This window comes from Elgaria multicarinata, chromosome 20 (assembly GCF_023053635.1).
Source record: "Elgaria multicarinata webbii isolate HBS135686 ecotype San Diego chromosome 20, rElgMul1.1.pri, whole genome shotgun sequence".
In the NCBI taxonomy this organism is placed as follows: Eukaryota; Metazoa; Chordata; class Lepidosauria; order Squamata; family Anguidae; genus Elgaria; species Elgaria multicarinata.
In genome coordinates, this window is record NC_086190.1 from 19229198 (window position 1) to 19297610 (window position 68413).

At 51.2% G+C, this 68413-nt stretch overlaps 5 protein-coding genes across 5 annotated transcripts in view; 2 read left to right on the forward strand and 3 right to left on the reverse strand.

The window, feature by feature from the left end:
- Positions 1–13697: 13697 nt before the first annotated feature.
- On the reverse strand, positions 13698–20536 carry LOC134411308 (proproteinase E-like). Its single transcript, XM_063145022.1, has 8 exons — positions 20497–20536; positions 19767–19852; positions 18032–18129; positions 16350–16484; positions 16058–16194; positions 15220–15362; positions 14926–15078; positions 13698–13774 (listed from the first exon to the last, which is right to left on the reverse strand). Exons 1-8 carry the CDS (start codon positions 20534–20536, stop codon positions 13754–13756), a joined length of 813 nt encoding a protein of 270 aa, XP_063001092.1. The 3' UTR covers positions 13698–13753.
- A 2600-nt stretch (positions 20537–23136) lies between these two features.
- On the forward strand, positions 23137–28942 carry LOC134411540 (proproteinase E-like). The gene is made up of 8 exons (XM_063145393.1): positions 23137–23176; positions 24114–24199; positions 25342–25439; positions 26254–26388; positions 26952–27088; positions 27167–27309; positions 28179–28331; positions 28874–28942. Exons 1-8 carry the CDS (start codon positions 23137–23139, stop codon positions 28889–28891), a joined length of 810 nt encoding a protein of 269 aa, XP_063001463.1. The 3' UTR covers positions 28892–28942.
- A 6642-nt stretch (positions 28943–35584) lies between these two features.
- On the forward strand, positions 35585–42113 carry LOC134411539 (proproteinase E-like). Its single transcript, XM_063145392.1, has 8 exons — positions 35585–35624; positions 36559–36644; positions 37611–37708; positions 38596–38730; positions 39417–39553; positions 40169–40311; positions 41325–41477; positions 42045–42113. Exons 1-8 carry the CDS (start codon positions 35585–35587, stop codon positions 42060–42062), a joined length of 810 nt encoding a protein of 269 aa, XP_063001462.1. The 3' UTR covers positions 42063–42113.
- A 324-nt stretch (positions 42114–42437) lies between these two features.
- LOC134411389 (protein RCC2-like) lies at positions 42438–53135 on the reverse strand. Its single transcript, XM_063145155.1, has 14 exons — positions 52909–53135; positions 51161–51290; positions 50285–50571; positions 49531–49624; positions 49102–49245; positions 48053–48184; positions 47504–47592; positions 46742–46856; positions 46451–46617; positions 45647–45827; positions 44611–44716; positions 43384–43456; positions 42890–42967; positions 42438–42573 (listed from the first exon to the last, which is right to left on the reverse strand). The coding sequence occupies exons 1-14, from the start codon at positions 53014–53016 to the stop codon at positions 42469–42471; spliced, it is 1809 nt and encodes a 602-aa protein (XP_063001225.1). The 5' UTR covers positions 53017–53135; the 3' UTR covers positions 42438–42468.
- A 10923-nt stretch (positions 53136–64058) lies between these two features.
- LOC134411605 (collagen alpha-1(I) chain-like) overlaps positions 64059–68413 on the reverse strand; it is a 13017-nt gene continuing 8662 nt past the window's right edge. The window contains exons 3-7 of the mRNA XM_063145470.1: positions 68096–68217; positions 66628–66761; positions 65894–66210; positions 65046–65377; positions 64059–64136 (exon numbers count right to left, since the gene is read on the reverse strand). Coding sequence (XP_063001540.1) covers positions 64059–64136; positions 65046–65377; positions 65894–66210; positions 66628–66761; positions 68096–68217 — 983 coding nt within the window. The remainder of the gene's footprint in view (positions 64137–65045; positions 65378–65893; positions 66211–66627; positions 66762–68095; positions 68218–68413) is intronic.

Here is a 68413-nt window from a genome sequence, read left to right on the forward strand (position 1 = left end):
CCCCTTTTTCTCCTTGAATTCTTGCTGAGAACAGTGGAGTTTAGCACCTGTGAGTTTGCAGGGAGATTTTATCTGCCACAGACGCCCTGACCGCCTAAATTCCTGCTGTTCTTGAATTTGGGAAGGTTTTCCTCATTGCAGTGTTGTTCTTTGGTAGTTATGCTAGTTTTCTTCGAAGTTATTATGGTCATGATGCTGTCGTGGATCTTGTGAGTCAGTGGCTAAAGTGTTGGACTGGGAGTTGGGAGACCCGGGGAGTTTGGGCCACTCACAGACTCTCAGCCAACCCACCTCACAGGGTTGTTGTTTTGAGGATAAAATGCGAGAGGAGGATTATGTACGCCGCCTTGGGTTCCTTAAGGCGGGGGAAAGGCAGGATATAAATGCAGTACTAAATAAATATCCATCCTGGTTCTCGCCCTCTTCGGGCACTCAGGTGGGTGTCCCGATCCGTGGGGCTTCTGCAAGCGCCCGTGGGAGGCCACGACAGACTTCCCACAATCTACAGCGGGTTTCTCCCGCGCTCTGCTAAGAAACATCCATGAGCTGGATGGAGCAACCCTCAGCCGCGGGGTCAGAGGGCTTCGTTCTCTGCAGACTTTGAGTGCAGGGCTGTAATTCTGGTAAGCCTGCAGAAGAGGAGGGAACGTTTCTCTAGAGGAAGCCGGGAATGGGGGAACAAAGGTCTGGTCCCGAGCTGGGGGGGGAACCAACAACGTTAGATAGATTAGATTGCAGCTGCTGATCCAAGCCGGGGTCTTTGGAAGACCCTTGTCTTTACTCGAGGGATTTTAAAGCGGCCTTACTGAACCTGGCGCCCTCCGGATGTGTTGGACTACAAATTCCATAATCCCCAGCCAGCGTAGCCTTTGGCTATCCCAAACACTCACACACACCCTTCCTCTCTATATGGCTGTCATTTTACTATTAAAGTCCTGCAACTCCCAGGACTCTGCTGGCTAGGGCTTGCTGGGAAATGTAGGACTTTTTCCTGTCCAAAGATGCGTGGGATTGCACCTTAAATTAGACACTACTACTGAGAGCTTCTTTTACCTTTCATTCCTGTTAACCTTTCTCAAATGCTTCTGCTGCTGCTTCCTCCTCCTCTTCCTCCTTCGTTGGTATTGATTGTATTTCTATACCGCTTTTCTGAAGCTGACCAAGGTAGTTTCCAAACAAGTCAGAAGATAAAACAATAAATAAAATTTAAAAAGCCAAATGCTGAAAGCGACCTTAAAAAAAACGTTCTTACAATTTGTAAGAGCCGAGTTCAAAAGATGGATGATGATGATGATGATAATTATTCCACCTGCTTTTGAATGGTCTCCCACGGATTTGGATGGATTTCTGCAAATGTAGACAGACGGTCTCGAAACTTACCTTTCTATTTGACGACACCAGATTCTGATATTTTCAAGCTTTGGTTTTTAAAAAAAGAGAAGCAGTTGCAAACAGGGAGACGTTTCTGGAACGCCTGAGCAAGGATGACAGAAACAGGAGGACAGGACAGGACAGGACACCTTTTAAAGTTCAGCAAAGTTTCAAACGTTGCCTGCGATAAAGAGGTCAGTTTGGAGACGGCTGACCCTCAGGACCAGTCTGGGGTGGACCATGCGGGATTCAGGTCGCCTTGGAGGGAGAGGAAGGAAGGCAGAGGGTCCCTCTTTGAAATAAAGGTTGACGTCGCCAAACGCCATCGCAGGAGGGTCTGGGCTGTGGTGGGATTTCCTTTCTTTGCCAGCGACCGGACAGGATGGTCCTTTCTTTGGAGGGCGAAAGACACACACCTTTTGCAGAGCCAGGCCAGCAGGGTCCTGTTCAGAACGCGTTGGTGGCTGATAAGAAAACCAACCGGCCCGTTGTCCAAAACCTGACAACCATCCCAGCAACACAGTGAAGTTGAGCGTTTTTCCAGCCTGCTTTCCTTCAGACGCTCACAGCGGCTCAAACCAAACACAAGGAATGTAAAAACCACGTTTCTTAAAGCAGGCGGTGATGAATTGAGCTGGCCCTGGTGTCCGGCCAAATGAAATCAGGATTTTCAATGTGTGGCCGACATCTTTTGTGGAAACCCAGCTGAGTGAGGAGGGCTTGCTCGCCTCAGTAGGTAGGGCAATGCAATGGGCACCGATCCTGTGGAGGACCCATGGCTCAGTGGCCATCCCAGGGGAAAGGGGGCTGGGTGATTTGGGGCACCCTGGAGGGTTACTGCCTCCGTCTGACCGATCCTGCCCTCAGGCCACAGCGACCTGCTCGCGTGACGTGGCCCTTGGAGGCCTTGGACTACCCTGCATGACCTCCCCTTGTTTGACGTGGTGGCCCTGGGAGTGGACCGTCTATAGGACTTAATGTTTAACTTGTTTTATTCCCAGCGATGTATGGACTGTGCAAAATGTCACCATGGCGCTCCGGACGCCTGCACAACAAGGCAGGCCGTAAACAGGAGGATCTAGACCAGAGGGAACGGGCCCCACGGCCAGGTGTCCTCTTTTGCAGCGGACCCTCCTCTGTTTGAAGTGCCCTCGATTTGGAAGGCTGGCCACCGTCCCCTGCAGGGGGGGGGGGCTCTAAAGCCACAGCTGTCATGAAAAGCTCTCCCCGAAAGACGACTGCTGATTGCAAAAGAGCTGGGATCCCCTCGCCGTGTGATTCCTCCCAAGTTGCCGGAGAAGTTTAATGTGCCTTTTTGGCATTGTGACGTTTTAATCCCAGGCCTCACGTGCGGAACTGGGCACATTGACTCCACACACACACACACACACACACACCTCAAATTTTATCCTTACAACAACCTTGTGAGGTAGGTCCCTCTGTGAAAGGCCAATTGACTAAGTGGGGACCTGTGTCTCCCCAGTCCTACTCCAACCCCCTAGATGCTTCGGACTACAATTTCCATCACCCTCAACAAATGGTCAGGGATTATGGGAGTTGTAGTCCAGAACATCTGGAGGGCAAGTGGTTCTCTACACTGCACCACGTGGCCACGCTTTCGATAGCATGTGTATTATTATTATTATTAATAATAATAGTAATAATAATAATAATAATAATAATAATCTACTAGCATTTGACTAATAAGCAGCTTGCAGAATCTCAACAGTGCCCAAAATGTCAACCTGTGTACTACTTGAACTCTGGAAACCCAGTGAACTCGTTGCCCGCGGAGAGTTTTCCTGGAACGATTCTCTAAAAGGAAGGGGAGACATTTGGCACGTTCGCTGGGAATCTTGGCTGACAGCGCGAGCGAGGAGAGACGCAGCTTCTGGAATGGATGAGATGGGATTTATGGCGGCCCCCGGCCTTCTCCTTTCTGTTCTGTTTTCTCGACAGGGTGGCCGTCCTTCCCTGCTGGGTAACCCCGTTAGCGGGAAACTCATTGTCTTAAAGGGCCGAAGGGGCTCTCTGTCTTTTTGCTTTAACACAGGCCCTCCTCTAGCCTCGTGGTCTTGTGAGCCACCACCACCCCACCACCCCTCGTTGTAAAAGGTTGAAATGCCTCCCTTAAAGGCTGAAATATCAGCAGTGTCGGCTAAAATAGGCTGGCAGTTTTGGCCACGCCTCTTTCCCCTTGGCCACGCCCACCCCTGAGAATTCTGCCCTTGGATTGAAAAAGGTTTGACACCCTAGATCAGCCTTCCTCAACCTGGGGCGCTCCAGATGTGTTGGACTACAACTCCCAGAATGCCCCAGCCAGCTGGCTGGGGCATTCTGGGAGATGCAGTCCAACACATCTGGAGCGCCCCAGGTTGAGGAATTCTGCCATAGATAGATAGATAGATAGATAGATAGATAGATAGATAGATAGATAATTTTGATCTCATGTTTCTAAGGCTACAACCCTAAACAAGTGCGAAAAGACGCAAACCCCGTAGGGTTGTAAAAAATAAGCCAACGGCAAGGGCGGAACCAAGAAATCTTCTACAATAATATTATTGGTAAAAGGTTTATTAAAGTGCCCTTTAATAAACCTTTTGCTAATAATATTATTGTAGAAGATTCCTTAGTTCCGCCCTTGCCGTTGGCTTATTTTTTACAACCCTAAACAAACTGACCCGTGAGTACACACCCCGTTGAATTTTTCTCCCTCTCTCAAAACACTCGAACCCCAAAGGGGTTGTTTTCCCATGAAGCTGACGGGTGGGAGATCCAAGACAAATGAAAGGAAGGACTTCTTCACACAGCGCAGAGTTCAACTATGGAACTCACTACCACAAGATGTAGGGATGGCCACCAATATGGATGGCTTTAAAAGGGGGTTGGATAAATTCTTGGAGGAGAAGGCTATCCATGGCTACCAGCCCTGATGGCTGTGTGTTGCCTCCAGTATCTGAGGCTGTGTGTACCAGTTGCTGGGGAACATGGGTGGGAGGGTGCTGTTGCACCATGTCCTGCTTCGTTGGTCCTTGGTGGGTGTGAACAGAGTGCTGGACTAGATGGACCCTCGGTCTAATCCGGCATCAGGGCTCTCCTGATGTTCTTATGAATCCACTGGGACTTCGTTCTAGGTAAACATGCATAGGATTGTTTACTTAAACTCCCTGAACCGGTGATGTTTAGACCCAGTTTATGGCTGTGTCATAGGTTGTGTGCATTTGTCCCTCCCTAATTAATTTATCAATCTCTCGGCCTCCTTTTAAGGGCAGCTTTGATAAACCGTGCCGATAAATGAGCTGTATCCCCTCGCTGCCGGAACAAGCATGCTGCGTTATGCCGCGGATCCAGCCCCTGCAGCCTTCAATTCCTTGGCTTCTATTTGTTTTCCTTGAAGGAATTTGACGTCCCGCCTTTCTAGAAACATTTCTAGGCAGCTCAGAAAACAACAACAGTAACAGCATATCCTAGCAACACGTCAACTCACCTATCGGATGCTCCCTTCCCTGCCAAAAAGAACACCCAATAGAACTTTGCAACTGAGAATTGATGGCTGAGTTTTGCTTTATTTTTCCTTCTCCCTCCACATGTCTTTTCCTTTTGTGAAGTGTCTTTTAGCTTGTCAGCCTGAGGACAGGGACAGTCTCATTATTAATCTTTGTAAGTCCCGCTGGAATTCTTTTTTTGACTGAAGTGTGGTGTGAAAAAAATACTACCAATAAATAATAAACAAATAAACAACCATTTTTAAAAAAAAGCCATAAAAAAACATTTTGCAGCACAGATTTTAAAAACGGAAAGGCCTGGGGAAAGAAGGAGATCTTTGCCTGGCACCAGAAGGACTTCAGAGTCGGGGCTAGGCGAGCGTCTTTGGGGTGAGCGTTCCGTAAGTGGCAGGCCACCATAACCAAGAGTCTCAGAAAGGGTGGGGGGTGTTAACGTGGCAGGATCAGGGCCAGAGGGAGCGTGACAGACAACGTTGCTGCCATGGCTCAAAAGTGGCATGGGGTTGCATCAGTTATCACGTGAACGTGCATCCCATTCGTTTCAATGGGTTTACTCTAAGCAGGACTACTGTTTGCTACAACACACCGTCTGCCCTGAAGCACCTCTGCTCTCTGGCCCACTGTCCTTCGACCTGCTCGTGTTCGCTGCTTCCACCCCATTCTCTTGGGCGGCCTGAGAGCCGGGCAGCTTTGCGCAGGTCAAGGTATCCGCCTAAGCTCTGCAATTCAGGTGAGAAACCCGCCCGCCTGCCATGGCAAAACGGGTGCCAACAAGTCCCATGAGTGGAGCACAGGGGAACAATAAAGCCAATCAGAACATTCCCAGCAATAAAGTTATACAGCTATACAGCCTGGCTTTGTTTACTTGAAGGTAAATGGGACTGCATGCCTCTGATTTTCTGCTTTTATTTTCTCTTTCCCGTGTTCCGCCAGCATGGATTTCCTCCTTGGTGCCACCTTTGGGCACACAGAACCATGGCCCCTTGGCTTCCTGCACAAAACCAGCCCGGTCGCAACATACCCAGGGACTTGGCGTTGAGCTCCAGGTCCGTAGGCAAAATGATCCACCAGTCCACACACGGAAGCGTCACCAGGGAGTTTGTGCTAGCCCAAGCAACGCATTCTCTCCCTTCCTCACTGGCCAACGGGGGCATCTCTGTTTGGTCCGAGCCAAGGCACTAGTCCCTTGGGTGACCACGTTACACATGTGGCAAAGTAGGCCCGCAAACGCTTACGGCACAATAAATGCGTTAGTCCTTCCAGTGCTACAACACTGGATAGATAGATAGATAGATAGATAGATAGATAGATAGATAGATAGATAGATAGGGGCTGGAGCTCAATGTTAGATGCAGGATCACTGATAGGCTATGCCTTACTGATTGGCTATGCTCTTAGGGGAGAGGCTGTAGCTTGGTGGGATTAAATAGGTCCCAGGTTTGATCCCTGATCAAAGGTAGAGCTAGGAAAGAACCCTCCCTGAAACCCTGGAAAACCATCGCTGCCAGTCAGTGTTGACAATACTGGCCTAGATGGACTGGCTCAGTAGGAAGCAGCTCCCTGTGTTCTGAGGGCAGGTGGGGGGCAGTTTATTGTTGGATGCAAAACAGCCTGGAGCGTCTCCGGAGAGCGCTGTGCCCAGAGCTCCCCCTTCCCCTCCTTCCCAGCCTTGACGGTCTTCGCCTTTCCCCCTTGTATTTCACAGCTTGCCAGAAACTCCCGGGCCCAAGGCTACTGGTCCTGGGACCCAAGGCTCACTCTCCCCACCCCGCAACTGCGGCTGACCTTTGGCAGAGAGGCGCACGTCACGGCACCGTGTCCCTGAGCTTTGGCGCGGAGGCCGCCGGGAGTTTGGACGTTGGGCAGCTTAAGAAAAGAGACGTTTGTTCCCCTGCCGGCTGACGAGAGGCGAGCGTTTAATGAGGGGTGACCAGAGGGAGGCACTGGAGCAGTGGGCAGGCCTGGCGTGCAAACTGGGCCGCCGGTTGGCAGAGGGAGCGGTGATTTTCCACCACGTGCGTGGCCAGGCGGCTCCCAGGAAGGCCTCCGCTCCTCTCTCCACATTTCTCCAGTGGTTCTCCACGCTTCTCTGGAAGATCACATTATGTGGTGCTGCGGAGTTGCGCTGCAATGAATCCCTACCCCCAAAGTCAAAGCCTCAGTCCCAAGTTCAAATCCTGGCATCTCCAGGCTGGGCTGGAACGTGGACGGGAGGGTGCTGTTGCGCCCGTGTCCTGCTGTTGCACCCGGTGGGCCCCTGTGTGAACAGAGTGCTGGACTAGAGGGACCCTCGCTCCGATCCATCAGGGCTCTTCTTACGTTTTTAAAAACTCCTGCCTGAAACGCTGGAGAGCCGCTGCTGCCAGTCAGCGCTGACGATATTGAGCTAGAGGGGACCCAGAGTTTGACGCATATAAAGGCAGCTTCCTATGTGTTCCACGAAAGGCTGGGGCGAAAGTCAGGACGGAAATAGATTTAGGGCCCTGGGAAATTAGATTTGGAGCAGATCAGGGAGGGTGCAAAGGGCAGGTGGGTGCAGGGGCCATGCTGCGTGTGAACAGGGGCGGCAGAGGCACACCCCAAGCCAGCTGCGGTGCAACAGGAAGACTTTGCAAACCAGAATGTCACCACACACGTTCCCTATTTAGCAATGGACAGTCTTTCCTTCCTTTCTGAGACCTGCCTGTTCTTTAAAAGATGATGCTTTGGGGGGGATTTAAGGAGGCCTTTCAATCACACAGCCCAGCATTAAGCCTAGAGCAGCCTTTCTCAGCCTAGCGCCCTCAGATATCATAGAATCATAGAATCATAGAATAGCAGAGTTGGAAGGGGCCTACAAGGCCATCTAGTCCAACCCCCTGCTCAATGCAGGAATCCACCCTAAAGCATCCCTGACAGAGGGTTGTCCAGCTGCCTCTTGAAGGCCTCGAGTGTGGGAGAGCCCACAACCTCCCTAGGTAACTGATTCCACCTTCACACTGCTCTAACAGTCAGGAAGTTTTTCCTGATGTCCAGCCGGAATCTGGCTCCCTGTCACTTGAGCCCGTTCTTCCGTGTCCTGCACTCTGGGAGGATCGAGAAGAGATCCTGGCCCTCCTCTGTGTGACTGCATCTTCCCTTCTGTATGAATAACCTTGGGTCATGCTTCCGTATATACGTTGCCCTTTTATCCACCGGGATGAAGGCCAGCTTAAAGATATTTAAAGATGCAAATAAGCAGATTGCAGTAATCAAGGTGAGAGGACAGGCTGGGGCCGAGACCTCGGGGTGGAACTCAGGGTGATTCTCAGCCCTGGTTTTCTCCGTGAAAGGCTGCACAACCTGCATGCCATATTGCCTTTGCTTGGGGCTCTAGAGATGCCCTTTGCATCCTTCTGAAAGGGTGGCCAACTCCATCTCCCATCAGCCCCACCCAGCAAAGCCAATTTGATGGGAGTTGAAGTCCCAAAACGTGTGGACAGCTGCAGGTTGCCCACTCCAACCTTGCAAAAGATGGGGCACCACCAAACAGTAGGTGGTTGCAGGGGAGGAGCCAGGAGAAGGAGGCGTGGCCAGCTGGCTAACCTCAAAGGCCCAAATTTGGACACCATGTGTGTGGGGGGGGCAAATTTAGCTCTCACACCTGAGTTTCAACACCCGTGCTTCAAAGCATTACCTTTGTTTTGATAGCAGTGGCTGTCTGCGACTCGGTGCCTTCCGGATGTGTTGGACTACAACTCCCATGGTTGGCTGGGGGTGATAGGAGGTGTAGTCCAACACATCTGGAGGCCGGTCTGCCGCATTCTCCAGCCAAGGCTTTGCTGCGACCCTGCTGCAAAGGCTGTGCTCTGCTCCTCCAGCCCCTGACAGTTTCGGCAGCCGGTCAAAGTCCCAAAGGACGGGCCGGCCGACAGAATCCCCTTCTTGCGAAGAGATCCCTGCCGCGGGGAGCGGGTTCAGAGTTCAGCAGGTTTGCTGGAGGGTCAGGGAGGCTAGCTTGCCTTGGCCTGGCCAGAGGGACCGAAGCGGAGCTCGCTCCGTGCGCCGGCTAAATAAAAACCCAGCGGCTTGTCTGGTGTAGTGACATCCTGGTTCAGAACATTCTCGGTCTGGTTGCATCACGCTAGCGGTGCTAAACGCCGGCCCTTTGCCAAGGGCTGAGATAATCATAGAAGGGGCCGGGGGATAAACAGGGAATAAACAGCGCTCCCTCCAAGCACATGAGCACATGGCCGCAAACGCACAGCGCTCTCCACCGCTCCGTTTCGTGCCCTGTCCAGAATCCCACATGGTCAGTTGCACCCTGTAACCTTTAGACAGGCCAAGATATTCTCTGGGGCTCGGCAGCGAGCTATGAATAGTGCTGTGGGCAGGGATGACTCAACACACAGGCCGACATAGCGTTGCACAGCGCACACAGGATTAGCTCTCGCCTCCCCCTGCTGCAGAGACAAACTCCTTAAATGTAAGTCCTACGGCTGGGTCTACAAGTGCAGCAGGATGAGCTGGTAGTGCTTAATACTACCACTGCTTAATACTCCCTCAGATTAAACAAAATACAAAGACAACCCTTGCAAGGAAAAAGCTAGCTCTTCAGGGAGAAAGCGTCCAGCCCAGGCTGCTAGCTTTCTACCATCAGGGAATCATTTTTTAAAACATGCAGGGAAACATTTCAGAATATGATCCTGAATGCTGAAGTGGCACAGTTTATTCTTCTACATCAGGATGCTGCCAGCCTCATTCTGCATCGTGTGATGGCGAAGCCTGAATTGCTACCGAAAGGGTCCCAGTACAGAGAAATGAGTGGCAAGGTTTTCCAAGGGAAAATCTGCACTGGAGATGCTCACACCGTCGGCAACTTAGATCTCATTTGTTGAGAAAGAGGTTTATGACTTATTTAGGTATTATTACATTTACTATATCCCACTTTCTTTCCTCTTGCAAGGATTCTCTTCCCCTCCTTATTGTTTTACCATGATTTAATTAGAATGTAAGCCTATGCGGCAGGGTCTTGCTATTTACTGTTTTACTGTTTTACTGTTTTACTCTGTACAGCACCATGTACATTGATGGTGCTATATAAATAAATAAATAATAATAATAATAATAATAATAATAATAATAATAATGGAACCTGACAACCCTGTGAGGTAGGTTAGGCTGTGAGCCCCCCCCCCCCCCAAGGAGCTTTTACAGCTGACTAGGAATTAGAACCCAGGTCTCTCCATTCCCAATCCAACGCTCTAACCACTATACCGCACTAGGTCTCCAGAGTCTGTTAATGCTGAGCTGCTCTTGATTCTTCTGTGCTCCGAAATGTTTCTCTTTTTCCTGGCTGAGAAATGCTGGGAGTTTTTCAGTGGCAGCTGGGGAATCCTGAGAGTTTTTCCCTTCTGGCTGGGGAATGCTGGGAGTTTTTCCCTGCTGGCTGGGGAATGCTGGGAGTTTTTCCCTGCTGGTTGGGGAATGCTGGGAGTTTTTCCCTTCTGGCTGGGGAATGCTGGGAGTTTTTCCCTGCTGGCTGGGGAATGCTGGGAGTTTTTCCCTTCTGGCTGGGGAATCCTGAAAGTTTTTCCCTTCTGGCTGGGGAATGCTGGGAGTTTTTCCCTGCTGGCTGGGGGATGCTGGGAGTTTTTCCCTTCTGGCTGGGGAAAGTTGTAGGACTTTTTCCCCCTCCTGTCTAAACATGCATACAATTGCACCTTTAATCACTCCCACACCGAACGGATCTAATGAAAGCGTTGGGAGACATTTTTATTTTGATTCTTCTTGTGGTTTTAGATACTGTTTTTCTCCTGCTACCCAAAAGAGGGGAAACCCAGGCATCAATCTAATAAAATCAAGGCATGCATCTATAAAATAAGCAAGCGACTTCTCTGAAACATAGGAGCAAAGTAGGCCCACGCCTTTCCTTGGTTCTTTCTGAGAAGTAAACAGAATGTCCAGAGGAAACGCTTAGTGGGAGCAATTAAAAGATGTGAAAGTCGAAGGAGTTTTTTTTTATAGATGCCATATAGTACGATATAGCAAGACGTTGGCTTCTAGAAGCCACAGGGGTTTAATAACAGATGAAGAGCTCTGTGGCTCTTGATAACACGACATGCTCCGTTTGTGGGCAAAGGAAAGGAATTCTGTGAGTTTTGGCAATTGTTCCCTGCTTTCAAAAGGCTTTGGGGTTGGGACGAGAAATGCTAGTATGTGACAGCTCTGTTTTCTGCCTGCTTTTCATCCCCTGAACACTTTTATTTCTCTGTGTTTGATTAAGGAATCGTGTTTGGAGGGCGATCAAAGGGCTAAAAAGGGAACTGTGGGATGCTGGAACTGATTGGGCAGGTCAGAAGGTGCACTATGTCCTCTAACACCCCAGAGAGCTCTGGGCACGGGGCTCCCTGCTAACTTTACACAACATACCCAGGCTGTGAGGCTGATATCTGATGGCAAAAGTTCAGCTCGGACGCCCCCGGTGCCCTGCCTGCACAGCGAGAAGCCATGAATGGGTACGGGAGATCCAGGAAAGAACCAAGTGAGAAAATCACCCATCAGCTCTTAAAGGTTTGTTCCGGGATGGGGCACCGGGCCTTCAACCTTCCCATCCTGTCCCATATAGGAGGAGCAAAGACTCAACAGAAAGATCAAAAGGTGACCCTACTCTCTGGTAGCAACGGTGGCAGGCAGACCAAATCCCCAGGCAATAAAAGTAAACATTAATTGTTGTTGTTATCTGTCCTGGGCACATTAAGAATCGATTTAGGAACCAAACAAATAGATTACAGAGGAAGGAATGGTGTGTGTGTGTGTGTGTGTGTGTGTGTGTGTGTGTGTGAGACAGAGAGAGAGAGAGAGAGAGAGATAAAATAAAAGCGTGTCTCTGTTATTCTGTGTGTGTTTGTGTGTGCAAATGCTGTTCTTTTTCCAGACAATATCCATAGTGAATTCAGAGTTACCATTTAAACAATGGGAGAAGGACATAGCCAAATTTAAATGGAAAGCCCAAACACCAAGAATTAAATATAAATTATTACAGGATGCAAAAGAAAGGGGGGAGTCTAGGTCTGCCAAATCTAAAATTATATTTTTCTGCATGTGGCTTGGATACTGTTGGAAAAATAAAAGACTATTGGATTTAAAGGGACATGAATTGAGATTTGGGTGGCATGGTTATATACGGTATGAGAAAGTCAAAGTTAATGTAGAGTTAACTTTAACTTTGTTATTCTGTGTGTGTTTGTGTGTGCAAAGAGAGAAAGAGAAAGAAGGAAACCCAGAAGCAAGATGGGAAAGCAACAGAGAACCTCTTCACATTTATTTATTTATAGGTATCTACATTGAGGTAGACTCTCCCTAAACTTGGAGGTTCTGTGTGTGAATTTTCAATGATAGCGCTATAGTTGCAGGAATTCATTGAACCTCCTTTTTTGACATCATGTAAGCTAGTGGCCAGACTGCACTTTTGACCCCAAAGAAATGTGAGTCATTGTCTCTCTCACCAGCATACCAGGGCTTTCTAGAACCTCTTTCTGGTGCCAAAATTTCAATCATGGGATATTAGAAATCAATCTGCAAAAAAAAAAAAAAGCAATTCCCTAGAACATGTGCAAAGTGTTTTTCCCCCCATAATCAGGGAGTATGGGGAGAGCACCCAGATCAGAGAATATGATTTATAGAGAAACTGGAACACGCCAGACCCACTTATTTGGGGGAATTGTAAAGGGGGCGGGGCTTGTGTGATTGGTCTGCTGCTGCTGCCACCTGCTGGTGAAGGGCTGTGTTGGCATCCAATGCACGAAAGGGATCCCAGCGGTCAATTCTGCCGGCGCAAGTGCAAAAACGGACTCTTGGCCTTTGGGGCCCTTTTTAAGGAGGCAGATGAATTATATGCATCAATCCGCCAAGGCTAAGAGAGGTTTGGAGCTTCTGCTCTGTCTTCACCAGAGCAAAGACAGAGCCAAGGCAGAGAGGCTTTGGGTGGAAGGGCCGGGTGAAAACGCTTTAAATAAACGGATGGATATAAATAGAGGCTTGAGGCTTGCGTTCCATTTGTTAAAAAAAAAAAGAACTCTTGGAAAGTAAATGAAAGAAAACAAAACATGACAGACCGACAATATAGCCCCGTCTGCGTACGATGGGGCACGCCTGGAGCCCTGATCCATTTTACACTTGATTGTGGACAGGAGTAGAGAACCAGAAGGGCAAGGGAACATAGAGCAGCCTTCCTCAACCTGGGGCGCTCCAGATGTGTTGGACTGCATCTCCCAGAATGCCCCAGCCAGCTGGCTGGGGCATTCTGGGAGTTGTAGTCCAACACATCTGGAGCGCCCCAGGTTGAGGAAGGCTGATATAGAGGCACCTGCAGGTTCTAGCAAGCTGGAAAAGCTGTTCTGAAGAAGCCGTGGGCCGATTCCTTGCCTTTTTACGTGCACACTCTCTCACACTCACACTGAGGCACACGTCACCCTCAATAGCCTCACAAGGACCCCAGGTGTTGGAAAAATAAAACATGAATCAACAGCTTGATATTCAGGCCTCGGCTTCTTTCACACCTAAAATGAGGCGATGGGGGAGGCACGGCTTCACTTGGCTTGGCAATTGGGATGGACGGATTTGACGCAAGGGATGCTAGCTGCTGACCCCCCTAAACACAGGGGAACCAGGTGCGTGTTTTCCCCACTGTTTTCGCCCTATTCCCTGGTGGGGAGGGGAAAAACACGCCAGAGAATAAGCATTAAAGGGAGAAGCCTGGACTTTCAGAGGTGTTCAAGAGATGTTCTGGGATGCATTGAATCGGACATAAGGCAATGGGAGAAATCAGCAAAAAGAAATAAAGAAAAATACCAGCAGGCTGTTTTTGGCTGTTTTATTCTGGAACTAGGAGAATCCTCCAAAACACAACCAAGTCATCATGGATGTTTAGCCATGGTCTGAAAGAAAAGGGGGAAAGGTTTTTTTAGGAATGAAACCTGGTCTACGGGGCCTTTCTGCAGTGGCTCGAGGACACCCTCCCCGGAGATTTTCACTTGGCACTGACTCCGTCGTACTTCCGAGGAAACCTTACGGAAAGGTTTTGGGCCTGGGGGCGGATGTCCTGGGATGACGCAGCGCTGTTACGGACTTGTGTGCCACGGTGGTGTCAAGAAGGAGGAGCAGAGGAGATGCCACAGCCTCCTCCTTGCTCACTGGCTCTCTGCCGGTCAAGCAAGCGAGTGGGAGCCATGAGGAGCATAGAATCATAGAATCATAGAATCATAGAATAGCAGAGTTGGAAGGGGCCTACAAGGCCATCGAGTCCAACCCCCTGCTCAACGCAGGAATCCACCCTAAAGCATCCCTGGCAGAGGGTTGTCCAGCTGCCTCTTGAAGGCCTCTAGTGTGGGAGAGCCCACAACCTCACCAGGCAACTGATTCCATTGTCGTACTGCTCTAACAGCCAGGAAGTTTTTCCTGATGTCCAGCCAGAACCTGGCTTCCTGTCACTTGAGCCCATTATTCCGTGTCCTGCACTCTGGGAGGATTGAGAAAAGATCCTGGCCCTCCTCTGTGTGACAGCCTTTTAAGTATTTGAAGAGTGCTCTCATGTCTCCCCTCAGTCTTCTCTTCTCCAGGCTAAACATGCCCAGTTCTTTCAGTCTCTCTTCATAGGGCTTTGTTTCCAGACCCCCTGATCATCCTGGTTGCCCTCCTCTGAACACACTCCAGCTTGTCTGCATCCTTCTTGAATTGTGGAGCCCAGAACTGGACGCAATACTCTAGATGAGGCCTAACCAGGGCCGAATAGAGAGGAACCATACCTCACATGATTTGGAAGCTCTATTTCTATTAATGCAGCCCAAAATAGCATTTGCCTTTCTTGCAGCCATATCGCACTGTTGGCTCATATTCAGCTTGTGATCTACAACAATTCCAAGATCCTTCTCGTTTGTAGTATTGCTGAGCCAAGTATCCCCCGTCTTGTAACAGCAGCGGGCAGACTCCCTGAAGGAGGGCCCCCCTGGATGGGGCCTTGCCCATGGGCTCCCCCAAATCCTGTAATGCAGCAAGCACCACCACTGACTCCCCAAGAAAGGCCACTTACTTCTTCAATCCAGGCGTTGAAGTTAGAGACGCGGGTGAAGACGGTGGGCTTCTTCAAGGCGTTGCACCCTAACGAAGAGACGAAGCTGGCGATTCCGTGGACGCACCACTTCTCATCGGTGGCCTGGCAGTTGAGGGGTCCTCCGGAGTCACCCTGGGAATCAGAAACCACCCCCCGAAAAAGAGTTGAGAAGGAGGCCCTCCTCATCAGGGAGAAAAGTTCTGCCGCTCAAGGCCTAACCCAAGACAACTGCGCGGCTGCGTTGTGCTGCTCTTTCCGGGGTTCCCGACTCACGTTGCAGCCGGCTCGGATGTCCCCTCCAGCGCAGACCATGCTCTTCGCGATCACGCCCCCCCACCAGTCAGGCTGGTTGCAGTGTTCGTTGTCCACGACTGGGAGCAGGGCCTGCTGCAGTATGGAGGGGAGGGGGCCGCCGGCTGCGAAGGGAAGCAACGTGGGTCAGATTCAAGGATGTGCACCTCTCCGCCTGCTTTTCAGACACATTCATCCGTTCGAAGGCATTTAAATGTGTCCACGTGCTTGAAGGCTGCAGCTGACTTCTCTAAAGCCACCCTTAGCTTTGCAGTCCGTAGCGCAAAGTAACGGGCAGAAATTCTGAAAATGACAGGCGCCGGTTCACACAACACATTAACCCACCCAGTCTGGGTTGTTCTTGAACCGTGGGGTTTGTTAACCATCCCGAAGAACCCAACAACAAGCCCAGGGGTCTCAAGGTGGCTTGTTTGAGGAAAAATAAGCCACCCTGCAGGGTTAACAAGCCACCCCGAGGAAAAACACTCTGCATTCAGACAACACAATAACCCATGGTGGGTTAGAACGTTGTGTGAACCCAGTCCTATTGTAGTTTAAAGCTTTTCCTGACTTGGAAGAGCTACCCTCTCTGCAATTAGTCTGGGGGGGTTGACAGCTTCCGAGAGAAACCCCAGCCCCACTCCCACATGAATCACCAAACAGAATTTTCTGAGCAATCTATTTTACTTTTTCAGGTTCTTGCACAAGTGCGCAAAAGCGCTTCCATTTTCCATTTTCCCCTGTGGTGGGAACCACGTCACACACTTCAGTGTTTCCCTCCCCTTTAAGGATCCCTGGTTGTAAGGGCGAGATCACGTACTGGAAAGCCGTCCCCAGCCGGTAATATAACAGGGATAATCGTTGGGCAAAATTTCCCCTGCCGGGGGGAGGCAGGCCAACTGCACCTTGTCGCTCAGTTCTGCGCTCCGGGACAGCTTCATCAAGGCAATGTCATTCCTGGAATTGAACAGGCGGGGAAACAAGGCAGTCACGAAATGCTCTGGGGGTCCAAGGTCCAGGGCCATAGCCAAGAAGCGGAGGAGGGGTCTGGATGGGACAGCCGCCCTCCTCAGAGGCCCTTAATCACCCCGCAGTTGCATGTGCACGCTTACCCGCAGGGCGCACAGATGGAGAGCCATCGGGGGTGCACAAAGATGTCGTCGGAGTTCACGGGAATGTGCTGCTCAGATCTTTCCTCTTTGCTCATGTCGTATTCACCCAGCACTACCTTATAGGTGCGGGACTTGCTGAAAGGAAGATCGACACCAGCGGTCATTATGCCACAAGGTGTAGTGATGGCCACCAATCTGGATGGCTTTAAAAGGGGGTTGGATAAGTTCCTGGAGGAGGAGAAGGCCAGCCATGGCTACTAGCCCTGATGGTTGTGTGCTACCTCCAGAATTCGAGGCAGTAAGCCTGTGTGCACCAGGTGCTAGGGAACATGGGTGGGAGAACATTGTTGCACCATGTCCTGTGTGTGGTTCCCTGACCGACGGCTGACTGGCCACTGTGTGAACAGAGTGCTGGACTAGATGGACCCTGGGTCTGAGCCAGCATCAGGGCACTTCTGATGTTTTTAGGTTCTTATGCCGGGAGACCCCACCTACTCATGGAGACCCAGCATCACCTGGAGACCCAAAACCTATAGGAATGGGCCACTCCATCAGCAGCTGTCGTCTGGCCCCCTGAAATGACCACCCACAGAGTGGCACGTTATGGTGCCAGCGGCTTCCAGGCCCACTGGGGCTGACACAGCTTCCCCCAAAGTCCTTTCTTCTTATTTTTAAAGACATTAAAAACATCAGAAGAGTCCTGAGGCTGGATCAGACCCAGGGTCCATCTAGTCCAGCACTCTGTTCCCACAGTGGCCAAGAAGCTGTTGGCCAGGGACCACACACAGGGCATGGTACAACAGCACTCTCCTGCCCATGTTCCCCGGCAACTGGTGTACATAGGCACCCTGCCTCTGATACTTGGAAGTAGCACAGAGCCATCAGGGCTAGTAGCCCTGCGTAGCCCTCTCCTCCATATGGCTGGGCCGGTACGTGCATGGCAACAGGTGCTCAATTTATTATTTTTACTTTCAAAATATCCTTTTCATCCGTTTTCGGTTTTGTTTTCACAATAAAACTGTGCTTATCTCCAAGTCTCGTGAGGCGCAGAGTGTTAAGCGGCAGGTACTCTAGCCGAAACTCCTCACGGCCTAAGTTCGATCCCAGTGGAAGCTGGTTTCAGGCAGCCAGCTCAGGTCGACTCAGCCTTCCATCCTTCCGAGGTCAGTAAAAGGAGTACCCAGCTAGCTGGGGGAAAGGTAATCACGGCCGGGGAAGGCAACGGCAAACCACCCCGCTATAAGGCCTGCCAAGAAAACATCAGCGAAAGCTGGCGTCCCTCCAAGAGTCAGCAATGACTCAGTGCTTGCACGAGAGGTTCCTTTCCTTCCCTATCCCCAAATCAATCCCAGCAGCAAACCCCGTTTTATCCCAGTTGTTACGATGGTGCTTTGATTTAAGCGAGTTTAAAAGGCGAAACTTTGCAGTTTCACAGTATCTCTTATCTTCAGGGTGGCAAATAGGGTTTTTTTTGCGGGGGGATTTACTCTAACATATTTGGGATGCAGAGGGGGAAGGGGAGAAAGGAAATGTTAGCTGTGTGCTCATGGAGTAATTCGCGTTGCGGTTTAAATGACGGCCGGGGTGTGTGTGTGCTACAATCATGAAGTCCAGGGTCTGAAATTCACAATCCATGCCCAGCGCACACGACACAACGCCCAGTTCTTTCAGAGGCGACTTACGAGATGCAGTGAGCTGCTGTCATGACCCAGTTGGGGGCGATGAGGGACCCCCCGCAGGTGTGATGGAAGGCGCCATCTTTCTCGTACTGGAGGGAGATCTATGGGGAAGGAGAAGAGACGGGTGGGTGGGTGGGAGACGCCTGGGCAGCTGCGCTCTTGCAGCTGGGATCCCCAAGTAAGGACGAGGAGAGCCTCTTGCTGTGGGTGCACCAGCTTTGACCGCTCTCCGGCTGGACGGAGGCCTTCTAGTCACCAGCCAAGTGCCCTGCTAGGACCCCAAATGACCAGCCACTTCCTTTCTTCACGTGCCCAGAAAAGAACGGTAAAATAGGGGACTGTTGTATATTTAGACAGACCTTTGGACCATGTGCCATCGTATCGTCCACTGGGCTTTTCTGCCATATTAATCCAGACCACGAGGCCTTTGGCTCAACTGGTTCTTCTTTTCTTGTAATTCTTTCTTTCTTTCTTACATTTCTATAGTGCCCAATAGCCCAGGTTCTCTGGGCAGTTCCCAAAAATCAAACCCATAAACTACAGTGTAAGACACCACATGAAATATAATAACTTCAAACGAGAGTAAAAAAAAAGTACAACCAGAACCAAGCCTAGAATCAATGCAGAGTTTTAAAGAGTTCAAACGACAGAGCTAAAAGATTAAAATGCCCAAAAAATGCCGGCGGGGGGAACCATTAATGTTTATTTATTTTTTGTTGCATTTATATCCTGCCTTTTTTCCTCCTCAAAGGAACCCAAGGCGGCGTACATAATTCTCCTCCTCTCCATGTTATCCTCACAACAACAACCCTGCGAGGTAGGTTGGGCTGAGAGTCCGTGACTGGCCCAAAGTCACCTAGTGGATTTTGCTGGCCGGGTGGGGACTAGAACCCGGATCTCCCAAGGCCCAGTCCAACACGCCAACCACTATGCCACACTGACAAAAATGTTGCCCTTCTTGCTCATGGGCTACACTTTTTTTGGTATTGTTTCGGTGTTACCTTTCTTTTATGGTTGTAAACTGCTTTGAACCGCCAGGAAAAGTGGTATAAAAGTATATACATAGGGTGGCCATATGGAAAGGAGGACAGGGCTCTTGTATCTTTAAGAGTTGCGTAGAAAAGGGAATTTCAGCAGCTGTCGTTGGTATATATGGAGAACCTGATGAAATACCCTCTTCATCACAACAGTTTAAGCTGCAGGTGCCCTGCCCTCTTTTGTATCTGGTCAAGAGAGAAGGGCTCCTGCAGCTTTACCTGTTGGGATGAAGAGGGCATCTCACCAGGTGCTGCATGCATGCAAATCACACCTGCTGAAATCCCCTTTTCTATGCAACTCTTAAAGATACAGGAGCCCTGTCCTCCTTTCCATAGGGTCACCCTAGGCATGTAACACCCAGTGAAATTCCCTCTTCATTGCAACAGTTAAAGCTGCAGGAGCTATACCAGAGTGATCAGATACAAAAGGAGGGCAGGGGTGCTGCAGCTTTAACCGTTGGAATGGAGAGGGAATTTCACCAGGTGCTGCATGCATACAAACAGCACCTGCTGAAATCCCCTTTTCTGCACAACTGCTAAAGATACAATAGCCTGGTCCTCCTTTCCATATGGTCACCCTATATATGAAGGAAGGAAGGATGAGAAAGAGAGGGAAGGAAAGGACAAAGTCGTTAGGAAGGAAGGAAGGAGGGAGGGAAGGAGGGAAGGAGGGAGGAGGAGGAAAGCAGAACCTTGCTTACCTGCCATGGCCAACTGTAGGGAACAGCATCTTCACCATTCACCACCCTGGCGTTGGGGGAGTAGACGGGCAGCCCACGCCCGGAGGCTGTGGATAGAGCAAAGGGAGCTTGCTACAGCAGTACCGTCCCTTCCAGCCTGGCCCAGAGGTTTGCCTCCAGCATGGCCTCATTTGTTGCTCTGCTCTGTTCTCAAACCTACCCTCTGAGCGAGGTCTAATTCAGTGCCCCCGTATCAGTGCAGCAGCAACACAGAAGGTGGAGTACAGACATCAACCAGGTGTAATAGTGAGGGTGGGGGTGAGAGACAGAGACAGAGATGGAGGGAGAGTCTAAAAAACCTTCGAGCAGTGATTTGTGTCTTGAAAATAGTGTGTTTCAAGATGCCTGGACGGCCCTACCGTGAAACAAAGTGAGGCAGGCTGCCTCAGGCGTCAGGTTCTTGGAATCAGGGAGATGTTAGGCAGAGAGAGGTGTGTGGGCCATGCTGCACACCTTAAGCTACTTTGCTTCCCACAGGTGTGGCCCTTGCCACGGTTAAAGCTGGCTTCATCACATGCTGCAAAATGTCTTGGGCCGACCTTGTACACAGGTGTATCCCTAATTTTGTTGAACAAAAGGAGGTATGATGATGCCTCTTGCAAGATGGCAGGAGGGAGAGGTTTCACTCTGGCACTGGGTGAGCAGAACCAGAGAGAGAGAGAGAGAGAGAGAGAGAGAGACTGTTTCTTACCACCAGCCACCAACAGAACGGGTACCAGCAGCGTCAACATCTTGACCGGGGGTTGCTTCCAGGCACCGCTGGGCCTTTTATACTCCCCCTTATCATCACCAGCAAGCTCAGGTGCCCAACAACCTCAGGTACAGGTGTCAAACTACCCTATCATCCAGTGGCCAAGGCCAAACTCTGTGGCTTCAGCCCAGACATCGGCAAGTGCCAGGCAACGAGAGGGCCCAACTTTTTTGTGGCTGCAAAAGAAGCAAATGCTATTTTGGGCTGCATTAATGGAAGTATAGCTTCCAAAGCACGTGAGGTCCTGGTTCCTCTCTATTCAGCCCTGATAAGGCCTCATCTAGATTATTGTGTCCAGTTCTGGCCTCCACAATTCAAGAAGGATGCAGACAAGCTGGAGCGTGTTCAGAGGAGGGCAACCAGGATGATCAGGGGTCTGGAAACAAAGCCCTATGAAGAGAGACGGAAAGAACTGGGCATGTTTAGCCTGGAGAAGAGAAGATTGAGGGGAGACATGAGAGCGCTCTTCAAACACTTAAAAGGTTATCCCAGAGTGCAGGACACGGAATAATGGGCTCGAGTTAAAGGAAGCCAAATTCGAGCTGGACATCAGGAAAAACTTCCTGGCTGTTAGAGCAGTACGACAATGGAACCAGTGACCTAGGGAGGTTATGGGCTGTCCCACACTAGAGGCCTTCAAGAGGCAGCTGGACAACCCTCTGTCAGGGATGCTTTAGGGTGGATTCCTGCATTGCACAGGGGGTTGGACTCGATGGCCTTAGAGGCCCCTTCCAACTCTATCATTCTATGATAGATTCAATGGTAGACAGGAACAGCCTAAGGACTTGCCCAGGCTTGAAGGAGTAGGGAACAGGACAACTGGTTTCTTGGCTTCTTGGGGTAGAAATGGGAGACGGCGTTGACCGAGACTAGGGGGCCACGTTGTCCACCTAGTCTTGCTCAGTGGGCCAAGCGATAGACAGCCTTGGTCCTCTGCACAGGAAGCTGAGATAGTTGGGGGGAAAGCGATTCTCAGTATTAGAAGTGGGGTTGTACGGACTTCTCTTTACTTCCATCTGGGAAATGTGGGACAGAGTGTGGAGCTAGTCCAACATCTTGTTTTGCACGGTCGCCAACCAGATACCCCAATGGGAAGCCCACGAGGAGGACGTGAGGGCAATTGTGAGCTAACAGAAAGTCAACAGAACCCTGGGTCGTTTCAGATCTAGATATACGTGTGTTTATGCTTTGTTTCAGGCCTCAGCACCTCTTCAGGTGGCATGGATTGGTCCTTGCAAGCCTACTTCAAAGAGGCCTGATCCGAGGCCACTCCCAAACGTGGCTTTTATCATGCCATGGCCAAGCTTCCTTCACAGACTTTTACGTCATGATCTCCCACTCGTCACCCGCCCATATGTCCCTTCTGCTTCTTCCGTCTTTGCAGAAAATCCGCTAAGGAAGAAATGACGGGGATTTCCACACTTTTGACTGGTAGCACGGCAGAAGGTGCTCTCCATCTGGAAGCAACCATGGTCCATCACGTAAGGAGCACAAAGGGATCATTAAATGCTCTGACTGGTGATGGGGGTACTGAGTGCCTACGATAGGGTGCTGAGCCGTGTCTGACTGCTGTGCCTCCCTGGCCTCACCCTGGTGGTTTTAATACTGTCAGCATTTCATTCATGCTCAATTCTTAGAAAGGTGTTCGAACATGTGCGCAAGTCATGTGTGCCGCTCCAGATCTCAGGCTGAATTCCAGAACTGTGGACCCTGGCTGCATGTGAGGAAAAGGGTTAAGCCCCTATGACTGCCGGTTGCAGAGGGAGCATTCCTACTGTATCAGCGCTGGAAAAATGCAGGGACTTTGCCCAATCGGACGTCTCTCCCCTGAGAGCGAGGGCAGGTGTCCGGGACAGGGGGCAAGGAATTCTGTCGATAATTAACAAGTACCCCGGCTAAGAAACAAGATGTTCTTGCACAAGGAGGTTCTTCCACATCTGGTGTGAGGTGATAAATGAGTGAGGTGAAGGCCAGCAAGATCAAACCCGGCTTCAGCAACTACTTGATTTATGATATGGTGGAAAAATGATAATAACGTGCACAGTAGCCCTCTTTCGATTTGGAAACGGGAATGGCCGTGCGCCCACCCACTCACCCATTCCCCCCAACACAGGAAGGAGGAAGCACACGTTGACTTTCAAGGATTCAAGAATATAAACAGTGCTGAGCTGTCTGGAATCCTGGGCTCCTAGGATACTTCCTCGGATGGCCCAATGTGTCCACGGACCCAGAATGGTTGCCTGCATCTGGACTAGAAGCCTTCCAGCGTACCTTCAGCCTCTATGGCTGTTGTGAGTGTGTGCCTTTCCCGGCCATACTGGGAGATGTCAAGGATAAAACCTGGGACTTTTCACCTGGGAAGCAGGTGCTCAGCTATTGATCCATGCCTTTCCACCCCTTTGCTGTCCAGGTGTGCCTCCTAAGACGAGAGATATGAATAGGGGACCGTACGTACCCAAGGCTGGACGGTGTCCTTGGGACATGATGCAATAGCTGCGTGTCGCCCTGCTTGGGGTGGATTTAAAAAGGCCCTACCGCTATGTGTCATTCTCACATTCAGAGACGACCATCCCCGCCGCAATGTGGACGATCCTTGTCACACTTTTGCTGGCAGCCGAAGGTAAAGCGCTGTCCTGGGTGTAACCTGCGAGATGTCAAGCCCAGCCCATCAAGTCATCTGATCCCACCATGGTCCCAGTGATCTTCTTCACTGGGTCCTCCTCCTCCTCTCTCAAAGTGGATTGTGTCCAAAACAGCAGTAGGGTTTGCTGCCCCAGTCAAAATGTAGACCTTCCCATCTCAGTTTCCTTAAATGCTCCTTAGTCCTGGATAAGGTCTGGGAATCGTGTGTGTGTGTCTCCCCCTTCCTCCAAGGACCACTTCCTGATAGATATGAAGTGCAGCTCCAGGCCTTCTGTTGGATCCTCCAGATTTGGCAGGAGTTTTAAGGCAGTGCGTTGGGGATCATGGGGTGGGTTTGGACAAGAACGATGCTGAGTGGAGGACGGCAGGTGCTTCCAGACAGGTACGGCTCCTCGCACTACTGTAGCTGTTCCGTCTTTTTCTCCTTTGGAAGACATGGAGAGCACGGGAGGGTTATGGAAGACGTCGATGTTTAATTCTGTGTTTGAGGCCGGGCAATGGCACAAGAAATGCCCCATCTGGAAGCACCCAAAGTTCAGAAGACCAATGGGTCTTACCCAGGAGCAGCTTGAGGCAATGTGGGGCGGGGGACGTGTCATCTTTGGGTCGGAGTCAAGGGAGTTTTGATGACTCAGCTGTGGAAGGAGGCTGTGAGAGTTGGTGGAAATGGCTCTCCCTTGTGAAAGAGGAGCAGATAGGGAATTTTTGTGTGATCAGGCAGGGGGCCAAGGAGGGGTCACCCTAGGTTGCGTTAACTGTCTGGTGGGTGATCCTGGGGAGCTCAGTGACACCTGGGGGTCTGTCTCCCCACCCCTTCACTGGGGTTTGCAGTGAAACAAATGCACATATTCATCGTCCTGCACAACGGGAGGATTGGTTCGCAAGGACCCTATAATTTTCTCTCCTCTCCTTAGCTTATGGCTGTGGACGGCCATACTCTTCTCCCATGGCGAGGGTGGTGAACGGCACGGACGCTGTGCCTTACAGCTGGCCCTGGCAGGTAAGTACTGATGCAACGACCCCTGTATGATAGTTTTCTTGGGCCCTCTCAAAAAAAAAAGGAGCTGAGAAATGTGTCTTTCCCTAAGAGGAAAGACGCTCACACGTTGGGGTTTTTTAGCCAGGAAATAAGACGTATGGGACAGAGTTGTTCATGGTAAAGGTCTGTACAATTATGCATGGTGTGGGGAAAGTGGATAAAGAGAAGGTTTTCTTCCTCTGACTTCCTCTTCCCAGGGAAATTGATGGGCCGTAGAGACAGGATGAGCAAAAGGAAGTCATGGTTCATTCAGTGCGTAATTAATTCATGGAATTTGCAACCACAAGATGAATCAATGGGCACTGACTTAGATGTTCTTTACCTTCTGCTTTTACTCTTCACATCCCCAGAGGAACTTCAGCAGAGCTTTTAGATTCAAATAATGTGCAGGAGGAAGAGTAGGGAGGGTTAACTACCATGTTTTAGTATAGCCGAAAGTGTTTTAGTTTAGCTTTAAACCACAAATAGTAAACAGAAACGGATAAGGAGGAGTCATAACAATGCTAGAAGCTCAAGCCGTTATCTTATTAGCTAAGTTTGTAGTACCTGCTTTGGCAACTGCAATTCTTTTACTTAATCTTGTATTTGCATTTCATTCTCTTTTCTTGTAACCACAGAGAGAGAGATTGTATACTTATATAACCACCATGCCACTTGCTTAATTGTGCAATTCTTACAATAAATAGACTCTTCTTTACAGTCATGTCTGAGGTGATGCTAGTTGGCTGGGATTAAATGTTTGTCTGTTTGGATTAGCACTGGTTACCCACTGGGGTGTTTCGGACCCATTTGGTGTAGGTTCTGAGGTTAAAAAGGACCAAATTTACACCGATTTCTGGGGAGCAAGAGTTGGAGAGGACCGTGTCCCCCACGTCCTGCTTATGGGCTTCACGGAGGTGTCGTCTGACCACTCTCGGAGACAAGATACTGGGCTTTAGGTCTGACCCAGCAAAACTCTTCTTATGAGCTACAGAGTTGCTTAGTGAGTCACTGTCTGTGAGGCTACAGAAATGGATGGGAGAGAGAGCCAGGCATGTGCTTTTCGGCAGAGAACACCGCTGTGCAGTCCAGTGACCGCGCTTTGTCCATTCTGCCTCCCACAGATCTCCTTGCAGTACCAGAGTGGAAGCGAGTTCCGTCACACCTGTGGGGGGACCCTCATTGCGCCCAGCTGGGTCATGACCGCTGCACACTGCATCTCGTAAGTCCTGTCCCTGCACATGCTGGATCAAAACGCCAAAAAGCGGTATAGCTGAGATCTCAGCCATTTTCGTGTTTCTCAGAACACTCCTGCTTTCAATGGGAGGCAAATGACGAGGCTTGCTGAGTGATCCGCAAAGTTTTTATTAAGCAACATGAAGAGAGTCTAACCTCTTGGAAACATCTCCCTAGGCAAAACTATGCAAACTAAGCGAGACAATTGTTTGCTCAAGAAGAATAGGAAACCGCTTTGGAGAGCCTGGTGCGGAGGCAGGTTCTGGCGTAATCGAACTGACTTTCTCACACCTTCCTTCCACCCCGTGCGTTTGAGCTTCCGGCGGACCCTAGCATCAGCTAGCTTGTCGTGACGCTCACCTCTGGAAGAAGGCTCACTTCCCACTGAGTGCGTAGGATTTGGCCTTGAGGAGATAAGATCTGGAGGGGGGTGACTCCCAGCAGGGGAATCGCCCATGAGAATTCCCTCCCCCACTGGTACAAGCTGGCTGGTGTCTGGCGCCGCTTCCTCTAGGTCCGAATCTGATTCTGATTGATTACCTGAAACATCTTCTCCCAAAACTGGGGCAGTAGGGTTAGACATAACAGCCATGAACATTCCTAAGGACACCTCTGTCGGTGCTCACCAGGCTCCAGGCTCCTCTTGATCTGTATTTCATTTCTTAAAAGGTTTTTTTAATTTGCACCTTTTTTAACAAACAAAACAGAAGTGGGAGGCTGGCATTCTGCAAAATGAAGAGCTGACCTCTAGTGCCAGCTTGATTTTGGTTCAAAGGAGTGGTTTTGTGTTTCCGTCTCAGGACGGGCCGCCAGTACCAGGTGGTCCTGGGAGAATATGACAGAGGCAAGGAGGAGGGCCCCGAGCAACGTATCCTTGTGAATGAAGGTGACATCTTCGTCCACGCTGGCTGGAATGGCAACTGTGTAGCTTGTGGGTAAGTGAAGCCCCCAAGGAGAGGACCACACCTATCGCTAATGTGTGTGCCTACGTCAAGTGGCATCTCTGCTGAAGAGAATCAAAGAGCTCCATCAGACGAGCGTTTTATTCCACGCTCGCGATGGGGCACTCGCGGATTTTTGTTGGTCCCTCTCACGATGTTGACGTCTGCTTCCCACGTGCCTCTCGCCCCTTCTAGCCTTCTTCGCGCAACAACAAAAACACCCGACTTATTTTCAAGATGGAAGTTGCCGCTGTCTCCTGCTGTGTGCAGGAGAAGCAGCGGGATGAGAACGGCCCACGGAATGGGCCACGGGCACGTGGTTTAGCCAACACAGTTGTTTCAAAGCAATCTAACTACGTTCCTCCATCCCAGTCAGTAATCAGACAGCAAATTCTGAACGAGATGAAGCTTCCTGAACTATCTTCAAGGGTTTTGTCTAATTTGGAGGCCACCAGGGCATGAATGATGGTGGCCTCCAAATTAGGTCTCCCTAGGAGGCAATAAGAGGTCTTCTCATTCACCGTGGGCTGTGCTCCCTTGTCCTCCTTCTCTTCCAGGGATGACATCGCCCTGATCAAGCTGTCGCACAGCGCAGAGCTAAACGATAAGGTGCAGCTGGGATGCGTCCCACCCTCAGGAGAGATTCTCCCGAATGACTCTCCGTGCTACATCAGCGGCTGGGGGCGCCTTTACAGTACGTATGCCTTTGAAGGGGCCTTTTAATAAGGAATTAGTTTTATATGGCTTTAATCAATTGCTCCTTCCCTTTCAGCCGGCGGACCGCTCCCGGACAAGCTGCAGCAGGCCCTGCTTCCGACGGTGGACTATGAACACTGCTCCCGACCCGACTGGTGGGGTAGCACTGTGAAGACGACCATGGTTTGTGCCGGTGGGGACGTCCGAGCCGGCTGCAACGTGAGTGATCAATGAGTGCCAAAGAGGAGGCGGAGACTGCATTGGGGCTGAGATATAGACGCTCATGGCATTGCAGAGCAGTGAAAATCGGAGGACGCTAAACGCAAGCCGGAGTGTGCCATTCATAAATAGGAGACCACAGAACATGTGCTAATGAAAAAGATCTGATGCACCTCCAATTTAGGGTGGCCAGGGGTCCAAACTTACAGAGGACCCTCCAGTCCAAGTCCAGATTAAAGATAGAGAACCCAGAGTTGCCTGTCAATATTTAGCACCTGGACCGCAGACTGAGTAGGTACACAGGGGTCACCTGGTCATCGTCTTCCCTACTACCGTGAGACGTATTGCACTGCCGTTTACATTTTAGTTATTCTTTCTACATTTGCGCCCTACGCCATTTCCAGCCAGTGAACAATCCCCAACTCAAGATGATGTAGGAGTGTAGAATAACAGCAGACCCTCTCTGGAGCAGTATCTTTTCCTTCACCACTAAGCCTATCCTTGTATATTGACCAAAGGGTTGAGCTTCTCACGCTTCCGTTCTGATTCTTTGAAGGTCTTCTTTCCTCCAGCTAGAGCCTGTTCTCCTGCTCTGGGCTTCTTTTGGGTTGGGAGTAAAAAAATAAAATGCCCCGCCTCTCCCCTAAAACACAAAGCCCAAATGAGAAACCATGGAAATCTACAAGAGCAAATGTCCCCCCAAAAAAGTAATTTTAGAAAACATTTATTGTGGCCTGGAATTTTCTAGGTAACTATTTTCTCTACAACGTGCATTAAAAAGCAGTCGACATCCATACAGAAGAGGAGCTGAGGGGCTGTGGAAAACAAATGCTTTTGAAGCACTTTCTAAATGATCGATATGATTTCAGGGCGACTCTGGAGGCCCCCTCAACTGCCAAGCTTCGGATGGGAGGTGGTACGTCCACGGGGTTACCAGCTTTGTCTCTGCCTGGGGGTGCGACACCCTGAAGAAACCCACCGTCTTCACCCGCGTCTCCGCTTTCAACTCCTGGATTGAAGAGGTATTATCCTTTTTGCCTCCTGCCCTTTATGGGGGCACAAGCCCCCCAGGCCCCATAGAATCATAGAATAGTAGAGTTGGAAGGGGCCTATAAGGCCATTGAATCCAACCTGATGGATAATCGGGTCTCTCCTGTTAATTCAGGTGAGTGGGTGGGTTGGAGGGAGCAGGGTTTCCTAATATAAGAGCAGGACTCCCTGTCCTCTTCTTTGCACACAGAACGTCCTGCTCAGTTTCCAGGGCTGAAGAGGCAACGAGGGCTGAAACATTCAATCGCTGAATCGCTTAAAAACCTGTTTGATTCATTTAAAAAGTGGCCCTGGATAATCAAGCAGATAATGTTTTAAACACAGATGATATTTTAATACAAGTACTTACAACACGCCTCATTCCACCCTGGCTTAGTTTTTAGCAAGATGCACGGTGGATCCTCAGGGTCAGATTTCTGCGAATGTCGTGGTGGGATGGAGGCAAAGACGGGGCTGTAGATTTCTGTTCTCTTTGCCCGCTCGCTAACAGTGTCACTCTGGTTTTGCTTTGCAGACCATGGCCACCCATTAATGCGATGCTGCAACTCCTCCACCCTGACGGGACTCTCTGCCTGTCCCAAGAACAATAAAACATTTCCTGGCTATCGCGTCTCGTCTTCTTTTGCAGTGGTTCCTTCGCTCCTCCTCTCCTCATTATTCACAGATGGCCAAAATATTAGGGGTCATGGCAAAGGCAATTTACCCCTCAGTGTCAGGGTTTGTTCAATGTATGGAGGAGCAATTCAGAATCTGTGCACTTCCCATTTTTCAGTCACGATTATTATTTCTCTCTTCAGCAACTCCCCTCTAAATTCTCCTTCAACTCCTCCTCCTCCTTTTGCCCGCTTCCGCCTTCGTTATCGTCCACTAGCCTGGCTCAGTGTACCATGCGATTTCAACACACGCCGTCTGCCAAGCACCCGCCTCGTACCCCAACCCTGAAAGAAAACTGCCCATTCTAGGGACCACCCACAGCTGATCAAGAGACATTACAATCCCCGTGGCAATTTCCTGGACGGCAAGCAGGTATCACTTCAAGCCTGGGGTGGAGAACCTCAACCCTCCACCCGATTTCATGCGGTCCTCAGTATCCTCCAACTCTCTGGACCTGCTGTGGGCCCACGCTGACTCCTTGGGGAATTGATTGCTCTTCTGCTGTGTGTGTGTAGGTATGAGTGTGTGTAGGTGTGTAGCAATCTTCAAATTCTTGGAAGGTTGTCACACGGAGGAGGGCCAGGATCTCTTCTCGATCCTCCCAGAGTGCAGGACGCGGAATAACGGGCTCAAGTGACAGGAAGCCAGATTCCGGCTGGACATCAGGAAAAACCTCCTGACTGTTAGAGCGGTACGATGATGGAACCAAAGACCTAGGGAGGTCGTGGGCTCTCCCACGCTAGATACCTTCAAGATGGACAGCCCTCTGTCAGGGATGCTTTAGGGTGGATCCCTGCATTGAGCAGGGGGTTGGACTCGATGGCCTTGTAGGCCCCTTCCAACTCTGCTATTCTATGATTCTAGGTGAGTGTGGCCAGATCTACACCAAGGAGGATATTGCACTATGAAAGCGGTATGAAAGCGGTCTATAAAAGGCAGGAGCCACATGACTGCTTTATAGCGGTATTGAAGTGCACTGACAACTATTGGGGCCCGTTGACGCATGCCATAGACCACTTTCATGAGACCACTTTCATACTGCTATATCCTGCTTGGTGTGAGGGCGTCAGAGAGCTGTAGAAGGGATTGAATGGTGCACAGAGAGGAAAAGCAGTCCCATGATGCTGCAAACTCTTCCTGCTTTGGTTCTGGTTCATCGGCTGCCCGCCCCCCCTCCTCCATATGAAGGTCAACAGCTGTTCATAGCCAAGAGGTTCCCCACTCCTGGTTCAAAGCAATTCAGAGTACCAGGCTGCCTACATGCCCCTGGGCTATGGCCTTCATTAACTGGTTCTTGTATGTCAGGAAACCTGCTTTCAGGATGGGCTCCTTTCGTCTTTTAAACTTGCAAAGTAATGCGTGCATGTGCCAGAGGTGTGCAACTCTTACAATGCACGGTCTCTTGTCCTTTGTCGCTCTGGAGGGCAGAACTGGAACCAATGGGTGGAAATTGTAGGAAAGCAGACTTTGGCTCAACTTTAGGAGAACTTCCCAGATGGTTGCAGCTGTTCAAAACATTCACGATGCCTCGGGAGGTGCTGGGCTCTCCTTTGCTGGAGTCATTTAAGCAGAAGCTGGAAGGGAGGCGATACCTGCGTCTTGCCTTGAACAAGAAGTTGGACTAGATCGGGGGTAGGCAAGGTGGTGTTCGTGATCGTGTGCATCGGTGAGAGAGCTGGCTGGCAGATGAGGAAGAAAAAAGAATCGTGGGATGAGAAGGAATGTTATTATTATTATTATTTATTTATTTATATAGCACCATCAATGTACATGGTGCTGTACAGATTACACAGTAAATAGCAAGACCCTGCCGCATAGGCTTACAATCTAATAAAGTTGTAGTAAACAATAAGGAGGGAAAGAGAATGCAAACAGGCACAGGGAAGTGTAAACAGGCATGCTCCACCTTGTACTCAGCCTTTAGAGCAACGAATTATCCACTGGGGTCTTCATCCCACCTACACTTTTGTTCTGGTTTCTCCCTCGAATTATCCCACTTCATTTCCATAGCGTAAGTAAGCTTGCAAAACTTACACCTGTGCACACCTCTCTGTTACCTCGCTGAGATTCACTCTCACCACACCTTGTTTCCCGCCCCCCCCCCCCCCGGTCAGCCTCGCCCATTGATCTCCTTTGTGCATCCCCTAATGTTTATTGGTTGTTTGAAGTTGGACAACTCAAATGGATTCCTCCCTCCTGGGGGCAATGATCCCATATCCAAACAGCAGTTTCACCTCGTATGGTTACAGCCTCTCTTCTCTCCCCCCGAGTGACATTTGCACGTTGGGTTGGGAATCTCTCTGTTGCTTACAACGTTCAACATTGCAAACCCCACACGACGATGGATGTGGAGTGGGGGGTCTTCTGAGACCCAATCCTCCTCTTCTCCGTCGTCGGTTGAACTTTACAGTGCTGCTCCATGATGGCGCACGACTATGTTATTTATTTTATTTATTTTAAACATTTATATCCCGCCCTATATCATTACAATCTCAGAGCAGCACACAAATAAAAACATACAGTATAAAACAATAAATATGCACAGTTAAAAACAAATTCAACCCTGATCCAAGTTAAAATGATGTATAATTTAAAAGCAGTAAAAACAGTTAAAACAATGTGCCAGTGAGTTAAACCATCAAAGGCTTTGTTAAAAAGCCATGTTTTTACTTGGCGTCGAAATGCAATTAACGTTGGCGCCAATCGGGCCTCCAAGGGGAGGGCATTCCACAGTCGGGGTGCCGCAACAGAGAGAGCCCTCTCCCTTGTCCCGTCATAGCAAATGTGTTATGCTGGTGGGATGCGGAGAAGGGCTCCTCCAACAGATCTAAGGTCTCAGGCAGGCATATATAAGGAGAGGCGCTCCCTCAAGTATCGAGGTCCCAAGCCGTTTAGGGCTTTAAATGTCATTACCAACACCTTGAATTCCGACCGGAAGCGTACAGGCAGCCAGTGCAGCTCCTTTAAGACCGGTGTTATGTGGTCTCTGTAAGATGTACCCGCCAGCAGTCTAGCTGCTGCATTTTGCACTAGCTGCAACTTAACGTAACGCGAGAGCAAGGAAGGCACTGAGCCAAACTTCCTGCAGATGGACAACTTCTGCCCAAGAACAGAACAAAGAACAGCAATGTTGGGGAGCGGAAAAACGGAAAGCAATAACCGCACAGGTTTTTTAAGCAGATAAGCAGAAGTGGGCAAAATTGGTAAAGGTCTTCACCACGCAGCCTCATTAATTAATGCGTGAAGAATAAGTGGAGGGAGTTCGGGAAGCGGGGTGGGCGCTTGAGTGAACTACGGACATGGCAAAGAACGCAGGCACCGATCCAAATGGCGCCGCCGGAATATTGCACCCCGAAGTCCTCTGGATTCGCGCTCTGAAATGAAGACATTACTATATCTCAGTGCACTTAGGAGAATTCCAAATGAGTTGCCCTCTCTCCACTGCTAGGAGGAGTAACTTCCATCTCCAGGAAATGCAGCCGTCTTCTGAGACGCCTAAGTAGAAGTAGCAGGATCAAAGTTACGTGCTGCTGGTTTGTTCTGGGGACTGGCATCCTTCCGCGACTGCACCTCGCCTCACTTTCTCTCTAGTACAGAGCGGCGTCTACCTATTCTTAGGGTGTGTGAAACATTGATCCATGTGGATCGCATGACACGTCCTTGAGCTATCAGTACACAAAACCCTAATTTATTTATTTATTTATTACATTTTTATACCGACCAATAGCCGAAGCTCTCTGGGCAGTTCACAAAAATTAAAACCATAATAAAACAACCGACAGGTTAAAAATACAAATACAGAATACAGTATAAAAAGCACAACCAGGATAAAACCACACAGCAAAATCGATTAAAATACAGAGTTAGAACAGTAAAATTGAAATTTAAGTTAAAATTAAGTGTTAAAATACTGAGAGAATAAAAAGGTCTTCAGTTGGCGACAAAAAGACTACAGTGTAGGCGGCAAGCGGACCTGTCTTCGGAGCTCATTCCACAGCCGGGGTGCCACAGCAGAGAAGGCCCTGCTCCTAGTAGCCACCTGCCTCACTTCCTTTGGCAGGGGCTCACGGAGAAGGGCCCCTGTGGATGATCTTAAGGTCCGGGCAGGCACACATGGGAGGAGGCGTTCCTTCAAATAACCTGGTCCCAGCCATTTAGGGCTTTGAATGTTAATACCAGCACTTTGAATCAGCCGGGACCTGGACTGGCAGCCAATGAAGTTGTAAAAGGACTGGCGTAATGTGATCTCGCCGGCCAGTCCCTGTTAGTAAATGGGCTGCCCTGTTTGTACCTTTCAAGACAATTTACTCCAACATTTCTCTCTCTCTTCCCCCGTGTCTGTATGGTTGTGCCCCAGTTGTTGTTTTCAAATTATTTTTATTTCCAGTATATATATACAAATGTTCATTATAGAGTAACCTTTTTTACCACCCAAAGTTATAAGCATAATTACTTTCCGTTCAGTTGTGCCCCAGTTCTATGACTTTCCTGCCCCGTTTCCCCCGTTTGTGTAACCCCCCCATGCCATCTCCCCACAAACCCAGTTTCTGAACAATGTTCCATTTCTCTCCCACCACGAGAAAATAAATGTATTTCCCCAGTAACCGATTCCAAAGGCCGTTGTTTACAGGTTATTGGATAACTGGGGTGCATCACATCACATCGCCTGCCGTTCCTTTGCCGTCTCCTTCGCCCTGTCGGGACAGCAAGAACCACGGGCGGACGAACGCGCGAGCCCCTGCAGTCGGTGTCTCTGCATCCCCCAGCGAGCGAGTGAGCAGGATGAGAGTTGTCTGTGTAACGGAAGTCAGAGTCCACCTGACAACCCTGCAAGGTAGGCTCCTGGACCAAACGTCCTGAACTCCCAAGTAGCCCACCTCCTTGCCTTGTCCACAACCGGGATGAGCCAGATATTCAAGGGAATAAAACACAGACACACATTTAGGGACCAAAGCAATTTTATTGCAATCTCTAAAACTGACACGTAAGGCCTCAGTCGGTAAAACAGCCTCTTAAAAAGGGGAGAGTAGGGGGAAGGGAGCTGTGGAAAAGGGGAATGAGGAAAGAAGGTGAGAGAAAGCTCTAATACTTAGCCATTACCCCAAGAAGCATTCATACGTCCCCACACCCAGCCGAAACAACGGCCGGCCTTCTCCAGAATACCCGCACACGTTAAAACATAAAAAAACCTTTTCTAACTCCGGACAACCCCTCCTGGTTGCCACGGACCTGACCTTCCCACTTGACATATGCGCGCACCTCCAAGGAAGATGGAGGGCCTTCTTCATAGAGCTTTTTATCTCTTTTGGGACCCCCTGTCCCATGACTTAGGTAGACCAACCAGTGCCCTTCCCGGGCTATAGCCCACCCCCTCCCATAGGGGCCAGGCCACCTCTTTTCCCCATAGCTGAATCCCGTTAGTTTGTCCACCGCCCTGATAATCTCCAGGTGCCGGTGGGAGTTGGACTGGCTCGAGGCAGGGATGACCTTGGCTGGCAGCCACCAAAGCCTGACACAGCCAATTTGAACAATAGACCATAGATCATCCCTAGGGGCAGATCTTTCAACCCTATAGCAACAGCAAAATTAAAGGCACATATTTGCACCCCTGTCCTTCACAGTCTGCTTTTTCTTTCCCTCGATCCAGCGGTAGTACAGTTCAGAAGGACGAGTTAAGATGGAGGAAGCAGCAGCAGGAGGAAAGGATTTGAAATCAGCGGTTAAAAGCACCCGCTGGAGACAAGCCACGCCCCTTTCTTTCGTCATTGATACCACCCCTTGAAAACGCGCCCCTCTTTTTCGTCAGCGATACCACCCCTTGAAAACGCGCCCTTCTCTTTCGTCAGCGATACCACCCCTTGAAAACACGCCCACAGAACACCGAATTTAAAACGATTGATGAAAATACGTGCTGCAGTTTGAGCGGGGCGCTTTCGCATGACTGGAAGGAAAGGGCTTTCCGTGCACCAAAATGCGTCGCTACGAGGGGCGGGGAAGAACCGCAATCACAGCAGGACATGGTCGGCGTCATAGGAGTCCTTCGCCTCGACAGCAGACTATAACGTCAACATCAAGTGAGTCCTTTGCAAGCAATTCGCCGCGACAGCAGACTATAAGGCTGGTGTGATCGAGCTCTGGGACTTGCTATGCCTCCTGTGGCAGCTATTTTGTGGTGGCTCCTAGGATACTTCCTCAGATGGCCCAATGTGTCCATGGACTCAGAAAGGTTGCCTGCATCTGGACTAGAAGCTTTCCAGTGTACCTTCAGCCTCCATGGCTGTTGTGAGTGTGTGCCTTTCCCGGCCATACTGGGAGATGTCAAGGATAAAACCTGGGACTTTTCACCTGGGAAGCAGGTGCTCAGCTATTGATCCATGCCTTTCCACCCCTTTGCTGTCCAGGTGTGCCTCCTAAGACGAGAGATATGAATAGGGGACTGTACGTACCCAAGGCTGGACGGTGTCCTTGGGACATGATGCAATAGCTGCGTGCCGCCCCGCTTGGGATGGATATAAAAAGGCCCTAGAGCTGTGTGTCACTATGAGATTCAGAGACGAACTTTCACACCGAAATGTGGACGATCCTTGTCACACTTTTGCTGGCAGCCGAAGGTAAAGCGCGGTCCTGGGTGTAACCTGCGAGACGTCCAGCCCAGCTCATCAAACCATCTGATCCCACCATGGTCCCAGTGATCTTCTTCACTGGGTCCTCCTCCTCCTCTCTCAAAGTGGATTGTGTCCAAAAGAGCAGTAGGGTTTGCTGCCCTGCTCAAAACGTGGACCGTCCCATCTCGGCTTCCTTAAATGCTCCTTAGTCCCGGATAAGGTCTGGGAATCGGGTGTGTGTGTCTCCCTCTTCCTCCAAGGACCACTTCCTGATAGATATGAAGTGCAGCTCCAGGCCTTCTGTTGGATCCTCCAGATTTGGCAGGAGTTTTAGGGCAGTGCATTGGGGATCGTGGGGTGGGTTTGGGCAAGAACGATGCTGAGTGGAGGACGGCAGGTGCGTCCGGACAGGTACGGCTCCTCGCACTACTGTAGCTGTTCCGTCTTTTCCTCCTTTGGAAGACAGGGAAAGCGTGGGAGACGCCGATGTTTAATTCTGTGTTTGAGGCTGGGCGATTGCACAAGAAATAGCTTGTCTGGAAGCACCCAAAGTTCAGAAGACCAATGGGTCTTACTCAGGAGCGGCTTGAGGCAATGTGGGGCGGGAACACATCATCTTTGGGTCCGAGTCAAGAGAGTTTGATGACTCAGCTGTGGAACGAGGCTGTGAGAGATGGTGGAAATGGCTCTCCCTTCTTAAAAGGGGCTGCAGAGCTGATAGGGGATCAGGGAACAGGGACGACGACCCTGGGTTGTGTTCACCGTCTGGCGGGCGATCCTGGGGAGTGTGAGCAGCTTTGACACCTGGGGTCTGTCTCCCCACCCTTTCACTGGGGTCTGCAGTGAAACAAATGCACTGTTTCACAAGCCCCTGGCCACCAGGAGGGGTTGGGTGGCCGTGCCGTGCCGGTTAGACACCGTATCGCTTTTTTCTCGTCAGCTCATGGCTGCGGACAGCCCACCTACTCCCCATTGACGAGGGTGGCGAACGGGGAGGACGCAATCCCTTACAGTTGGCCCTGGCAAGTAAGTGAACTCTACAGTCGTTTTCTTGACCTGGCTCAAAAAAAAAGGAGAATTTATTTATTTATTTATTTATTTATTTATTTATTGCATATTTTTTTATACCACCCAATAGCCAAAGCCCTCTGGGCTTTTCACAAAAATTAAAACCATTCAAAGTATAAAACAAACAGTATAAAAACGTGATATAAAATACAATATTAAAGGACAACCAGAGAAGTTGAGAAGTGTGTCTTTCCCTACAAGGAAAGACCCAAATTTACTCCTTTTTTTTTTTTTTTAAAGCATTAATTTATGGAATTTGCAACCAAAGATGAATTGATGGGCACTAACTTCAATGGTTTTAAAAGAGCAAATTCGTGTGTGTGTGTGTGCGTGTGTGAATGGTGTTAGAGAAAAATAGAAGCTTTATGTCCCCATTGCTGGGGAAGAAGAGATGAAGGGGACCATGTCCCCCATGTCATAGAATCACAGAATCATAGAATAGCAGAGTTGGAAGGGGCCTACAACGCCGTCGAGTCCAACCCCCTGCTCCATGCAGGAATCCACCCTAAAGCATCCCTGACAGAGGGTTGTCCAGCTGCCTCTTGAAGGCCTCTAGCGTGGGAGAGCCCACAACCTCCCTAGGTCACTGGTTCCATTGTCATACTGCTCTCACAGTCAGGAAGTTTTTCCTGATGTCCAGCTGGAATCTGGCTTCCTTTAACTTGAGCCCTTTAACTTCCTTTAACTTGTCCTGCTTGTGGGCTTCACGGAGGTGTCATCTGGCCACTCTCGGAAACAAGACGTTGGACTTTAGGTCTGACCCAGCAAGGTTTTTCTTATGAGCCACACAGTTGCTTTGTGAGTCACTGTCTAGCGCCTTCGAGGCTACAGAAACGCACGGGAGAGAGCCTGGAATGTGCTTTTCGGCAGAGAACACTGCTGTGCAGTCCACTAACAGTGCTTTGTCCGTTCTGCCTCCCACAGGTCTCCTTACAGTACCAGAGAGGAGACGGGTACGCTCACTACTGTGGGGGGACCCTCATTGCCCCCAACTGGGTCATGACCGCCGCACATGGCATCGTGTAAGTCCGCTGTCTGAAGATATGGGTTCAAGCACCCAAAGGGACGTTCATCTCCTGTAGCGGTGGTGGCAGAGGAGGAGACCTGAATTTCCAGAACCTGAATCTTTGGGTTCCAGCTAGAACGGGAGGAGCCCGGGGGCCGTTCAGGCTGACTCCAGGTTTTGCTTCAACACATAAATATCCAGTAAAGGGAATACGGGATCAGGCATTCAGCATCAGAGGGCATTTTTATTTATTTATTTATTTATTACATTTTTATACCGCCCAATAGCCGAAGCTCTCTGGGCGGTTCACAAAAATTAAAACCATGAAGAGCATAAAAACAACCAACAAATTTAAAACACACATACGAAATACAATATAAAAAGCACAACCGGGGGGTGAGGGAAACCACACAGCAAAAAATTGATATAGGTTCAAATACGGAATTAAAACAAGGTTTAAATTTAAGTTAAATTAGGTGTTAAAATACTGAGAAAATAAAAAGGTCTTCAGCTGGCGACCGAAGGAGTACAGTGTAGGCGCCGGGTGGACCTCTCTGGGGAGCTCGTTCCACAGCCGGGGTGCCACAGCGGAGAAGGCCCTGCTCCTAGTAGCCACCTGCCTCACTTCCTTTGGCAGGGGCTCGCGAAGAAGGACCCCTGTGGATGATCTTAAGGTCCGGGCAGGCATATATTTTTTTCATTCATTGTTCTTTATTACGGTCACAGACCAGCAAAATAACATATGGTTTTAACATACACCCACCCACACCCAAATAGAACCTCTCATTTCAGAAGTGAAATGATGGTGTTAGGGGGTGGGAGAGGGCCATGGGAATCTCCACTTTTCACTGCCCCCCAGCCCAACTCTCTCTACTATGACTGCCGCTTTTCCCCCACAATCAGGAAAGGCTTCCAGTACAGAGTGGTACTGGGCGAATACGACTTGATCAGGGCGGAAGGTCCTGAGCAGCACATCCCTGTGAACCCAGGCGACATCTTCGTGCACCCTGGCTGGAATGAGAGTTGTGTGCCTTGCGGGTGAGTGCAGCCCCACCCACCCCCAAGGAGAGGGGCCCACACCCATCCCTTCTCCAAATCACCATGTTGAGTGAGATCTCTATCGAAGGGCGTCGAAAGGGGCCATACGTTCTTCAGCTGAGGTTGAGATTCCACGTGGGGTGGAGAGAATGACCCCCGCATGGGGTTTGGGGGCTGCCTACGTGGCTGATTTGCCCCATTGTGGCTACACGGTGGCACTGCGTCGTTTATATGATGCAGCCCCCAACTCACAACAACATCAGGCTTTTTACCTCCCAAACTGCACTTTTTCACGGGGCTGTTTTACCGTGATTTCCCCCCAGTTGTTTTCTCCATCTGTCAGTGGTGGCCTCGCTTCCGGTTAAGCGAACGGCCGATGTTGGGGATGGATCCAAGACCAGGGAAAGCGCAGGGCCAAAGGCGGGGTGGACGAGCCAAATATCTGTTGTGGCGTTTCGGGCCGAGCTGATTCATACCAGATCATAGAATAGCAGAGTTGGAAGGGGCCCACAAGGCCATTGAGTCCAACCCCCTGCTCAATGAAACTTTCGGAACCCTCTTCAAGGGTTTTGTCTAATTTGGAGGCCACCACGGCACGGAGGATGGAGGCCAGGTCTCCCTAGCGGGCAATAAGAGGTCTTCTCATTCACCGTGGGCTGTGATCCCTTGTCCTCCTTCTCTTCCAGGAATGACATCGCCCTGATCAAGCTGCCTCACAGTGCAGAGCTAAACGATAAGGTGCAACTGGGATGCATCCCACCCTCAGGAAAGGCTCTCCAGAATGTCTATCCATGCTACATCAGCGGCTGGGGGAGCCTTTACTGTATGTATGCCTTTGAAGGGGCCTTATAATAATGTATTAGATTTATATGTTTTTCATCAATTATATGCGTTTTATGGTGTTTTGTATCGGTGTTGTACGCCGCCTCGATCCAGAGGGAGAGGCGGGTAAGAAATAAATGATGATGATGATGATGATGATGGTGGTGGTGATGGTGTGACTCTACGCAGGGTGTGGAGGTGGAGTCAAGGTCTCTCAGAAGTGGAGTGGCGCGGGAATATAATACGTAGCCTTAAAATACAAATTATTACAGCCCATACTTTATCATGTGAACCAGACGCGGCCATGGCAACGTGGCATGCGTTTCAGTTTAAAACGTGAAGAGGAAGAAGGAAAGAGTGGCTTGGATTCCTCTTTGGGCTGTTGGCCTTCAGCAACACGGACTTTTGCCTCTAGGCCTGCCACCATTTTGGCCCTACTGGCTTATTGTTGCCGGATGCTCATTGTTAGGCAACGGGCAGCTTTAGAGGTATTTAAAGGAATTTGTTAGGAGCCAAGGGTTTCTGTTCCCGGGGAGGCACCGGGGGGGGGGGGCACGTGTTGGGTGATGATGCTGGCCAACAGAAGAACAGGCTCACCTCGCTCCTTCCCTTTCAGTCGGCGGACCGGTCCTGGACAAGCTGCAGCAGGCCCTGCTCCCGACGGTGGACTATGAACACTGCTCCCGACTCGACTGGTGGGGACTCACCGTGAAGGAGACCATGATTTGTGCCGGTTGGGGCTACCGGGCCGGCTGCAGTGTGAGTAATCAAAGAGGAGACGGAGACCGCATTGGGGCTGAGATATAGATGCTCACGGCACTGGCTGAGGAGGCAGAGAAAATCGGAGGAAGCTGAACACAAGCCGGAATGTGCCATTCGTAAATGGGCGACCACGGAACGTGGTCTGCTGAATAAAATTTGAAGCACCTCCAATTTAGGGTGGCCAGGGGTCCTAACTTACAGAGGACACTCCAGTCCTAGTCCAGATTAAAGAGAAAGAACCCTGAGTTGGGACAGCAGAAGCCTTGAAGTTGCATGTCAATATTTAGCACCTGGACCGCACACTGAGTAGGTACACAGGGGTCACCTGGTCCTTGTTTTCCCTACGGCCGTGAGACGTATTGCACTGCCTTTCACATGTTAGTTATTATTTCTACATTTGCACCCTACGCCAATTCCCACCAGTGAACAATCCCCAGCTCAAGATGATGTAGGAGTGTAGAAGACCAGAAGACCCTCCCTAGACCAGTATCTTTTTCTCCACCACTACGCCGATCCATGTATATTGACCAGACAGCAAAGGGTTGAGCCTCTCACTCTTCTGTTCTGATTCTTTGAAGGACTTCTTCCACATGTCTGTGCTTCTGCTATTGACTTCTTTTGGGTTGAGAGTTAAAAAAAAAACCCATGGCCAGCAACCCAACCTATCCCCTAGAAGACAAAGCCCAAATGAGAAACCATGGAAATTGACATCAGGAAATTGACATCAGGAAAAATGTCTTTTTGAGAAGATTTATTGTGGCCTTGAATTTTCTAGGTAACTCTTTTCTCATCAAGAGCATTAAAAAGCAGTAGATATCCTCCATAAAGGCTGACAGAAAGCTCTGGCGTGGGCTGGTCCATGAAGTCACGAAGAGTTGGAAGCGACTGAACGAATAAACAACAAAAATCCATAAAGGAGTGAAGTTGAGGGGTTCTCAAACACAAGTGTTCCTTTTGTTACACAGCACCTAGCTTTTGAAGCACTTTCTAAATGATCGATATGATTTCAGGGTGACTCTGGAGGCCCCCTCAATTGCCAAGCTTCGGATGGGAGGTGGTACGTCCATGGGGTTACCAGCTTTGTCTGTGGCTGTGGGTGTGACACCCTGAAGAAACCCACCGTCTTCACCCGCGTCTCCGCTTTCAACTCCTGGATTGAAGAGGTATTGTCCTTTTTGCCTCCTGCCTGTTTATGGGGGCACAAGCCCCCCAAGCTCCATAGAATCATAGAATAGTAGAGTTGGAAGGGGCCTATAAGGCCATCAAGTCCAACCCCTTGCAACGGCCTGGCCCCTCTCACTGATGGAAAATCGGGTCTCTCCTGTTAATTCAGGTGAGCGGGTGGGTTGGAGGGAGAGGGGTTTCCTCATATAAGAGCAGGACTCCCTGTCCTCTTTGCACACAGAACATCCTACTCAGTTTCCAGGGCTGAAGAGGCAACGAGGGCTGAAACATTCAATCGCTGAATCGCTTAAAAACCTGTTTGATTCATTTAAAAAGTGGCCCTGGATAATCAAGCAGATAATGTTTTAAACACAGATGATATTTTAATACAAGTACTTATAACACGCCTCATTCCACCCTGGCTCAGCTTGTTACTAAGATGCATGGTGGATCCTCAGGGTCAGATTTCTGCGAATGTCGTGGTGGGATGGAGGCAAAGACGGGGCTGTAGATTTCTGTTCTCTTTGCCCGCTCGCTAACAGTGTCACTCTGGTTTTGCTTTGCAGACCATGGCCACCCATTAATGCGATGCTGCAACTCCTCCACCCTGACGGGACTCTCTGCCTGTCCCAAGAACAATAAAACATTTCCTGGCTATCGCGTCTCGTCTTCTTTTGCAGTGGTTCCTTCGCTCCTCCTCTCCTCATTATTCACAGATGGCCAAAATATTAGGGGTCATGGCAAAGGCAATTTACCCCTCAGTGTCAGGGTTTGTTCAATGTATGGAGGCAGCTAATAACTAGTGCCAGAGTTTGCTTTCTTCCTCTTCCCTCCGCAATCACTGCTCCTTTTTAGCCATGTCTTTTAGATTACCAGCCCATTGGGGAGTCTTTTTTTGGCTGACGAGCAGGATAAAATGTTTTAAATGACCACGTGTGTGTCAGGATGGTGGAGGAGGAGGAGGAGGAGGAGGAGGGCGCCTGCCCAGCGTCAGAGCGTGCGCGGGTTGTATTCTGGCAGCTTCTTCAGCCTCTCCTTCTCGGTGTCGCTCTCGTCACGGGCGATCGCCAGGGAGTGGGCGTAGCCCATGGCCACCTGGACGGACGACAGCAGGCCCCTTTGAGTGGCCGTTCAGGGTGGGGGGGAGGAGGGGAGCCCAGCTTCCTTCCCCACAAACAGGCGGCTCTTTTGCCATGGCCTCCGCCCAGCACAGGAAGGTGGCCCCTGAAGGCTACCTTGGAATGGAACCGGGTCCCCGGCCGGACAAGGCCCAGCTCCCGCTAGTCTTCAGGGCATCTGTTTTGAGCCCGGACGAAGCCACCGCTTCGGAAGCCCTTCTGGAAATGAGGGGTGCTCAGCGGGGTCCCCTTTCCCCGGAAAGAGAGCGCCCTCCCCCCCCTCCCGCTCTTACCTGCTCCGTGTAGATCCCGTCCAAGATCTTCACTTCTTGAGCTGTGGTCGAGGACTTGGGCTTGTGGTCTCCGTAGCCCTGGGAAAACAAGGGGCCGGGTTCAGCCCGACTCCGGATCGGGGCCGAGAGAGACCGTCCGTGCAAGCGTCCGGGACAGAAGACGCCAGTTCAGAGCCTCCCAAGGACGTCACGAGAGCCCTGAGGCTGGATCAGACCAAGGGTCCGTCTAGTCCAGCACCGGCTGCCCACCAGGGACCCACAAAGCAGGACACCCTCCCACCCATGCTCCCCAGCTGCTGGCCATCCCACCCGTCACTCCCCCCAACCTGCGCTTCTGTGCACTGATCTTTGCATAGGCTTTGATACGGTCCCCAAGGATCCCACGGCAACTCCTGGCCGAGGACGCCAGGACTGGCATCCTTGTGAGCGTGCCCACCGCTTCTGCAATGCTCCCGGACTCCGGATGATCACCGCCGCTCCATCTACCTCCTTACCAGTTCTCCAAAGGTCGGACACGGTCCCCAACTGATTGTGCTCTCATCTGCAGCCACTATAATACTGGTCTTCCTGAAACAGGAAGGAGGTTATGCTTCAGAGAGCCCAGGGGCAGCTCCCCCCGGGCGAACTGGGCTCTCCCAACACAGCCGGCCCCGTTCCCTCTGAAGGAAGGTCTCCTCCACCCCACCTGAGCCTGCCCACTTGTGTGGACGATCTTCACCTGAGGCTCCCCCACTTCCGGAAGACAGCCTTTCGGAAACAGGGCCTTCTCTGTGGTGGCTCACCATTCGAGGGACACCTTCCCCAAACACATCCAGCAAGGGCCTATATTAAACATCCTTTAGGCACCAGTTTTCAGTGGAACTGAACTGTTGGTATTGTCATTTAAGCAACCTTACAGCCTCTACACCTCACTGTCACCTTTCTTATGCAAGCCGCTTCGAATACCGTTGAGTAGAAAGGCAGGATGTAAGTCTTTCAAACAAGTGGGAAGGACATTTTCTTATGGGAGAGGCAGTAGGGGTGGATGCCGCTTCCATATATATATTAAAAAAAGCCCTCAAAGGCCTGGAAACTTGAAATCCCCCCCCCCTAAATTGCATAGATTACAGTTCTTCCTTCCTTTCCCAAACACTCCACTTAACCTGCACAAAGTAAACCCATTAGCAGACAGTCAAAAGAAATCCCCAGGACAAAAACAAGACCTCTAAAGGGACCTCCAAGCTAATCAGAACAGGAAATATCTCTCTTAAAAGAGAGAGGGTGGGAGGGGAGATATAAAGATATTGAGCCCTGAGCTTTTTTTGGGGGGAGGGGTGTGTGTAAAGGTAGAAGTTCCAGCACACAGATCCAGGATGGAATAAAATCGTTAAGAAAAAGGACATGGAGGGGTCATTAGGAGGACCCCAAACCTATGAGTAATAATTATTTTAAAAGGCTGTAAAGGGAGAAAGAGAAGGCCCCGGGGGCATTTAAGCAATTTTGGTAGCTTTCAGAGGCACGGCAAAACTTCAGGTTTTTGAATCAGAAGAGAATTCAGCTGCGCGTAGTGCAAAACCTTCGGATGCCAACGCATCCCCCCTCTGCTTGCTTAACTCTGGAGTTCTGCGGAGAAGCCAGCTTCCTTTTTCAAGGGACAGTTGGCAAAGGGCAGTTTCCTTTCTCACTGTATTCCACCCACCCTGCTGTTATTTTTAAAAACAAATATGATCACCATTTCTTACCCGCAAGCTAGACTTCGGATTTTCCAGCCACATAGGTCCTGCACAGTTTTGGGGTACATCGTCGATTCTCGAGATGTTTTGGTTGCCCCCCAGAAAAAGAGGCCACCTGAAAAGATGCAGCAAAAGGAGGGAGGGGGGGAAAACCCACCTTGGCTCACTTGCTGGAGCAATCTGTTCTCTCTGGACTCCCAACAGGGAAACGCTGCACACATTTAAAGACATTCGACTGTCCTGATCGTCTCGGCTAGCAAGAGGGAGATATTAAGCACGCTCTCTCAAAAACGCTAGAAGGACTTGAGCAGGGGGTTGGACTTGATGGCCTTATGGGCCCCTTCCAACTCTACGATTCTGTGATTCTGTCCAGTGAGATTAGCTGGGCAGCAGTTTCCGTGATGAAAACTATGACTATATAATTTTGTGTTTTTTCCAACTCATACTTTTATTTATTTTCCACAAAAAACAGACACATAAGGGGAAAAAAAACCCACTACAAACATTACAAATTACTACACCACACATACATCGAGAAAAATAAACACAATACATAGGCTATATTTCATTTAAAGCGATCTTCATGTCAAACGGCAAACATCTGTTGTTTCTATATTGCCAGGTACGAATTTCATAACAACAAGCTAATGTATATATACCAAGGGAAAAGGAACAGGCTATATATAAAACCCACAAACAAATAAGTCATCCTTTTGCTGTTCTTGTATATACTCAATAAAAGGTTTCTGACTATATAATTGTTAGAACTATAGTCTTATTGTTCAACAGCGTGGCGTAGTGGCTAGAGTGTTGGACTGGGAGTCGGGAGATCCGGGTTCTAGTCCTCACTCGGCCATGGAAACCCACTGGGTGTCTGGGCCAGTCACAGAATCTCAGGCCAACCCACCTCACAGGGTTGTTGTTGTGAAGATAAAGTGGAGAGGAGGAGGATTATGTATGCCGCCTCGGGTTCCTTGCAGGAAAAAAGGCAGGATATAAATGCAATAATTTTAAAAAGCCACGAGGGATGGCGTGGGTGGCTTACCTACTTCGTTGACTGCAAAGGAGCAGCTGTAACCGGCGTAGATCTGGGCCGGCCAATGGCCCAGGCAGTCATAAAGCTTCACTAGACGTGGCACCATCTCGTCTCTCTGCTCGGCGTGGCCCAGCCGGCCGTAGCCCCCGAAGCCCCAGGAGAAGACGCGTTTCTGAGAGTCCAAGACAAGCTGCATGGAGAGGAGAGAGACCAGGTGAGAAAACCGGACTACAGGACAGGAAGTTGCTTCGTCTTACAGGGATGCAAAGGTCTTAGGTTCTCGTACCTGCCTGTCAGGGACATCAACACGCGCACACACACACTTTCGGAGTAAGGTAGCCTTTCTGCCACATTTTACACCCTTTGAAACTTCTGGACACTCTCCAAAGGTAGCTTCACAAATAGATATTGCAGTAGTCTGAAAGAACTGGGAAGGTTTAGCCTGGAGAAGAGAAGGCTGAGGGGAGACATGAGAGCCCTCTTCAAGGCTCTTGTCCCACAGAGGACAGCCGGGATCTCTTCTCGATCCTCCCAGAGTGCAGGACACGGAATCATGGGCTCCAGTTACAGGAAGCCAGATTCCAGCTGGACAGCAGGAAAAACTTCCTGACTGTTAGAGCAGTATGACAATGGAACCAATTGCCTAGGGAGGTGGTGGGCTCTCCCACACTCGAGGCCTTCAAGAGGCAGCTGGACAACCCTCTGTCAGGGATGTTTTAGGGTGGATTCCTGCATTGAGCAGGGGGTTGGACTCGATGGCCTTCGAGTCCCCTTCCAACTCTACCCTTCTGTGATTCTTTGTCCAGGCCTTACCGTGTGATTTGCTCCGCAGGCCACGTCTCTCACGACGACATTTGGGACGGGCAGAATCTGGCCATCTTTGGTCTTTTCGATGAAGATGGCGACGCGCCGGGGAACCAACTCACAGTCGTACTCTATCGTACGGTGTTGGCTGATGAACTTCCCGTCGCAGTTGTGTCCTGTGGTGGGACAGAGAGAGAGCCAAGGTAGATGGAGGTTGCGAGGGAGACCCTCCGCTCTTCCCCCCACCCTCCTCGCACGCAGCCCAGCCTCGAGGAGACGGCAGAGGAAACCAGGCCTTACCCAGCTGTCCGTATTCTGGGCACCCAAACGAGTAGAGGTTCCCTTTGCAGTCCATGACCATGCTGAACTCGGCGCCACACGCCATCTTGGTGATGGGCTGCCCGTTGTACATGATCTAAAGATGGGGAGAGCGTTCGAGGGAGCACTGAAAAACACCCCCCGCCCGCCCCTTTCGAAGGCTACGTGCCCAAGGAGGCAAGTCCTGCAGTTAAAAGGTGTCCGTGAATAGGATGACACTTGCATTTTAATATAATTAAATTGGCCCTTATAGCCATCCTGGTTTTGAAATCTTTGAAAGAGGGGTCAAAACCATTTACGGACACCGGCCTTTTCCAACAGCTGGCTGATATATCTGAACATCTCGAGGCGTAAGAAGATGATATTAATATTTAAAGAAAGCCAGGAGAACCTCAGCCAATCCAGACTTTGGGGTTGCGCAGATGGCCACACCCATGCCCCTCTGGCCACACCTACACCCCTCTGGCCACGCCCTCTGACCACCGATTGGTGGTTCCACGGCTTCGGGGCAGTTTTCCCACCCTCGTTCTAAGAAAGTTCGGAATGTCTCTCCTGAGGCTTAAATATTGCCAGTGAGAGCTTTTAAGTTAAAATAGGCTGGTATTGGGGGGTATCCTGGCCCCGCCTCTTTCCCTGTTGGCTCCGCCTCCCTCCAAAGCTTCACCGAAGCGGCACCTGGCCCTCGGGCCGAAAGAGGCTGCAGGGCCCTGGAAGACCCAACGAAGACGCAAGGTGGGCGCCTACCTGGGTGGGGCTGGGGACGGCGTCCCTCTGGTTGCCGAGGCCCAGCTGCCCCATCTTGTTCCCTCCGAAGGCGAAGACGGAGCCGCTCTCTGCAACGCAAAGGCAGAACCGGCTCCCCTGTTATCCCGGCCCAGGGAAGCAGGCGCAAAGCCCCCCCGCCTCGCACTGCTCTTGGGACGGAGGGCCACGATCCCCTGGCCTGTCCTCAGGGCACATCCCAGGTGAGCCCCTTCCTCTGTGGCTGCTCCGCTTCGTGAACCCAACACCCCCTCGGACCCTTCTCTCCCCAGACCTCTGCTCTGCACACAGCCCTCTTCCTCCGACCGCCTTGCAACGGGACCCTCTGCCCATCCCGCCTTCTGGGCCCTCAGCCTCCCCGCTGGCCCAGTCCTCGTCTCAGGCCCTGTTCACGGTTTCCTCCTGACCAAACCGACTCTCGCTTCACAAAATGGCTTCGCTGCTTTTCGGCGCTCTGTGACATCACAGCCAACGGCGTGGCGAGGGGAAGGCATGCCACGGGCGTTATGCACACACAGACCCCCCCCGTACCCGTCAGGGCCAGCGTGTGGTTCCGTCCGCAGGCTGCCGAAACGACCACTTCGCTGCCGAGCACTTCGATGGGCTTCGGGGCGTCCACCCGCTTGGTGTCTCCGTGGCCCAGTTGGCCTTTGTCGTTGCGTCCTGGAGAGCCACAAACACACACACAGATGCAGCGAAGGGGCTGCCGAAGCCACACAGAGGCTGCCAATGCAGGCGGCAATTGCCGGTCACCCAGGGAGAGCCGGCCAGGCGGGGAGTGTCCGGTTCTCCCGAAAGATCACGCAGGGGACGGTGGCACCCCTCCCAGCCCCAAGGCACCCCTGCACGCCGCAAGCACGTGGACACACGGAATGGCCTCAGCAGACCGTTGAAGCCCCCACTTACACTAGGGAAGGCAATTCCGGCCTGTCCCCAAGCAGGTGCCTTTGAAATAGGTCGGACTGCAAGTCCCGCCAACCCCAGCCGGCATGACCAATGCATGGGGATGATGGGTCTTGCGGCCTGAACGCATTCGATTGGGGAAGAACCTTTTTGGGCCGTGGTCATGTTTAGCCATTTGAGAAACTGCTGGGCTCCATCACAAAATGGCCGTCGCGGAAGGTGCGGCGAAAGGACAAGCCGCCTGCCCCAAAGACTGCGGACAAAGCAGGGGGGGAGTTCTGATGCCCCCCCAAGACACTGAACGACTCCTTTGAACCCAGAGTTTCCCACACCTGCCAAAAGCAGGCAGCGCGTCCTATTCTCAGGCCCTGTGCAAGGTTTCCCCCTTGGCCAAAACGGACTCTTCCCCCCCTTAACAAAAGAAAAGGCTTTGATCCTCTTCAATCTCCTATTGCTGACCGTTTCCCCCGAGCAGTTAGAATGCAGTCGAACAGTCTATGACATCACAGCAGTCCGGCCAATGGACTCCACATGGTCTACATCAATGGGCAGCTTCACTCCAGGGTCTTTCACTGGCCGGCCTTTGAACGCAGGACTCCCCGCACGCAAAGGCGCGCCCTTCGCAACTCAACACTCATGCCCACCCCCACCCCACTGCAAGGGACGCAAAGACTCACCCCAGCTCCAGATCTTTCCCTCGGTGGTGATGAGGAGACTGTGAGCGGAACACGGCCCCGAAACCACCGTCCGGACCTGGACCCCAGAGAGGCATCCGTATCGGTGGGGCCCCAGCAAGTTCCGGCCCAGGTTACGGTACGCGGCTGCAGCGGGGAGAAGAGTTCGGAACTTGTCAAACGGGACAAGACTCAGCAGAGGCAGGAAAAGGTGCAAGCTTTTGAGATCTGCAGATCTCTTCATCAGGGAAGATGTTCCCCCCAATCTGAAAGGGTGGACTGCCTCTCCTAAGGCTCAGCGACTGTCCAGAAGAGCTTTTAAGCTAAAATAGGCTGGCGTTTTGCCCTGCCCTCGGCTTAAAACACACCCACAGACAAGAGACGCCCGTCATTTCAGCCGGAAACGGTCCACGCTGGTGCTGCCCCACCTACCTTGCTGCTTAGGAACTTCTCTGCGGCCGATCAAGTCCCAGTTGGTTGCTCCAAATATCAAAAGCTGACCTTTGAACTTGGACCCTTCAAGTTTCTATCAGGGATCGAGAGAAGAAAGGGATGGGGGGAAAGAGAGAGAGGAGAGAGAATCACACCTGGCTCCCGCTGCAGGAAGACTCAAACGAGGAACGGGGCTGAGGTCCCTCTTCCTTCCTTCCCTTCACCCCCTCAAAGCGGGGGGCTCAGCCCCCCCAAAAACACCCCAAACAGACCTGCACATCCTCTTACCAGCCACCCCCAGCAAATCAGCCCCCCTCCTCCAGCCCCCCAAATGGAGAGCCCCACCCTTAACGGCAGCCCAAAGGCCACTTTGAATAGATAAAAAATAAAAAATCCTCAGGCTTTAGGATACCCTGAAACAGACCCCCCCTCACCATCTCAAACCCCCCTCCCTTATGTCCAGTATCCTGCTCCGGGGGTGGGGGGAGCTCAGCCATCATGAATCCCACCTGAACAGAATTGGAACTCGCATCCTTACTCTGTGCCCGTTCCTCCTCAACGAATGCCCCCCCCCGAATACCTTTCCCCACCCCTAAAGAAGCCATGCCTCACCCTCTTTCCCACCACAAAGAGGATACCTTCCTCTCAAATGGGAGGGGGCTCAGCTAGGATACCCCTGCAATGCAGACCCTCTCCCCGGCTCATATAAGCACCCCCCCAAACACACAAAAGGACGGGTATCCCCCCCCCTTACAATGCGCTCCTTGCTGTGCTCCGGCTCGCTGACCACCATGGCAGCCTGGGGGCCCTGCTGGTTCTGGCGGGCCTGCCGGTCCCACTCATCCCCGCTGCTGCTGCTGCTGCCTCCGTCACGGTTCTTCTTCTTGGCGGGAGCGGCGGACCCCCGAGCCGAGCCGGTCCGTTTCCGAGCCGAGCTGGTCCCGTTGCCCGAGCTGGCACCGTCCCAGACCGTGGAAGAGGCCAACGCTGCCTTCCGCCTGGGCATCATTCTCCTCATTGGTCTTGCTTTTTCCTTCCTGCCTGTGAATGGAAAAGAAAAGAGAATAAAGTAAGGAAAAGAGGAAGGAGAGAGAGAGAGAGAGAGAGAGAGAGATGAGAGAAACTGAGAGAACTGGGCATGTTTAGCCTGGAGAAGAGAAGATGGAGGGGAGACATGAGAGCACTCTTCAAATCCTTGAAAGGTTGTCACACAGAGGAGGGCCAGGATCTCTTCTCGATCCTCCCAGAGTGCAGGACACGGAAGAACGGGCTCAAGTGACAGGAAGCCAGATTCCGGCTGGACATCAGGAAAAACTTCCTGACTGTTAGAGCAGTGTGACAATGGAATCAGTTACCTAGGGAGGTGGTGGGCTCTCCCACACTAGAGGCCTTCAAGAGGCAGCTGGAGAACCCTCTGTCAGGGATGCTTTCGGGTAGATTCCTGCATTGAGCAGGGGGTTGGACTCGATGGCCTCATAGGCCCCTTCCAACTCTGCTATTCTATGATTCTATGATTCTATGATCATGGGGGTCAGATGAGAAAGCGGTTAATGGGGCCACAACGTTGAAGAGAAGTGGGTACTTATTTCAAAAACGAGAAGAAATAGAAGCAGAACGAGGCTACGCTTACCCAGGGTGCTGGCGCCTCCACTGTCAGACCCCCTTTCGGCCTCTCTGTAACCCTGCCTCCACTCGGCGCTCGGCGGAGACTCTTCTTCCTCGGAGGAATCCAGAGCCACCAAATCAATGGGCGCGAGCTCCTGAAAGGGCAGGATTCGGAAGTGGAAAGAGAAGCGGATTGTGCCGAACGTGGCAGCAACTTCAGACGCAGAGGGTGAGATCGCATGTGATGCTTAAGCCATGGTTTATATCAGGGGTGCTCAACGTGGCACCGGTGGGAGCCATGCCAGCCTTGGGTCACCTCCGTTGGGGCCCATGAAAGAGTCCCCAATGTGGCACACCTTGGGGTGAATTGGCCTTCAAAATGCATTTATCAGTTTCGATTTATTTGTGCCCCATGTTTTTGAAGCTCGCAATATCATTTTCAGTCACAGGCAGCTGGAAAGTTTACTCGAAGGCTTCACTCTATAAACTAACCAACCTGTATGAAACCGGGTCTATTTAATTAATTATTAATAAAAATATAATAACAACAACAACAATAATAATAAAAATATTTCTTACCTGCCTCTCCATTTTGATCAAAGCGGGTAACAACCGTAAGCATAAAATACTGATTAAAAACATCGTATTCATTGTTAAAACTGCCTAAAAAAAACATCCTAAAAGCATCCCAAAATTCCACTGGAAAAGAAGAGTCCCTTGTTTCCATTATTCCTGAACCGCAGTACCTGACAGAGCGCCTCTCCTGACATGAACCTACCTGTATATTATACTCAGTATTAGGGTCCTTCTCTAGGTGCCCCCTGTGAGGGAGCCTCAGAAAGCAAGAACAAGAGAAAGGGGTCTTCTCGGTGGTGACCCCCCCTCCGGTTACGGAATGATCTCCATGACGAGGCCCGCCTGGCGCTCACATTGTTATCTTTTTGGCACCAGTTAGGACTTTTGCCTTTTCTCAGGCAAAATACTATGTGTTTTAATCAAGTCCTAGATTTGTCTTATGGTTATGGCTGGTTATGCTAAGATGCTTTTAGATATACGCTTGCCTCTGTATGCACCATAGGTGCATACAGAGGCAATGACGCCTACAGAAGACCTTTTCTTCTGTGGCCCCCAGGTTGTGGAACGGCCTGCCGGAGGAAAATCGTAAAATTAACTCTCTGAACTTAAGAGAGGTTTGAAGACTAGCCTTTTCCGGCAGGCCTACCCAGATGAATGTGAAATCAAGCATTTTTAAGATGTGTTGATTTGTTGTACTAACGTTGTTCCCCGCCTCGATCCAAAGGGAGAGGTGGGTAAGAAATAAATATATTATATTACTATTATTATTCCATAACTGGGGGGCCACAACGGAGAAAGCCCTCTCCCATGTCTCACTATAATGTACCACTCGTGTTAGCGAGACGCAGAGGAGGGCTCCTCCAACGGATCTCAAATCTCAGGCAGGCATACCTAGGGAGATGTGCTCCCTCAAGTATCATGTAGAATCATAGAATAGTAGAGTTGGAAGGGGTCTCTAAGGCCATCTAGTCCAACCCCCTACTCAATGCCGGAATCCACCCTAAAGCACCCCTAACAGAGGGTTGTCCAGCTGCCTCTAATGTGGGAGAGCCCACCACCTCCCTAGGCAACTGATTCCATTGTCGTACTGCTCTAACAGTCAGGAAGTTTTTCCTGATGTCCAGCCGGAATCTGGCTTCCTGTCACTTGTGACTTACGGAGTCTTACCATGACAAACGGTAACCTTGCTTTTCTCACCTGTTCTTTCCAGCTCTCGTCTGGTCGCTGCCTCTGCAGGAAATCCTCAGCCAGGGCCACCGCCTGGGAACAGGTCTCTGGGCCATGTTCCCTGACCCAGCTCTGCATTTCTGGGGGCAGGACGGCCAGGAACTGTTCCAGGATCAGCAGCTCCAGGATCTGCTCCTTGCTGTGCCGGTCCGCTTTCAGCCATCGGTGGCAAAGCTTCTGGAGCCGGCTGAAGACGTCCCTCGGCCCCTCGGCCTCCTGGTAGCAGAAACGCCGGAAGTTCTGCCGCTGCCTCTCCCTGCTAAGGGCATCCCCGTGCAAGATGGCCACCTTCACTTTGTCGTAGTCCACACTGTCGCGGGCATCGAGGTTGCTAAAAATCTGCTCGGCTTCCCCGGCGAGGGCCGGCAGGAGACGGGCCATCCAGTCCTCTCGCGGCCACCGGCAGGCCTCGGCCACTTGCTCGAAGGAGGCCAGGAAGGCCTTGGCGTCGTCCCACGGCGGAGGTTCCTCCAGCAGCTGTGGGGTCTCCCACTCCGAGTGAGGGTACTCCGGCGTCTTCAAAAAACCCTGCCACTGGGTTTCCCAATGCGTGGGAAGCCCTTCTCCGGCTTCATGTCCCCCAGGAGGCCTTTGCAAGAATTCCCGGATCCTCCCGGCCTGTGTGCTGTGAGGGGCTTCCTCCAATCCCTCCCTGGACGTGGAATCTGACAGGTCCTCTTCCTCCATTTCATGTGTTTTATTTACCTTTAAAAAAGCAAATCAATATTCAATATTCTTTAGTATTTCTTAAGAAGGACAGGAGTGCAATTGCATCCTCTTGACCATGTGCCACAGCAACTGGTGTACAAAAACACATCCCTGATCCTAGAGGTAGCACACAACCATCAGGGCTAGTAGCCATGGAAAGCCTTCTCCTCCAGGAATTTATCCAACCCCCCTTTTAAAGCCATCCAAATGGGTGGCCATCACTATATCTTGTGGTAGTGAGTTCCATAGTTTAACAATGCGCTGCATGAAGAAGTCCTTCCTTTTATCTGCCCTGAATCTCCCACCCATCAGCTTCATAGGATGAAGACCCCATTGGGTTCTAGTATTTTGAGAGAGGGAGAAAAAGGTCTCCCTGTCCATGCATAATTTTGTACACCTCTATCATGTCTCCACTCAGCCTTTTTGCAATTCCAAGAGTTGTTTTAAATCAATATTGTTTTTAAATCGACAATGTTTTTATTCTTTTGATGGTTTCTTATTTTTGTATATCTGTTTTTAACGTTCACTGGTTTTTAACTTTTGCAAACTGCCCAGAGAGCTCTGGCTATGGGGCAGTATATAAATGCAATAAATAAATAAATAATGTTTTTAAATTTTGTATTATTTGTTTTTTAATGTTTACTGTTTTTAACTTTTGTAAAACGCCCAGAGAGCTTCGGCTATGGGGCTGAATATAAATGCAATAAATAAAGAATGTTTTTAAATTTTGTATATTTGTTTTTTAACGTTTAGTGTTTTAACTTTTGCAAACTGCCCAGAGAGTTCTGGCTATGGGGCGGTATATAAATGCAATAAATACATAAATAATGTTTCTAAATTTTATATTTGTTTTTTAACGTTTACGGTTTTTAACTTTTGCAAACTGCCCAGAGAGCTCTGGCTACGGGGTGGTATATCAATGCAATAAATAAATAAATAAATAAATGTTTTTAAATTTTGTATTATTTGTTTTTTAACGTTTACTGTTTTTAATTTTTGCAAACTGCCCAGAGAGCTCTGGCTACGAGGCGATATATCAATGCAATAAATAAATAAATAAATAAATGTTTTTAGATTTTGTATTATTTGTTTTTTAACGTCTACTGTTTTTAACTTTTGCAAACCGCCCAGAGAGCTTCGGCTGTGGGGCTGAATATAAATGCAATAAATAAACAAATCCCTTGATCATTTTAGTTGCACTTTCCCCAGCCTTTTTGCAGCAGAAACCCAGCAGGGAAAAGCTCTCCCACCACCACTGCCTCTGTGATGGGGGAAAGCTTCTCCTGTTGGATTTCTGCCTGCCTTCCAGCTGTTAAAGGCACAGGAGCCCCCAGGAAGGAGGAGACTGGCCCCTCTCTGTGTTTTCCTCCATTGCAATACCCACCAGCATTTAATGGCATGCAAGTCCTGTCTCTCTGCAGTTTGCATCTGTCCAGCTGCCTCCTCCATTCATCTTCTTTTAAAGGGAATTCAAACAGGAAGGAACGTTTGACTATTTTTTCCCCCCAGGCCCCTCTAGGAAGGGGAGCTCTCTCTCTTTAACCCTTTGAGAACCAAGGCGAAGAGTTGCTTGCTTCTGCCTGTGAGTTTGAATTTCTCATGAGGACTCATCATTGTTTCCGTGGAAATTGCCCGCAGATGAGGGGGAAACAAACCGGGTTACAGAAGTGGGGAAAAAGGTGAATCCAGATTTGCAGGGTGGCCCTATGGAAAAGGAGGACAGGGCTCCTGTATCTTTAACAGTTGTGATGAAGAGTGGATTTCTGCAGGTGTCATTTGTATGCATGCAGCACCTGGGGAAATTCCTTCTTCATCACCACTGTTAAAGATACAGGAGCCCTGCCGTCTTTTGTATCTGATCAAGAGGGCAGGGCTCCTGTATCTTTAACAGCTGTGATGAAGAGTGGATTTCTGCAGGTGTCATTTGTATGCATGCAGCCCCTGGGGAAATTCCTTCTTCATCGCAACAGTTAAAGATACAGGAGCCCTGCCCTCTTGATCAGATACAAAAGAGGGCAGGGCTCCTGTATCTTTAACAGTTGCGATGAAGAGTGGATTTCTGCAGGTGTCGTTTGTATGCATGCAGCCCCTGGGGAAATTCCCTCTTCATCACCACAGTTAAAGATACAGGAGCCCTGCCCTCTTTTGTATCTGATCAAGAAGGCAGGGCTCCTATAACTTTAATAGTTGTGATGAAGAGTGGATTTCTGCAGGTGTCATTTGTATGCATGCAGCCCCTGGGGAAATTCCCTCTTCATCGCAACAGTTAAAGATACAGGAGCCCTGCCGTCTTTTGTATCTGATCAAGAGGGCAGGGCTCCTGTATCTTTAACAGCTGTGATGAAGAGTGGATTTCTGCAGGTGTCATTTGTATGCATGCAGCCCCTGGGGAAATTCCTTCTTCATCGCAACAGTTAAAGATACAGGAGCCCTGCCCTCTTGATCAGATACAAAAGAGGGCAGGGCTCCTGTATCTTTAACAGTTGCGATGAAGAGTGGATTTCTGCAGGTGTCGTTTGTATGCATGCAGCACCTGGGGAAATTCCTTCTTCATCACCACAGTTAAAGATACAGGAGCCCTGCCCTCTTTTGTATCTGATCAAGAAGGCAGGGCTCCTATAACTTTAATAGTTGTGATGAAGAGTGGATTTCTGCAGGTGTCATTTGTATGCATGCAGCCCCTGGGGAAATTCCCTCTTCATCGCAACAGTTAAAGATACAGGAGCCCTGCCCTCTTGATCAGATACAAAAGAGGGCAGGGCTCCTGCAGTTTTAACTGTTGTGATGAAGAGGGAATTTCACCAGGTGTTGCTTGCATATAAATGACACCTGCTGAATTTCCCCTTTTCTGTACAAGTGTTAAAGATACAGAGGTTCTGTCCTCCTTTCCATAGAGTCACCCTAAGTTTTGTGCATCAGGGATTAAAAAGACAATGGACAATATTGTAATTGGGGTGACCCTATGAAAAGGAGGACTGGGCTCCTGTATTTTTAACAGTTGTATAGAAAAGGGGAAATTCAGCAGGTGTCATTTGTTTGCAAGCAACACCTGGTGAAATTCCCTCTTCATCCCAAGTTAAAGGTGCAGGAGCTATACTAGAGTGACCAGATACAAAACAAGGCAGGTCTCCTGCAGCTTTAACTGTTGCGATGAAGAGGGAATTTCACCAGGTGTTGCTTGCATGCCAGTGACACCTGCTGAAATTTCCTTTTCAATACAACCGTTAAAGATACAGGAGACCTGTCCTCTTTCTCATATGGTCACCCTATTGTAATGGAAATGCAAAACTATGGTGTGACCACACACTTGGAATACTGTGTACAGTTCTGCTAACTACATCTCAAAAAGGACACTGTGGAGTTGGAAAGGGGTCAATACAGGGCAACCAAGGTGATCAAGGGGCTGAAGCAACCGCTCTGTCAGGAACATTTGGGGGGAAAGGAGGCTCAGGGCAGACCTGAGAGAGGTGTACAGAATCATGCCTGGCATGGAGAATGTGGAGACGGCGACATTTTTCTCCCTTTCCCATAATACTAGGACCCAGTGGGGTCTTTATCCCATGAAGCTGATGGGTGGGAGATTCAGGGCAGATGAAAGGAAGGACTTCTTCACACAGTGCCGAGGCGGGAGCAGTGCAGACACAGAAGTAGCTTTTTCATCCATTGAGAAAGACTTATTCCCTCTTTTCTCAGTTCGCACACAGATGTAGCACTAATAAGAATCATCGAATCATAGAGTTGGAAGGGGCCTCTAAGGCCATCCAGTCCAACCCCCTGCTCAATGCAGGCATCCACCCTAAAGCATCCCTGACAGATGGTTGTCCAGCTGCCTCTGGAAGGCCTCCAGTGTGGGAAAGCCCACAACCTCCCTAGGTAACTGGTTCCATTGTCGTACCGCTCTAACAATCAGGAAGTTTTTCCTGCTGTCCAGCTGGAATCTGGCTTCCTGTCACTTGAGCCCGTTATTCTGTGCCCTGCAGTCTGGGGGGATCGAGAAGAGATCCTGGCCCTCCTCTGTGCGACAACCTTTCAAATGTTTTCTCTCCTGCCACGGGCTCTCCAGCTTCTTGGCTCGGAGGGCGAACAAGTCTTGGACGTTTCTTTCCTGGTTTTCTGAAGAGGAGGAGCAGAGGCCCTGGGGACAAGTTGCCCTTCTCTCGCTCCGATGGGCAAACATGGAGAAAGGTTACAGTCCGTCAACGTTCTTTCCTCTCCACGGCACGTCTGCCTCGACCACAAACATCTGGGCATGACTGATTCTCTCCTCCGCTCCCTCCCTGCTCCACACCCTTCACTTCTCCACGGACAAGCCTTGAATGTTACAGGCGGTCTCTCCTTTGACCCTCCTTTTAATCTCCCTGGGAACAGAGCAGGCGAGGTGAACGGTGGCACAGTTTAGCAGAAAAAATTGACCTGACCCCTGCGTTTCATGACAATGCAAAACACCAACCCGGGACAAAAGTGGTCCGGAATCCACTTCCCACCCAACCGGCTATCATCTGGAGCGGTTTTGCACAGCCCAGCAAGTCTCCGAGAGAGTGATAGGATTCCTGGCGAATCGCTAGTCACGGGACATGGCCACAACAAATGTGAATTACGGCATCGTGATGGCGTTGGAACATGACCTAGGAGGCCGCCTGAGAAAGCAGAAATGGCCCAGAGATCTCTTCGCTCCTACTTTCAGCTCTGGCCTGTTACGTTTTAAATGCGGCTGAATCCTCAGGAGTACCTTTCGGGTAGATAAAATAGCTTTCCACACGAGGTGGAGAGGAAATGAGAAAATACAAATATAAGACCAAGCCTGCTGAGTTGGACTGAAGGTCTCTTTTGCCCACTTGGCCGTGCCCTAGTGAGGAACCCACCAGAAGGACGTGAGTGGTTGCCTTGAGGTCTCTATCTAAACTTTATGAGTTGCACTTGGAGACCTAAAGTCTGAGCCTACACAGGGGCGGGACTGAAGCTGAACCAACACCTTTTCTTTATAAGACTCTTCCACAAGCTGGGCCTGCCCAGAGGCTCTTGTCTAGGGTGACCCTATGAAAAGGAGGACCGGGCTCCTGTATCTTTAACAGTTGTATAGAAAAGGGAATTTCAGCAGGTGTCGTTTGTATATATGGGGAACCTGGTGAAATTCCCTCTTCAACACAACAGTTAAAGCTGCAGGAGCTATACTAGAGTGACCAGATTTAAAAGAGGGCAGCTTTAACTGTTGTGATGGAGAGGGAATTTCACCAGGTTCCCCATATATACAAATGACACCTGCTGAAATTCCCCTTTTCAATATAACTGTTAAAGATACAGGAGCCCTGTCCTCCTTTCCAGATGGTCACCCTACTCTTGTCAATACAGAGCTCTGCATTTCTGCTGCTCGGGGCCCATGCTCCCCCCAGTCCTTAGGCTTATCAGTCTCCTTTTGCAAAGACGGGATGCCCTACCTGTGCTGGTTAACAATTCCCAAATACAAGAGAGCATTCTCACTAGCCAGACTTCACGTCCTTCCCTCTAAACCTTTAGATGGCAGATACAAAGAAATCCCACTGCCCAACAGATGCTGTCCCTGTAAATAATACTGAGGTGGAAACCGTATCACACATGTTACTGTTCTGTAGATTTGATCAAGGGGCTAGGAATGGTCTTCTGAATCCCGTTTTACAGTCTTTTCCTGGTTACCCAACTGAATTCCTAATGTCCCTATTGCTTCGGAACTCAGGCAAGTCAATCACCAAGCAAGTAGCCAAGTTTTTGAACTTGCCCATTTATTTATTTAAAATATTTATATACTGCTCTCCATTGAAAATTTTGGAGCGGTGTACAAGATAAAATGAAAATAAAAACAGAATAAAACACTTAAAACAGATTTTAAAAGAAGCAAAATACAGTGACTCGAGGCTGGACATTAAAGAAAGACTTTCTGAAATAATGATGTTTTCAGGAGGCACCAAAAGGAGTACAGTTGGCGCCTGCCTGACCTCCAGAGGCAGGGAGTTCCACAGGAGGGAATTTCTATTAGAAATAGAAATGTGATTACTTGTCTTTTTAATAGCTCACTGTACGCTCAGTCCTTTTGTATGTAACTTTTGCTTGAATGGTCTATTGATTGCAATAAAATTGCTGTTGCTGCTGCTTTTGCTCCGCGTTTCTTTTAATGCCCTTTTATAAATGCGGATTTAGTTTAAGTATGTGTTTGAGGGTCCCTGCAACTGCTCAGGAATCTCTGTTTGAGCAGGACCTGCAAGGCGTAGGATTTTCACCTTGGGGTTTAGCTTCTCTCTGTAAATTACTAGAGGATTTTTCTCCTAGGAACCCAAGTGGGATGGGCACTCGCTTTCTACGTGTGGTTTCCCCACAGGTGGCTGGTTGGCCACTGTGTGGACGGAATGGAGGAGGTGTACCTCCTCCGTCTGATCCTGCCGGGCTCTTTTTATGTTTTGGAGTGAGAATCTGACTCTCTTGCCTGCCAGGAGAGGGCAGCAGAGAAAGAGAAAGGGAAAGAGAGAGATCTCATCCCATACATAAGGTAAGAAGAAGAACCATGATGGGTCAGAGTCAAGTCCATCTAGTCCTGCTTCCTGCTCCACACATGGTCAACCAGAACTGGGCATGTTTAGCCTGGAGAAGAGAAGACTGAGGGGAGACATGATAGCACTCTTCAAATTCTTGAAAGGTTGTCACACAGAGGAGGGCCAGGATCTCTTCTCGATCCTCCCAGAGTGCAGGACACAGAATAATGGGCTCAAGTGACAGGAAGCCAGATTCCAGCTGGACATCAGGAAAAATTTCCTGACTGTTAGAGCAGTACGACAATGGAATCAGTTACCTAGGGAGGTGGTGGGCTCTCCCACACTAGAGTCATTCAAGAGGCAGCTGGACAAGCATCTTTCAGGGATGCTTTAAGGTGGATTCCTGCATTGAGCAGGGGGTTGGACTAGATGGCCTTAGAGACCCCTTCCAACTCTACTATTCTATAATTCTATGCATTCGGGAAGCCCACAAGCTGCCTCTCAATCTGTGCCGGTTCCTGGGAGCCCCTGTACTTTACACCACACATACTTTTATAAACCTCTACTATCACGCCTTTCTTTAGTCAACTTCTTTCATCCTGGACGGTGGTGTCAATAGCCAAGAAAAGAGCAAGGGGGGACCCAAGACCAGCCAGTCTGTAGAACCAATGCGGTGTAGTGGTTAGGGCATTGGACTGGGACTCGGGAGACCCGAATTCTAGTCCCCGTTCAGCCATGAAGCTCATTGGGTCACTTTGGACCAGTCAGCCTAATCTACCTCACAGGGATGTTGTGAGGATGAAATGGAGGGGGAGAGGAGGGTCCTTTACGTCCCCTCGGGCACCTTTCAAGAGAAAATAAAGTGGGATATAAATGTAATCATACATCAATAAGTTGGCCTGCTCCACAAGGGAAGGTGGGGGCCGCGCCGTGGAGTCCTGTGGATGGAGACCCCTCTGGGTAGAATTTCCATCCAGACCACCAGGGCACCTGTTCCCTAAGGGAGGCTCCCACGAACGGAGACTTCACACTCACTCAAGCAAGAACTGCGGGGTTAATCATTGATGGCCCATGTTTGCTTCTAGTTTGTATGGTGCTTTACAGAGGAAGCGGTGGAGGCCCTTGACCCCTAGCCAGGAGTGCCCACCCGCTCATGTTCCCCAGCTGCTGATACAGTGAGTAGCATAGAGCCATCAGGGCAAGTAGCCCTTGATAGCCTTAGAGCGCAATCCTGTGCATTGAGACAGAAAGAAGTCCTACACTCTCAGCATTCCCCAGCCAGCCGGTCGTAGGGCATTTTTCAGCCAAACGTGATGAGGAATGCACCCTTTTTCTCCATGAATTTGTCCCCTTCTCAGCCTTCCAAGTTGGTGACCATCACTGCATCTTGTGTCAGCGAACTCCATGGTTTAACTATGTGCTGTGTGAAGAAGTCCTTCCTTATAACAATTAAGGAAGGTCTTTGAATCGTAGAGTTGGAAGGGGTCTATGAGGCCATCGAGTCCAACCCCTTGCTGAATGCAGGAATCCACCTTAAAGTATCCCTGACAGATGGCTGTCTTGAAGGCCTCTAGTGTGGGAGAGCCCACAACCTCCCTAGGCAACTGGTTCCATTGTCGTACTGCTCTAACAGCCAGGAAGTTTTTCCTGATGTCCAGCTGGAATCTGGCTTCCTGTCACTTGAGCCCGTTATTCCATATCCTGCACTCTGGGAGGATCCAGAAGAGATCCTGGCCCTCCTCTGGGATAATCACACACTCAAGCGCATTGCTTGAAAGTAATGGCTTTGGTGGGAGAGAATTGAGGTGACTCACTCTTGAAGGAAACACTCCTCTAGTCACGGGGAGAGATAATATGGGGTACACCAATACTAACTTTGCAGTGCAGTGCCTTATAAACATCTGTTCCTTATTAAGTCTCTTCACTGAAGTCCTGTTTCAAATGTCGGTGTTAATAAACAAACTTTAGCCTTCTGCTGTGGGCTTTATTTCCAAAGATAAAGGTTGGACTGATGAGAAGAGACTTGCCTCGTCAAAGATAGATGTGCCAGGGTCCACGCCCATCACACTCGCCCCTCCGTGTGATGGCATACTCCCCTGAGAGCTGAGATGTTTGAAGTTTGGAGATTCCTGGGTTCAAATACCACCTCTTGCTTGGATTCTTTGTGTGGCTTTGAGCGCATCACTCTCACACACACACGCTCGGCCTCAGTGACTTTAAAATGAAGGTTGTTCTTGAGAAGATGAACTCAGAGGGAATTATTATTATTATTATTATTATTATTATTATTATTATTATTATTTCTTACCCACCTCTCCATTTTGATCGAGGCGGGGAACAACAGTAATACATAAAATACTGATTAAAAACATAGTATACATGGTTAAAGCATCCTAAAACTCCACTGGATAGGCCTGCCGGAAGAGATCAGTCTTTATAGCTTTCTTAAATGCTAAAAGACTGTTAAGTTGACGAATCTCCTCCGGCAGGCCATTCCACAGTCTGGGAGCAGCAGAAGAGAAGGTCCTCTGGGTAATACCTGTCAGAATAGCGGTTGCTGACCCCATAGCCCTACGCTGAAAGCAAGCCCCATCCCTTGATTTCTCAGGCCTCTGGTTAGGATGGACATCTGTCCACACTGGCAATGTCCTGGCTGGGTTTTGTTCTTGGAATAGGAATGAGAAAGCTTTCGCGTACCAAAGCAGCACTGTTTTCTGCCTCTCTGAGAGAAGCAGTAAGCTGAGAACCCAAATGTGTTACAGAAGCTGGTCACAGTGATTCCCCATCGCCTTCTTCTACTCTCTTTTCTCCTCGAAGGAGCAAATGCAAAAGACTGTGTGCTTAACACCATCCTGGCTTTTCTTGACGTAGGTACTGGGAGGCTGCGTGTCTCCACTCCTGGAATGCCTTGTAAGGCCTGGTTGTGCAAACGAGGGTGTGTGGGTGGGTGTGCACGCGCTTGCTTGCTTCTTACGGTACTAGCAGCAGAAAACGTTCACTAGGAACTACACTACTGTTTTATAAGAGTTTATAACAGTCTTGACAACTGTTCGGGCCCAGGACACATTACATACACCTTTTCCAAACTGTTTTCAAACTATTATAGTGTAGATCTGGCTGATGTTTTTGCCTCCCTGGGAGTTTTCCTCTGTAATCCAAAATATTTAGCGGCTGTGGTCTCTCTGTGATGAGGAAAACTTTCTCTGCACATGCCTTAAGAGCACCCTGCGTTTTTTCCCTTCTTCTTACGGACACATTTTCCAGGGATGAACCTGTGATCTACGTTCTGGAGTTTAGCTCCGGAGGGGAGCGTGTGTGTCACGCACACCCACCTGCTGACACTCTTGCACACCTGGCACGTGCGTATCGCAAGCCCGGCAGCGTCTGTTTGGTTTTCGCCCTGGAACAAAGTCCTGCGTTACCTTCCCGGTTCTGCTCCCAGTGAGAAAGTAGGAAAGTGTTTGTGTATATTAGATCAGCGCGTCTGTGTATATTAGATAGTGGGGCCTGCAGTTTCCCAGGCCCCGCCCATTTGGAACACGTTACTGGCCTGCAGAAAAGTAGGGATGGACCGTGGTTAATGGTTTAAGGCTTGGGATGGGTTCTTGCTCCCTGCTCTGTCCCAAAGGAGTAGTGGTGTCATGGAGCCATGCCGTGCCAGGACATTTGGATCAGCAGGGATACTGACTTCATCGGTCACCCTCCTCAGACTTTTCTGCTCCGAGTTTAGCTGCAATCCTCACCGTAGCTGGGGGCGGGGGGGGGATGCATTTCCCCAGGGAAAATATATGGCTCCCTGTTGTAATGCAAAGCATTTTGCTGCAGCTTGGACTGGAACAGGTGGTTCCGGCTTTACAAAAGTCCCGCTCCTGATGGGAATGAAAACTGCTTGAACCGGTTTGCTGATAGGGATCAGCACTGCCGCATTTTCAGACTCTCCTTGGGGATGGCCACGATGACCGTCTGCGGGCCAAAATTTGCCCTACGCTCCTGAGCAGGGCCATGGCACCCTGAGGCACAGGCCTAGCAGTCGTGGCTGGCTCCCAACGCCGGTCATGGTTTGAGGGAGTTGGGCCATGCGAAGTGTGTCGAGGGCCCACGGCTGCCCCACACCTCCCCTCCCATCGACTAGCTGACTTACCTGCAACCCAAGTAAGGAACAGGGGGTGAATAAGAGTCAGAACAGATGTGCGCGCGTTTATTTTCAGTTCTGTCCAGCTGTATTCCCATATTGGGCCGTAAGAGAAATGCAAAAACACCCGATACACAAAAGGTTGCAGATGACGACATATTTTGCAGGTTATTGCAAGAGGCACCCTAATAGCCCTAGTGCTCCTCATGACCAGCCCATGGGGTTTGGGGATCGCTCCCCGTCCTCATCCAAGGCCAACTCTACACCAAGCAGGAGATGGTACTTTGAAAACGGTTTGGAAACTGTACCGGGAGCAGCGTGTCCTGGGCGCCAACAGTTGTCACTGCTGTTATAAACCGTTTTAAAGCAGCCGTGGGGATCCTGCCTTGCAAGAGGCGCGCTGGCAAAGGCAGTCCCAGGAGGGCGGGTGCTTCTGCTCTCCCGGTGGGGAAGGGTGTCCTGGATGAGGCCTCTTCCTCCCCTTTCCCATCCGGGGAGGAGAAGCGGGGCTGGTATCCGAGCCCAGGCTGGGCAGGCAGCTGGGTCTCCTGCGCTGGGGTGCCGCCTCCTCCCCCTCCCCCTCCTCCCCCCCCGCTCCGCCTCCTCCCTGCCCCATCCCGAAATCCAGGCCAGGTTTGCCGGGGCGCTCCGAGGAGCGCTGAGATTTCGGGCGGTGCTGCTGCTGCTGCCTGGCAGGGAGCGAGGGAGGGAGGGAGAGGAGGGGCGCGGGGAGGCAAAAGTTCTGCCGGGCTCGCCCTGCCTCTTGCTCGGCCGCCGGCGCTGCGCGGGGACTGGCCGCACGGAAGGAGGCGAATGCGCGGCCGGCTGGGGAGCGGCGCCAGGAGCACCCGCGGGTCGGACCGAGGCTGCCCGGGCAGGACTTGAACCCGCGCCTTCTGCAAATGGGAGCCGGCAAGGCGCGGAGGCGCGGCGGCGGCGGCTGCTGGGCGCTGATCTTCGCCACGCTGCTGCTGGCTGTAAGTGGGGCGCGCGCGGGGCTGGCAGGGCGCGCGGCGCGGGACGGGGACGGGGACGGGGACCGGGGGGGGGGGCGCCGCGGGCGGGTAGGCTCCGGGGCCGCCTCGCCTTCTGGGGGCCCCTTGGGAGGAGGGGGCGTCCCGGAAAGCCCGCAAGCCCCCTCCCCGGCCGGCGCCGGAGCCGGAGGGGGCACAGGCGGCGGCGGCTTCGGCGCGCGCGGCGTCTAATTTTAAACGCCGGGCTTGCAGGCTATTCGTGGCGCGGCGGGCGGCGGCGGCGGCGGGCGGGCGGGCGGACTGCCTGCCTGCCTGCCCGGGAACCGGCCCAGCCCAGGCGGCACCAGCTCGCCACGTCCCCGGGGGGCGGTGGGAGCCTGCCCGGGCCCGGGCGAGGGGCGGCCAGGTGGGAACGACGCCGGCCCGCCGCTCTCACCTGGCGCCGCTGCTGCCGCCCCCCCCCCCCACCCCCGAGCGGCTACGTTTAAAAGCTGACGGGCCCGTGGACCTTGAAAGAAGAGCGGGGTGGCGGGTGGGAAGGGCTCCTGCGGCGTCCGAGCGCCAACGTCGGGCAGAGGCGAACTCCCTGGGGGGGGGGAGGGAGGGAGGGAGGGAGGGAGGGGGCGCGTCACCCTGCTGACCGGCGCCGCCGCCTTCGGGGAGGGGGCTGGCCCGGCCCGGGGTGCGGGGGCTGCTGCGTTTCGTCGTCGCCGCCCCGGCGCCTCGGCAGGAGTCACGTCCAGCAAAATGGCGAGGTCTTCGGAGGTGCACGTGTGGCTGCTGGCCTCTCCTCCCGGGGAGAGGGGGGGCTGCCTGGTGCTTTGGAGCCCGCAGACTGGCTTGGGGGCTCCCCCCCGCCCGACCAGGGTGCCCTCCAGGGGTGGCAAGTCGCCCCTTATTGGAGTGCTTTCCCTCTTGCTTTTTGGGGCGCTGGAGGCCGGGGCGCTTGGGTTTCACCCTGGGAGGGCAGCAGGGACGTGTGGGTCCCCCCCAACACGCTTCCTTCACCCTGACCTTGGCGTTCCTCCCCCCCGCCCCGCTCCTAGGAAGAAGATGCTTCTCTCCGCTTCTCCTCTGGGCCCCCAGGCTCAGCTGTCGTCCCAGGGCCCCTTCTTCTTCTTCCTCCTCCTCCTCCTCCTCCTCCTCCTGACCCGGGGACCCCCTCCCTGCAAGCGGGCCAGGCCAGCCCTCCAGCCGGCGCCCCCCCCCCCGCCTGCCTGCCTGCCTGTCCACCCACACAGCTCGCGCTGTAACAATGGGCCGCTTTGTGCCTGACTTTCCGAGGGTTCTTCTGGGAAGGAGGAGAAGAAGAAGAAGGAGAAGAAGAAGAAGAGGAGGCAGAAGGGGGAGACGGCCCCGCCAGCCACGCCTGCACCTTTCCTCGAGGGCACATTCCTCGAGGCCTCCTGCGGCAGGGCCACGCCCTTGGCAGGCGGGCCCCAGGAAGCCACGGCACCGCCTGGCCGAGGGAGGCCGGCTGGGGACGCGCGCTGTCAGGCATCTGCTCCGCTAAGGGAAGCAGGGCAGGTGAGGGCCAGGTTGGCCCCGCGAGGTGGAATCCACCCAGGGCTGCTTTCAGGAAACCCTCTCGTTTTGACATTGCGGTGGGGGGGCTGGAGCCCCTCACCCAGCGAGCTCAGGAGCACAGTGTTACCTCGGAGAGGACAGGGCGACACCTCCTCCTCCTCCTTCCCCTCCTCTCCTCTTTCTGAAGAACATGGGGACCTTGGACCCTGGAGCCCAGTATCACCGACACTGACTGGCAGCAGTGGCTCTCCAGGGTTTCTGGGCAGGGATGTTCCCCAGCCTCCCCAGGAGACACCTAGGGCCTTCCCCTCGCCACTCCGGGGGACAGCAGCTCCCCGGCGCAGACCAAGTGCAGCTGGCCAGCCCAGAACCTGCACGGGGGAGCTTTAGGCAGCGGCGAGCCCGCTTGTTCCCGGAGGCCAGAGCCCGGTCAGGTGCCCCCCCTACCACTGGGAGTGTTGAGGGAGGGAGGAGAGGGAGGGGGCGGCCACCTAGGGCTGGCCCTCCTCCTCCTCTTCTCCAGCAGACATCGAAGCATCTGGGGTGCTTACGGCCGGCATAAGGTCGAACGTCCCAGGATGAATGGGAGGGGCAGAAGTGTGGCGGTGTGACGGCCTTCTAGTGGGTCTTGAACAGGGGCTTTGGGTTGGGTTGGCAAATGTGGTGCAGCAGAAGGAGACGGCCTTCACCTAGCGTGGTCTTTTCTACTGCGACTGGCAGGGCCCTGGGCAGAGAATTGCCCCTTTTCGCCCCCTGCTATGAGAGATGCCACGGCTTCGTCCTGTGGCCTCTACTGCTGAGCTATGGCCCTGTCCTGGAACCTCTTCTCGCCCTTCCAAGCCCAGCCCTGGGTCATCCCCTGAGGCTGTTCCTTCGGCTTCACCCACCCCCTCCTATTCCAAGAGGCCTAGCGAGGAGCCACCTGGCCTCTGCATCCTCCCAGCGGGTCACAGGGCCAACAGATCTTTTCAGGGGTGGCTGAACGACTGGCTGGCCGTCAGAGGCTGCGGTGCAATTCAAGAGCAGGCAGATAGCAAAGTGGCAGCGGTTTAGGGCCACGGCCAGTTCCTGGAGTACCGTGGCAGGCAACAATTCTGCAAGAGGGGTAGCCAAAGGCAACCGGAGACTTCTTACGGGGGTTCCATCAGAGAGAGAGAGAGAGGGATGGTGTCATTCTAGCGGCTCCCCAGCCTTAAACGGAGACTTTTAAGCAGGAGCTGCTGGAATCCCACCCTGGCTGCCGTTGTAGTTCATCGGAGGCTTCTGGAAGAAGTCCTCCCCATGAGGCGAATCCTCACGAGAAGCCCTTTACTCACGAGAAGCCCCCTTTTTCTGTTGCAACCCTGCACTTCTGAACGCGAGGTCTCTGGTCTGCCTCCGCGAGCGTTGCTCTCGGGGGTCATTCCGCCGCTGGCGCTGGACCTGAGCTCCCTTCTTCCTGGAGGGGCGGGGGAGGTTGGACCCTCAGCAGTCCCCCCTGGGGGTGGGGTCCTCCTGGAGCCCTGGCACAGGTGGTTCCTGAGCATCGCCCGTTGCTGAGGGCGCCAGGTCCTCCTCCGAAGAGGAATCCCCTTGCAGGGGCGTGAGGAGCGCCTCTATTCCAGGGTGGTGGTGGTGGTGGACCGGGAACAGCA

Coding starts and splice junctions, on each gene's coding strand:
- LOC134411539 (XM_063145392.1), top strand. CDS start 35,585: ATGTGGACGATCCTTGTCACACTTTTGCTGGCAGCCGAAG. Junction 35,625..36,558: donor ACTTTTGCTGGCAGCCGAAG/GTAAAGCGCGGT, acceptor TTTTCTCGTCAG/CTCATGGCTGCGGACAGCCC. Junction 40,312..41,324: donor GCTACCGGGCCGGCTGCAGT/GTGAGTAATCAA, acceptor ATATGATTTCAG/GGTGACTCTGGAGGCCCCCT.
- LOC134411308 (XM_063145022.1), bottom strand. CDS start 20,536: ATGTTGACGCTGCTGGTACCCGTTCTGTTGGTGGCTGGTG. Junction 16,195..16,349: donor TCCATCTGTGCGCCCTGCGG/GTAAGCGTGCAC, acceptor GTTCAATTCCAG/GAATGACATTGCCTTGATGA. Junction 15,363..16,057: donor CGGCTGGGGACGGCTTTCCA/GTACGTGATCTC, acceptor TTCCCTTCGCAG/CCGGCGGCCCCCTCCCCTCC.
- LOC134411389 (XM_063145155.1), bottom strand. CDS start 53,016: ATGCAGAGCTGGGTCAGGGAACATGGCCCAGAGACCTGTTCCCAGGCG. Junction 49,625..50,284: donor AGCACAGCAAGGAGCGCATT/GTAAGGGGGGGG, acceptor GATCCCTGATAG/AAACTTGAAGGGTCCAAGTT. Junction 42,574..42,889: donor ACGGGATCTACACGGAGCAG/GTAAGAGCGGGA, acceptor TCGTCCGTCCAG/GTGGCCATGGGCTACGCCCA.
- LOC134411540 (XM_063145393.1), top strand. CDS start 23,137: ATGTGGACGATCCTTGTCACACTTTTGCTGGCAGCCGAAG. Junction 24,200..25,341: donor CTTACAGCTGGCCCTGGCAG/GTAAGTACTGAT, acceptor TGCCTCCCACAG/ATCTCCTTGCAGTACCAGAG. Junction 25,440..26,253: donor ACCGCTGCACACTGCATCTC/GTAAGTCCTGTC, acceptor TTTCCGTCTCAG/GACGGGCCGCCAGTACCAGG.